The 72,089-nt window shown below is 40.8% G+C and overlaps 2 protein-coding genes across 2 annotated transcripts; both read right to left on the bottom strand.

The window, feature by feature from the left end:
- Positions 1 to 29,265: 29,265 nt before the first annotated feature.
- On the bottom strand, positions 29,266 to 32,518 carry LOC126189716 (uncharacterized). Its single transcript, XM_049930964.1, has 2 exons — positions 31,935 to 32,518; positions 29,266 to 31,521 (listed from the first exon to the last, which is right to left on the bottom strand). Exon 2 carries the CDS (start codon positions 31,515 to 31,517, stop codon positions 29,589 to 29,591), a length of 1,929 nt encoding a protein of 642 aa, XP_049786921.1. The 5' UTR covers positions 31,518 to 31,521; positions 31,935 to 32,518; the 3' UTR covers positions 29,266 to 29,588.
- Positions 32,519 to 35,854: 3,336 nt separating this feature from the next.
- Positions 35,855 to 60,540, bottom strand: LOC126189732 (proton-coupled folate transporter-like). The gene is made up of 11 exons (XM_049930965.1): positions 60,532 to 60,540; positions 51,218 to 51,337; positions 46,339 to 46,617; positions 45,987 to 46,161; positions 43,965 to 44,151; positions 43,716 to 43,863; positions 42,634 to 42,735; positions 41,983 to 42,120; positions 41,612 to 41,695; positions 39,063 to 39,219; positions 35,855 to 36,417 (listed from the first exon to the last, which is right to left on the bottom strand). Exons 2-11 carry the CDS (start codon positions 51,315 to 51,317, stop codon positions 36,336 to 36,338), a joined length of 1,452 nt encoding a protein of 483 aa, XP_049786922.1. The 5' UTR covers positions 51,318 to 51,337; positions 60,532 to 60,540; the 3' UTR covers positions 35,855 to 36,335.
- Between the last annotated feature and the right edge of the window lie 11,549 nt (positions 60,541 to 72,089).

Below are 72,089 nucleotides of genomic sequence, written 5' to 3'. Positions count from 1 at the left end.
TGCAAAACTACACTAACGACCAGGGAGGTGACCGGAATGTTAATGACGACAAGACAGAAGATACAGCTGGTGCATTTCACTAATAAATTATAATAATTTCAATGGTTAAACACCATACAGGGAGACGGCTGCAAACTTTTGCCGACTCCAACACACCATCACATTGCTGCATGTGGTGACAGCCCAGGATGCAACAACCAGCAATCAACGAAGACATTTCACAACGGTTGAGCTTTCATGATAGTATGCAGGTGTGGTGGGCGACGAACTTAGCAGTTCTCGCAGCTAGTGCCACACAACTGCGACCGCGCGTACACTCCGGCCAGATCACACACCGCAAAGACTTGCTCGTTCAGATAGTAACTGAGGGAGGAATAAGACGCCACTCGAAGGTGACAAAATGCCCGAAAGGAAAAGAAACGGCATTAACGTGAGCCGACCACGGCTCAGTTGGTTTGCCCTTTCTATATGCTGAGTCAGTCCTTCGAAAATCATTGCTTTTCCGATTTCTTCTGATTTTCCATGCAGCCATTCCACCTTAGGTTCCGTGCACTTCGTATCTATTTCCTTCCTAAATGACTTGTATTTTGTACTCATGAATCTTTTTGGACATTTTTGAACTTCGTTTTTTCATCGATAAACTGAAGTATTTCTTCTGTTACCTATGGTTTCTCTGTGTCAACTTCTTTAGACCTATGTTTTTCTTTCCAACTTTCGTGTTTGCTCTTTGTAGAGATGTTCATTCTTCTTCAGCTTCAGTGGCTACTGAGCTACTCCTTATCACAGTATCTATAGCATCAGAGAACTTCAAGTGCATCTCTTCATTCCTTAGTATTTCCGTATCCCATTTCTTTGTGCATTGTTTTTCCTGGCCAGTCTCTTTAACTTTATCCTACTCTTCATCACTAGTAAATTGTTATCTAAGTCGATGTCTCCCCCTGGGTACTCTTTCAAATCCAGTATCTGATTTCGGAATCACTGCCTGCCCGTAATCACTGCCTGCCCGTAATGTAATTAACTACAATCTTCCCGTATCTCTCGGCCTTTTCCAAATGTACCTCCTCCTCTTGTGATAATTAAACAGAGCTGAAATTTATTGCAGAATTCAATTAGCGTCTCTCCTCTTTCATTCCTTGTACCATATCCCTTTCTTCTGTTCATTGCCCTACACCGGTATTCCAATGACCCATGACTATTAGATTTTCATCACCCTTTACGTACTGAATTATCTGCTCAGTATCCTCATATACGTTGTGTGTCTCTTCATCTTCAGCTTGGGACATCGGCGTGTATAGATGAACTATTTTTATCGGTATCAGTCTGCTGTCAATTATGATGCGAACAATCCTGTCACTGATCAGTTCTAAGTCAATCACTCTCTGCCGTACCTCCTTCTGCTGTTGAGAGTATCCTATACTCATCTGACGAAAAACCTTTCCATTTCACTTCACTGACCGCTACTGTATCTAGTCTGAACATTAGCATTTCCCTTTTCAGATTTTCTAGCTTCTCAACCACGATGAAACTTCCGACGTTCCACGCCCCGACTCTTAAAACGTTATCTCTTCGTTGGTTATTCAGTCTTTTTCTCGTGATCACCTCCCCCTCTTGCCAGTCCCCTCCCAGAGATCCGAATGGGGGACTAGTCCGGAATCTTTTAACACTCAAGAGCTCATCATAATACCTTTTACAAGCCATATGTCCTGTCGGTACACAACATGTGGCTTTAATGCATTGGTTTCCATTGTCCTTCTGCATCCTCATGCCGTTGATCATTGCTGATTCTTCTGCCTTTAGGGACTGTTTTCAACCCGAAGGGTAAGAGAGTGCGCAGAACCTCTGTTTGTCCTTCCGTTCTTTTTGGGAGGGTTGTTGGCTACATGAGGTTGATTTCTTACGCCGAAAGTATTCGGCCGACCCTGGTGATAAATTTTATTCAAAATTTAAAGGGTTGTGGGTCCGGATCCGAGATCTAAAACATTTTGATTACTAATCAAAGACGCTACGCCGTATTTGGGAGGGAAAGGGGGAGAGATGGTCCCGGGGACAAAGCGGGCAGGGGTCAGTTTAAAAGGTCTGGTGATAATGTCTCCGTCGCCGGTAACATATGGAAGGGATAATGGCCACAGGAGAATATTGATTTATTTATAGACAACAAGTAAATCCGCCTTTCCTATGAGCCCTGAACAGAACGATAAATGCGATTCTTCTGTCTTTTCCTTTACTTGCCAAGAGATGGAGGATATAGAAGTAGAGAGAAACTGGCTTGATGATACTACAACGGTTGGACAAAAATATTGAAACGCATATTTGAACATAAATGGTTGCGCTGTTTTACGTGGCCACCAACGGCACCTGCGGAATCTCCTCAACACGTTGCAAGTGTCAGTCGTGGTTACAACAGTATTCCGGGGAGTTGTGAGCGCATTACATCGGAGCTCATTGCAATCGAACGTAGATAAATAATTATTGGTGTTAGTATGGCAGGTGTTTTCGTAACGAAGATAGCCGAGATTTTCGGTGTTTCAAAAGGTCCCGTATCGAAGATTTATACCGGATACAGCCAGTTCAGAAGGCGATGTGGAGTTTGTTGTGAGACACAGTGGAAAATTCGCGCTTCAGCCCCTATAGTTTCATGAAGTTCCGACAAGTGGCTGAGCTGTACGTAGCCTTCAAAATGGCGTCTGTAACGGAGGTGTGTTCCAAGCAGAGAGGTGTCACTGAGTTCCTTTGGGTGGAAAACGAGAGCATTGCAGATAGTCACAGGCGCTTGCAGCATGTCTACGGAGACCTGACAATGAACAAGACTACGGAGAGCCGTTGGGCGGGATGTTTGTCATCACCGCAACAAAGTCGCGCAAATCTGCCTGATCTTCCGCATGCTCTCCGGGCGCACACAGTCATTACTCCTGCAATGTTGGAACGAGCTGACACTCTCATTTGAGGTGATACCTGGACCACAATAACACACCTCGCTCATAAACTGGGCGTCTCGTCCACCAGTTGGGGTAATCAAAGCCGTATACATGCCGTCTAACGCAATACCATAAGAGCAACGAAGCCAAAAGAGTGGGGAAATATATTGTATTGGAATCCTGAATAAACCACCCTGATTTCAGAAAAAAACGTATTTGATTACGTACTGAACCTCCTTCGTCTCACTCTCGAACCCTGTCAGCACCAAAACAACTCGAAGAGAGCTCCATAAGCAGCGAATTTGAGGGCAAGGTGGAAGTCCTAAACCACTCATCATTGACGCAGATGCCTGTAGCAGGGAAACGTGATGCCAGAGCCATAAAACCTGGGATTTTAAACAATGGAGGAAAGTCTGATTTGGTCACAAGAGTCTTGTTTCACACCGCTTCCAACTTCTGGCCTAGTTTACATCCAAAGAATGAAAGACGCCGGTGGTTCGGTGATGATGTGGGCAACCACATCCGGGTATTGTATGGTTACTCTGCAGCATCGCAGTACTGCCAAAGATTATGTGACTATTTTAGGTGATAAGATCCATTTCACAGTGCCATGCTCGTTCCCCAGTGGTGATGCTATGTTCCAGGAGGACAGGGAGCCTGTTCACACAGCTCGCGTCGTCCATGACTGGTTTTGTGAGCAGGAGGATGAATTGGCGCATCTCCAGTGGCCACCACAGTCGGCGGATCTCAGTACTGTTGAGACTTTGCGGTATACTTCGAACAGAAATGTCCCTGATCGCCATCGACCTCCAGAACTGTTACCTGAACTTGCCATTATTTTGCTGAATAATGGTATAATATTCACTTGAAAACAGTACAGGACCTGTATTTATCCATCCTGAGACAACCTGAATCTGTTCTGAATGCCAACGAGTTTCCTACACCTTTTTAGACAAGTCAACGTTTCCAACATCAAAAGTTGCAATGTCAGTAAGTGTGTGAGTTTGAACAGAATGAGATGGCTGGTTCTTTGGTAACGGCTTTCTCGATACATGGCAGTGTAATACACACCATCTTGAAAATGCTCCCATCAGAGGAAAAAAATATGCTGATATGTCCCTGTTTATTTGAAAGATTCTCTCTAAAACATGGTACACCAGCTGCCTCAGTCTCCGTTCCTCAGCACCTTTAAAGATTTAAAAACTTGTAGTATGCAAACATATTTGCGCTTTTTTCAACACGCAGCTCACCTCAAACTCGACGATTGTTTGGTCTGCTGTCACAGTTCGTTGAATCTTGAACGAACTGTGACGGAGGCCCGAAGGACAGGGGACTGACGTACTGGGACATGCATTGAAACTATGAAACAATGCATTGATAATGGCTTCGCACTAACCGGAATCTGGATTTCCTTAACATAACCTGAAAGGAAAGGACGACTGATTGCTGTACTTCATATCACAGTCATATCACAGTCGCTGATTGCATCCACATTAATAATGAAAGGTAACTTTATAATTATTGATTTTGAGCATTGACTAGGAATAGTCATTATGTGATGGGATTACGAAGAGAATGCAATTTCTGACCCAGCTGTTGCCGGTAATACTGGATATTCTTATTTGCTGCACAATCAACGAATATCCTTCTATTGACTAACGCGTCGTACTGATCTGTCACCGCTCTATCGACTAGACATACAAAAATTCTCTTTGATCAATATTTTTATGTTCTCAGTAAATACAGATATTTTCTAACGTCGAAGGACACATTCCATTAGCCGTCTGTTCTCAGATTGAAACCATATCCATATACAAAAATTGGAGTGAAAACATCTCCAAAAACAAAAGTGAAAATACTATGCAAGACGACGCTCATGGAGGATATCCGTTACGTAAGTACTTCACTTCTACTTGCATATCCTTACTGTGCAAACTACTATAAGGTACATGGCAGAGGGCACTTGCTGTTTCACCACTTATTGGGACTCTTTCCATTCAAGCATAGATATCAGAAAGAATTTTTAAAGGCCTCTGTGTGCGCAGTAACCAATGTAATCTTGCCATCGCGCCCTTCGGGACTGACAGGTAGGGGGCTGCTACATGTTTCTGGATTCAATATTTAAAGCTGATTCATGAAACTTAGTAAGTAGATTTTCTTGCTATAGTTTGCGTCTGTCTTTACGTGTTGCCACATAAGTATCTTCAATATCTCCGTGACCCTCTTCCACGAGTCAGACAAACCAGTGACAATTCGTTCTGCTCTTTTCTGTATAGGTTCAGTATGTCCTGTCGGTTCTGTTTGATACGGGTCCCATGAACTTCACCAACATTTTGGGATGGACCGCACGAGTAAACTGTATGCATCCCGCTTGTCAGACTGATTGCATTTCCGTAGAATTCTATCAATGAATCAAAGCCTCCCTCCTACTTTTGCTGCGAGTGAACCTATGTGATCGTTCCATTTCATAGACATACACTTTGGTGCATCGTGGTGTTAGTATGAGTTGACCGATCGCATGTGTGGCTCGTCCATATTGTAGTCATAGGATACTAAGTTCTTTAGTTTTCTGAAAGGCATAATTTTATGTTACTGAACGTTTGAAGCAGTGTGCCAAACTTTGCACAATTCTGAAATCTTATCAAGCTCTGAATGAATATCTGTACATCTTTCCCCAGACAATACTTCATCATCTGCGAAAAGCCAAAAGTCACTATCAGTACTGTCTGACAGCTCATTAATACACAGTATGAACAGAAGGGACCCAACACACTTCCTTGTAGCAGGTCTGAAGATAATTCTGTTATACCTGTAGACGTCTCTCTGTCCAAGATAACATACTACATTCTCCCAACCAAGGAATCCTCAATCCCTCAACAAATTTCGCTTGAAACCTCACACGACCATACTTTCGACAACAAGCGTAGATGTGATACTCAGTGAAATCCTTTACAGAAATCAAGAAATACCGTATCTGGCTGCCTTAACCCATGGCTTTCGGGATGTCATACGGGAAAAGTGGCAGTTGGATTTCACGTGATCGATGTTTTTGGAATTCAGGCTGGCTAACATGGAGGAGGTTATTACGTTCGAGATATCTCATTAAGCTTGAGCTCAGAATGTGTTCTAATACTCTACAACAAACGGATGTCATCGATATTGGACGATAATTTGTGGATCATTTCTGCTACCCTTCCTGTAGACAGGTGTGATCTACCTTTCTTTCAACTAACAGGCACTGTTTGCTGTTCGGGGGATATGTGGCAGATTATACGTCCAATTGAAGGAGCGTCTAACTTAGCCGCAATTACGGTATTGAATCTGGTAGGGATTTCATCGGATCTTGGGCCTTTGTTCAGTTTGGTCGATGAACTCAACACCACAGACTCTAATATCTGTTTCATTTTTGTAGCGGTGCGAGAAGTACACTGTGCCGATACCGCGTAATTTTCCTTTGTAGAGGAATATTTTAAAACAGAGTTGTGCGCGTCTGCTTTTGCTTTGTACCTCAATTTCAGTTCCTGTCTTGTTTATTAGTGTCTGGACACTGACTTCCGTACTGCTATATCCTTTACGAGCCTACATGGCCATAATTTCTCTGGGTCTTGTGAAAGATCTTTCGATAGTATTTTGCTTCGAAAACCATTGAAGGGTTTATGCATTGTCCTCTTGACAACCAAATACGTCCCACTCAGCGTATCCCTATCTACAGCTCTATGCTTTGTTCTGCATCTGCTACGCAGTAATTAGTCTCTGTTTTTTTAAAAGATTCTTTACAATGACTGTGTACCACAGAGGGTCAGTCGAGTCATGAACTGTTGCATTCGGTACAATCTATCAAGTTCTTTGCCAACTACTCTTCTATACCTGAGCCTTTGTGATTCTACATGTTCGCTTCCAGAGATAAATGTTTCGAGTTGGTTATTGAGATATGACACTGCTGCTTCTTTACCTAGTCGGCTTAACATATAAAACATTCTATCTGTTTTTAGTTCCCCTTGTACTTTGGTAGACATTGTTGCTGCAGCTGCCACATAGTCACTGATAACTGTTTCATTGTGGACATTCTCTAAGATTTCAGGTGAATTTCTTCATTAGGTCATACATATTTCCATCATGAGTCAGCCTCCGAACAATCTCTTTCGAGTCGTTCTGAGAGAAGGCATTTAGTAGTGTTTTGCAAGACGCCTTGTCACCCCTACCACTTGTAAAACTGTAATTTTCCCAATTTATTGTTGAACGATTAAAGTATCCACGATGATAGTATGATTTTAGGGAACTTTTGTACCATTGAGCTGAACTTTCCTCTACATTTTTCTATTATATCTGGAGGTCAGCCCAGGTGTTGGTAGAAGGACCCAATTACAAGTTTATGTATTTTCGTGATACTGAGGCTTCCTCAGACAATCTCGCATGCATCAGTTTCCATCTCAGTGGATTAGAATTTCTTATTTACTGCGACATATGCACCACCTCCATTTGCCATTAGCCTAGCCTATCGATATAAATGTAGATTTTCCCCAGTAATCTTACTTGTATCAATTCAGGGTTTTAATCAGTTTTCCCTATCTGGTATTATATGAGCACCATTGCTCTTTAGGAGCGCTTCAAACTCTGACACTTCGTTGTGGAATTTTTTGCAGTTTATCTCTCGGGTTTGATACTTTCCCTATTAGGGGGCATTTCTTTGGATCTTACTCTGGCACTTCTGGATCCCATATACCTGACATTAGCTGGGCTACATGGAGAGCCTCCTAATCTAAAACGCCCTTGTGTGTACCACGTACATTTCCTAATCTAAAACGCCCTTGTGTGTACCCTCTGATGTATAGTGCACACATGATCTATTTAGGGGGACCACATAGATCTCAACACCACGGCATAGGTCCAAGACCTTGGGACTTAGCTTGTTAGAGAATCTTTTAATTCCCTGGTTCACTCTTTCCACTCAGCTCAGAACCAGAGGGTCATGATCAGTTCTGGGGACACTGCGGTAAATTGTGAGATTCAGTGAAAATTCATGAGCAAGGCTTGTCTCGTCAACCTTCTCTGCCAGTCACTGGAATGATCCAAGTATGACCTCACAGCCCATATGAGAGGCATCATTTGTTCTAATGTGTGCTCCAGTCTGCCGTTTTTTGCATACTGTTCCCTCACATTCTGCCGAAACAGCCGCTTTAACATGCTGAGTGAGGCCTCCAAGTACAAACACTGAGAGCACCTGGTGTGCCTTCCCATCCATTACTGCCATTTCCCTCTGGTGCACCATCTTTGGCTGTACAGTTGAACTGCCGACAATTAACGGATCAAAACACTTTCGCTTCCCTTCTCTTGACACAGTACACAGCAGGTTTCTCAATGGATGAAGTGAGTCTCATTAACTCGGTTTCAGTTTCAGTGGAAGACAGCACCTCGAACTTGTTGGTTAGGGCGATGGGAAAAGCACAATGAGTTATCCCTGGTCTCTCTCTGTCTCCCCCGCACAGGACGCCTAGTCCTACCACTCCGCACCACTCACAGTCAAGTGGACGAGTAGTGATGGAGACAGCTCTTTCTGTAGTGGAGACCGCACCTACACGAGAGGAAGATAAATGATGTATCATTGGTTTTTCCCTTCACAACTCACAGGAGCACTCCTAACACACCCATTTGCAGCATGTTCCAATTATTTGATAGCACTCAGGATGATTTGCAGCTGCTTACAAACGCCAACTATCTCATCCTGTATTCAAAACCACCATTCGCAGTGAGGTGCAGTGTTTCTCATAACATTAAACAAAGGATTTAAAAATAAGCTTCTGATTCTCTTGCTTGTTGATCTGTTAAGTGAGTCTGTAAATATTAGTAATTCCCTTTAAGTATTGAAGCAGTTAGTACGAAAAACTAGATTTCTGTTAGGATAACACGAAAATCTGGGATAGAACGTACTATTTTCCTGAACATTTTTGACGTTATATTCGCTAACAAATTGGAAAACAGGGTCGATTTACGATAAATGCACACAGAATAAACTACGAAGAAAAGGTAAAATAATTGTTACGTGATGTGTTAGTTGTATTATGTGCTACAATAACAGCAAATCACAAACGCGATTTGCCACGAAATATGTGGTGCCAAGCACTCGTAACCGAAAATCGTCGACAATATATGTTTATTCAGATTAACATACACTGAACTTCTTTGAACAAGGATATTAATGCTGAGATAGTATAACGCATATATTCTAACAGATTATATAGCATAAAATACGATTTTCATTGCATTCTAAGATACAAAATATACCACGACATACGCACGAGTTTTAACACTGTCAAGGCGAAAAGCACGTCTAAATTGTACGGAACGCTTTTGGTCCTGTGTTTTAGAAGGTAAATAATCTGGCACATGTAATTTTTATCGAACACAAACTAAACATCAGAGTCCGCTTGTATATGTAAATACTCGGATAACTGAAGAACACGAGAACTGCACGGACGGAATCTGTGCCTGTGTCGCAGTTGCTCGTACGCTGGAAGACTCTCTGTCTCTCGCTGTAGCTGTGCTTTGAATTTAGAGATAATCAGACGTCGAGACGCTGTTTATTCACGAAAACGCGAATCACCGAGATAAGTTTGCACTTGATGGAGCACAGTCCTGTCAGAAAGTATTAAAAGTAATCGCGTTATCGTATCCTGCCTTCTTGCAATCACTTCTAAAAGTATTGCCACAAGAAAAACGGAAACGTGGATTCACATTTCGACACGAGCATACTTTACAACAAAATATTCTCATCGTAAATCCTTTATCGTAGATGGCCTGGGTCTTCCTGTTCATGGGTAGGAGAAGTAAAGATATCTTTGTTAGTAGTCTGAAATAGAACGGGTATTGTTTCACAACAGTCATATTCGTTTATAGAGTTAGTTGCTGTGCCGATCGTTTGTGATAGGCCGTCTTCGTCACTTAGTGTGCAGATCTTGAACAGTTTGTCGATTTCTCAACAGCAACGATTGTCACTCACTGAGTCAAACGTTATCAGTAATTTAGAATCCGGAAGTCGTTATCGGCGTCTCCTCAGGCCAATAACAGTGATTATTGGTTTTAATTCTTTCCCAGCGTTTACACCCCACAGTAGTGTGGATACTCACGTGAAGGCTCTCTGATGGGATGCCCCAAATAGTGAACCCCTCAGACATGGCTATTCCGATCTCTCAGTGTCTCCGTCTGCTCCTTCCACTAGCTGAAACGTGGTCCGTGATGAGACATACCGGCTAGCATTTTACAGTGTCGGGAGCCTGTCTGATTTCTCACATAGTGGAGAATCTTCAGACGTGAGAGTACTTTCGGACACAGGATACCCTCCTGAGACCACGGGGGCAAGGAAATTTGGGGACGCAACGAAGCAGGATCTATCGGATGTGACGTATGAGACAAAATGTTTTATCTCTTGCTTGGAGTACATGTTCAACAGAAATGTGCAGGGAGTCTCTCTTGTCCTTTCTCTTATTACTTGTAGGCAGTAGATCTCGCAACCTTGGATAACACAGTACTTTAAATTTCTAATTTCACTGGCCGAGCGTTGTGTACACAGTGGGCCCAGTATGTCAACAGTTGCGGCATGGCTCGTAAGTGAGTACGGTAGGCAAGCAGGCCAGCAGTAACAGTAAGCTCAGCGAGGCAGTGTGTGAATGCGAGTGATTCAGCAGAAAGTGTGCGACAGAGACCGAACCAAGCAAGCCTCGATAGGCCTCCGTAACGTTATGCAAGAAGCGTGATTCGCTTCACTCATTGTGGGTTTGTCAAGAGGTTCAATGTACCGAAACAAATCATAAAGCAAACATGGCAATGTGAGAGACTGTTGACTGCTAGGAATAAAGGAAGATGGTTTAGTCATTATGAATAACGTCTAATAGCAAAACTCCTTCCCCAACACCAACCAACAGGTCAGTAGACACTTCATCAGAAGGACTGATGTCATTCGCCTCATACCCACTCGATTCTCTCTTTGGTGTTAGGTAACAGTTTGTGCAATACAGTGCCACTTCTCCAGTACATCTCCGACACACTGTTGGGCGAGGAAGACTACAAATTTGTGACCTGCCACGAGGTATATTCGAGACCGGAATGACAACTGCCACTGATGAGCACAGAAGAGACCATCATCATGACACCGAGCTATTGGCATAACTGCGGCACTGGGATTGTTTGTTAACTGAATTTCGTGTGTGCCTGTACCCATTGCTGCAGTTTTATACTTTCAGTGGTACTTCAGTATGACTTTGGATTTCACATAGACACAGACCGTTTCGAGACCAAAAGTGCATAATATCTCGCTAAATCGTGACGATTTGGACATGTGCTACAATTACTTTCTTTTATTCAATACGACTTTTGTCGTAAGGTCATTATGGCAAGGTGTGATTCATGTGTACGTTAGTTTATTGACCACAACAAATAAACATAAGAAATAAAATTAATAATCGGCAATATAGTCTCCCACACTATCTAAACGAGGTTAACGATACTCGGATAATGTAGTTGTATGCTGAAATCTCTTACTTTGGAATGAATCCAAATTTCAAGCACATTTTTCGCATTGTTAGTCGATAAGGACCGTAATTTGTAAAATTTCGGGGGTGCTAAATCAGAAGAATAGCAGAGTGTATGTTCACCGGGTGGAAGAACCACCAACCAGATAGGTCACATCTTGGTGAACCAGCGGTATAACCATAGAGTCATGGACGTCAGGTCATATAAAGGAGCTGACTGTACGTCAGACCACTCCCCCACTGTTTGCGGGCTTACACTCATGTTCACCTACACGCGTAAGAAGGGGACACTAGAACCTGCTTTGAATGTTGAGAAACTACGAGAAAGTGCCATTAAAGAACAATATGCTATAGAAATCAAAAACCATTTTGAGGTCCTAGAGACCCTGGAACCAAGAGAGAACGTGGAGGAAAGGGGGAAAGAAATGAAGTCCACGGTACTAAGTGTAGCGGAGGATATATTGGGAAGAAATAAAATATTGAAGAAGAGGAGATGGTTCAACAAGAGATGCCAGAAAAGAGAATGAAGATGAGAGAGAAATGGCTAGCTGACAGGGAGAATGAGCAGAAAAGGGAACATTTTATTAACATTAGAAGGGAGACAAAGCGAATCCTAAGAGCAGAGAAGAGAATATATCTGACCAGTTTGCTAGAACAAGTAGAGGTAGAAAGCCAAAACAAGAACTCATGACAATTCTTCCAATACATAAAAAATCGGAAACGTGGATTTCAGAGCCCAACTTTTATCAATAGAGATAAGAACGGCAATTTGATAAATGACAAGGAAAGGATTGTAGAAATATGGAAAGAATACTTCTCAGAACTGTTGAATCGCCCAGACCGAGATGAGATATTACCTGCAACCACTACGTAGGAAAGGAAAGATGAAGAAGAACGGGAAGATAGTGAAGAAGATGTGAAGATCTCAATCAAAGGACTCAGATACAACAAAGCCCCAGGGGAGGACCAGAATTAATCAAGGAGGGAAGTGAGAGCTTACACTTAGAGGTATATAAACTGATTCAGTTGATATGGGAGAAGGAGACACAGCCAGTAGAATGGTAATTGGCTATAATATGTCTACCATACAAGAAGGGAAGCAAAATGGAATGCGGAAACTACTGAGGAATCAGCTTCTTAAATGTAACGTATAAAGTGCAGTCCATCGTTATCCTCAGAAAATTGCAACCATTAAAATTCTGTATAGGTTTTCTATCTTCTGTCGGTTCTGTTTGATACGGGTCCCTTGAACTTCTCCAACATTATGGGATGGACCGCACGAGTAAACTACAAGCAGTCTGCTTGTTAGACTGACTGCATTTCCGTAGATTTCTATCAAAGAACCAATACCTGCTGCCTACCTTATCTACGAGTGAACCTATATAATCGTTCCATTTCATAAGCATACACTTTGATACACCCTTGTGTTAGTATGCGTTGACCGATCGCATGTGTGGCTGGTCCATATTGTAGTCATAAGATACTAAGTTCCTTAGTTTTCTGAAAGGCATAATTTTATGTTAGGGAACGTTTAAAGTAGGTTACCAATCCATGCACAATTCTGAAATGTTATCAAGCTCTGACTGAATATCTGTGCACCTTTTCACAGACAGTACTTCATTATAGATAACTCCATCATCTATGGAAAGTCTAAGGTTACTATCAGTATTGTTTGAGCCGGACAGAGTGGCCTAGCGGTTCTAGGCGCTACAGTCTGGAACCGCGAGACCGCTACAGTCGCAGGTTCGAATCCTGCCTCGGGCATGGATGTTTGTGATGTCCCTAGGTCAGTTAGGTTTAAGTAGTTCTAAGCTCGGGGGACCGATGACCTCAGAAGTTAAGTCCCATAGTGCTCAAAGCCATTGGAACCATTTTGAAGTATTAACAGCTCATTAATACACATTATGAACAGCAAGGGAACGAACACACTTCCTTGTAGCAGGTCTGAAGATACTTCTGCTATACCTTTAGATATCTCTCGGTTCAAGATAACATGTTACGTCCTCCCTACCAAGGAGTGCTAAACCACTGAACAAATTTCGCTTGACACCTCACATGACCATACTTTCGATAATAAGCGTAGGTGTAATACTGAGCCAAATCTTATACAGAAATCAAGGGATACCGTATTTCGCTGCCTCAATCCATGGCTTTCGGGATGTCATACGAGAAAAGTGGGAATTGGATTTCACGTGATCGATGTTTTTGGAATTCATGCTGGCCTGGCATGTAGGAGGTTATTATGTTCGAGATATCTCATTAAGCTTGAGCTCAGAATATGTTCTAATACTGTATAACAAACGGATGTCATCGATATTGAACGATAATTTGTGCATCATTTCTGCTACCCTTCTTGTAGACAGGAGTGAGCTACCTTTCTTCCAACTAACAGGCACTGTTTTCTGTTCGGGAGATATGTGGCAGATTGTATTTGTAATTAAAGAAGGATCTAACTTAGCCGCATTTACGGTATTCAATCTGACAGAAATTTCATCGGATCCTTGGTTACTCAAACATAATGAAAAACTGCGTTATAGCGTATGAGTTCATACAAAACTTGTTGAGTAGGAAGTGAAGATGTTTCAAAGTTATTTTATCACTCTTCGTAAGGTTCGTTATCGATGACGCTCAGTGTAATAACGACAGTAACTCTTGGGAATTGTAAGGGGTCCGTAGGCCCTTACTGTAGGTTTGCACTCGGCACAGGTCGACAGGACAAACTATCGATAGTGTGTCGTGTTGCGAGAGCGAGTGGAGAGTTGAGTCAGTAGGTCCCGTGTGGCGGGCCGAGCTGTGCAGAAGCCAGCAGTTGTTGCAATTCAAGGTTTACCGACAAAGGGAGTGGCCATCGCCGCGGTTTAACCCCTTTGTGTTAGAATAATACGGGAAAGTGATAAAGTATAATTACGAGAGTGATCAGTGATATTTCTGTGCCGTTATTTTGATTTCGCGTCTACCGCGCCGGCATTATTTTGGATTTGCAGTGTTGGATTGCAGTGTTGGATTGCAGTGATTGTATCAGCGTGTGACGAATGTGAATAACGAAGAAACCTGTGCTGAGATTAGCCGTTATTAAAAGTGTATGACGAAGGCAATGGCTGTCTCCTTTTTCTTGTGTTCTTGAGACGAATATAGGTCTTGATCAGACATTTCATTATTACAGCATTGAGAAGGACAAAATGGAATGTAACAACTCCGTAGCAGTCCATTCCGATTGCGAGCCCCATTAGGTACACGGTCACATTATTTAATTATTCATTTGGGCTGCTATTAGATCCCGATCGAGCGGGATATATAAAATACGGACGTGTTACAGAATGTATAAGCTCGCTTCCTTGCTAACCAATAGGCACACCACTCTACAGCTTTATGATGAGGGCGTTTTGTTTCGAATCTATGACTGACTGTCATTTCCTGTGGGATACTATGCGTAAATGATGTACGCCAGTGTTCTCAAGTTGTCGTCTTGTAACTGATTTAAGCCGAATCTTATTAGTCGTGGAAATGAAGTTATTCCATCGTATTTGTGAAAAATGCGATCATATAAATAATACGCTACAACTATGGTACTAATAATAGAGGTATGGAATGAAAGAGGAGCGGGCTATAAATCGCAAAGTATGCTTTCCACGGTTCCACTGAATTGGTGAAGGCTAATTTTAGGATAATCGCTTTGAAAATCTGAAAATAACACAGTAATTTCCCTTCTTCTATCATTGTCTAATGTGAGCTAGTGCGCTTGTGCTCGCTTTTACTCTGTCTCTGATGACGACATCCTTTTTTTTCCTTCCTCTCCAATGTCAACCTCTTCAACACAGAGTAGCACTTGCAACCTATGTCATCAATTATGTGTGCGTGTATTCCAGTCTCTGTCTTCCTCTGCAGTTTTTACCTTCTACAGCTCCCTCTAGTACCGTGGATGCTGCTTCCTGATGTATCAACAGATGTCCTACCACCCTGGCCCTTCTTTTTGTCACCATTTTCCATAGATTACTTTCCTCGCTGTTTCTCGAGAGAACCTTGTTACGTACATTATGTGTCCACGTTCCTCAAATTAAGGCTTATGTTTGATACTGATAGACTTCTCTTGGCCACGAATGCCCTTTCTCCAATGCTAGTCCACTGTTTATGTCCTCCATGTCCGTCGTGAGTTATTTTGCTGTCGAGGTAGCAGAATTCCTTAACTTCATCTACTTAGTGATCACCAATCCTGATATTATTCTGTCGTAGTTCTTATTTCTGGAACTTCGCATTGATTTCGTCTTTCTTCGATTTATATGCTTTATTCATTAGACTGTTCTTTCTTTCAACAGTTTACGTAATTCACTTTCACGTATGGATGGATGAAGGCTATGTACGGTGAGTACAGTCTGAGTCATTCAAGTGTTGTGGAATGGTGCAAACGATTCCTTGAGGGGCGCAGATCACTGGAAGACGATGCTTGTTCTGGACAGGCTCATCGTGTCATCACTCCGGAAATGGTTGTGGAAATGAATACTTTAGTCTTAGAGAAACGCAGAATCACTGTGAACGAGACCCGTCGGTTACTGGGTACTAGCGTGAGCACTGCCCACACCATATAAGCTCCCGCCTCGTTGGAGATGATATGGTTTAATTAATGATTATTATGTTACAGTCCTCTTGTTGTAGTTGACCGTGTATATCGAGTCTTCGTTCATTGTTAAATGCAATGGTGTGGTACTAACTGACGGAGACGCATTAAGAACTGGTAAAATTTAATTTATTTCCTTTACCACAGTGCACAATCATAAACATACTATTATTCAAACTGTGTGCCTCTACCATTAAACATAGAGACAAATCCTTCGCTACGCAACCGCCTTTGGCTCACGCAGCCTACACCTTCCACAGCCTCTCAACATCTGCTTCTTTAGCGTCTCTCTGCGCCACTGGGCATTGTCGCCCTCCAAAGAACAACCACTTACAGATACTAAACACCAGTACCCTCACAACCAGAATGCATCAACACTTGAACTTTCTAAAAATTCGTGCTCATTTGGTTCCCCACAAACTGAACGTCGAACAGCGCAATACTCGAATGGTGCTGTCTTTGAGTCATCTGCAATGTTATGATGAGGAGGAATACGGCTCTCTGTCGAGTATTGTCACAGGTGACGAAACATCGTGTCACTATTTTGAACCGGAAAGCAAGCATCAGAGCAAGCATTGGAAGCATGCGACTTCACCACCTCCAAAGAAATCAAAGGCACACCAGTTCTGGTAAGTTCATGATGTTCTTCTTTTTGACCACAAGGGTCCACTGTTTTTCGAGTTCCTGGATTGGTGAACCAGTGTTATCAAGCCACTTTACAGAAACTTAGAAGAGCCACCAAATCGAAACTCTGAGGCATGTTGTCCAATGGCGTTATCCTTCTGCATGATAATGCCTGCTACACACTACACACCGCCAATGAGGTGAAGACGACATTGCAGCAGTTTCGGTTGGAAACGCTGGAAGATCATCGTATAGTCCCGACCTTTCACAATGTGAGTTTCATGTGTTTGGACATCTAAAACAAGCTCTTCGCGGACATCGATTCGCAACGGACGACGAACTGCCAGGCTCCGATAGCAGCCTATTAGCTTCTTCAAGGATGGAATCGACCGGCTAGTATCGCAGTGGGATAAATGTGCCAACAGTTTTTGCGACTATTTTTGAGTATTTGTGCTGTGTGTAACTACATTGTTGAGTTAATAAAATCGTTATCGTTACTTTACAATATTGACCGGGTTTCATTTGAATGCCCCTTATATTTCCGTCATCGCTTCTTCCATGTATAGATTGAACAGAAGGGGAGAAAGACGGCATCCTGTCTTACACCCTTTTTAAACCGGCCACTTCGTTCTTATTCTTCCACGCTTGTTCTTTCCTCTTGGCTCGTGTATATGTTGTATATTACCCGTCTTTCCCTATAGGTTATCACTACTTTTCTGAAAATGTCGAACATCTTACACCATTTGACACTGTCGAAAGCTTTTTCCAGGTTGACAAATACAAAAAATAGTGTCTTCATTTTTCCAAAGTTTCACTTCCTTTATCAACCGCAAAATCACAACTGAGTCTCTAATGCCTTTACCTTTCCTAAAGCCAAACTAATCGCCCTGTAAAGGATCATCAATTTTCTTTTCCAATTTTCTGTGTATTATTTTTTGTCAGCAACTTGCATGCATGACCTGTTACTCTGATTGTGCAATAATTCTCGAACTTGTCTGCTCTTGCAATCTTCGGAATTGTGTGGATGATATTTCCCCGAAAGGCAGATAATACATCGCTAGACTCATACATGCTACACACCAAGACGAATCGTCGTTTTATTGCCATTTCCTAAATTGATTTTGGAAATTCTGATGGAATGTCATCTATCCCTTGTGCCTTATTCTTCCTTAGGTCTTCCAAAGCAATTTTTATTTCTGATGGCAATACTTGATCCCCCATCTCTTCTACATCGACCTGTGTTTTTTTCTTTTGTCACGTCATGATACAAGTCTTCACCGTCATAGAGACCTTCAGTGTACCTTTCCACCTATCGGTTCTTTCCTCTGCTTTAACAGCGGAATTCTCGTTGAACTCTTGCTTTTAATCTCACCGAAGGCTGTTTTGACTTTTCTATATACCGAGTCAGTCCTTCCAACAATCATTGCTTTTTCGATTTCTTCACATTTTCCATGCAGCCTTAGATTCTCTGCATTTCCTAAAAAATGGCTCTGAGCACTATGGGACTTAACATCTATGGTCATCAGTCCCCCAGAACTTAGAACTACTTAAACCTAGCTAACCTAAGGACATCACACAGCATCCAGTCATCACGAGGCAGAGAAAATCCCTGACCCCGCCGGGAATCGAACCCAGGATGCATTTCCTATCCACTGTATATTATTACTAAGTGACTGTATTTCAGTAGTCCTGAATCAGCTTGAGCATTTTTATACTTCCTTTTTTTAATCGATCCACTGAAGTATTTCTCCTTTTACCTACGGTTTCTTTTTAGTTATCTTCTTCGTACTTATTTTTATCATTCCAACTTAAGTGATTGCTCTTATTAGATATGTCCATTCCTCTTCATCTGAACTGCCTACTGAGCAATTCACTATCGCATTATCTATAGACTCACAGAACTTCAAACATATCTCTTTATTCTTTAGTAGTTTGGATTCCACTTCTTTGTGCATTGTTTTTCATGACAAGTCTCTTAAACTTTAGCCTACTCTTAATCACTACTAAATTGCTGTCTGAATCTACATTTCCTCTTGGGGAGGCCTTAAAGTCCAGTATCTGATTTCGTAATCTCTGCTGGACCATGATGTAATCTAGTACTAATCTTTCCGTATCTCAAAGCTGCTCCAAGTGTACTTTCTCCGCTTGTGATTCTTGAACAGAATATTTCGCTATTATTTGCTGAAATTTATTGTAGAACTCCATTTGTTTTTCTCCTCTCTCACTCCTAGTACCAAACCCACATTCTCCCATGACCCATATTGCTATTCATTCGCCTACAACAGCACTCCATCATGCCTGACTATTAGATTTTCATCTGCCTTTACATACTGAATTATCCGCTCAGTATCCTCGTATACTTTCTGTCTCTTCATCTTCGGCCTGCGACCTCAGCATGTATGCATGACCTATCGTTGTCAGTGTTAGTTTGCTGCAGATTCCGAGAAGAACATTTCTGTCACTGAACTTTTAACACTAAGTCACACTTTGCTGTACCTTCTACTGCTGTTGAGATTACCCTATACTCATCTGACGAGGAATCGTTGTCTTTTTTCCATTTCACTTCACTGACACCCCTATATCTAGATTGAGTTTTAGCATTTCTGGCTTCTCTACTACGTTGAAACTTTTGACATTCCACGCCCCGATTAGTAGAACGTTATCCTTTCGTAGGTTATTCAAACTTTTTCTCATGGTCAGTTCCCCCTTACCAGTCCTCTCCCACAGATCCGAGTGGGAGACTAATCTGGAATCTTTGGCCAATGGAGGGCTCATCATGACACACTTCAGTTACAGGACACATGTCCCGTCGATACACATTATGTGTCTCAAATGCAGTGATTTCCATTGCCTTCTGCATCTTCATGAAGTTGATCATTGCTGATTTTTCCACCTCTAGGGACTGTTTCCCACCCTAATGGCAAGAGAGTGCCCTGAAGGTCTGTCCGTCCTTCCACCCTCTTTGGCAAGGCCGTTGGCTTAACGAGGTTGACTTCTTATGCAGGAAGTATTCGGCCGCCCCTGCTGATGAGTTTTACTGAAAATGTAAACGGTGGTGAGGTCCGATTCTAGGACCGAAAACGTTTTGATTATTAATCAGCGACGCTACTCCTAAGAATTTTATTTCATTCATTGCTTCAAGTGATATGTCACCTACAAAGTTGTCGAACAGCAATGGATCTCTTCGTCTATTTTTTGCGCGTTGTGATTTATTTACTTCCATGGTAACTGCAAGTCCCTGCACCAATTGTTGATCCTCTGCAACCCTCCTTTCACTTCGTTACAGCCTTCTGGCGTTGCAACGATCCTACAGACAACAATATCTTCGCCTTCAACGTCATCCACTTAATAATTAATACAAATTGTCAATATTAACGGCCTATATAACTGACTTTCCGTACTCTGGACATTACCTTTACGTCTATCGATTATGCTGTCTTAAGAACGAAATGTTGAATTCTACCTGCAAGGACGTCCTGTATGCAGTCACGAATGTGGTACCACACTAAACGACGTTGTGGAACTGTAGCGAATACCTTCCGGAAATGAAGGAAAGCGGCATTATGCCTTAGCATGTTTCTCTATGTCATTCTGAATGCCATGGACGCACAGAGTGAGCTGATTATCCAAGATCTGCAGCATTCTTGTTGATTTTTAAGGAAGAGGGTTTCTTTCTCCAAGATCATCAAAATGATGGGCAATAAAACACGTCTGACCTACAACTGACTAATGCCGTGTGTTGTTGTTGTTGTGGATCTTCAGTCTGAAGACTGGTTTGATGCAGTTCTCCATGCTACTCTATCCTGTGCAAGCTTCTTCATTTCCCAGTACCTACTGCAGCCTACATCCTTCTGAATCTGTTTAGTGTATTCATCTCTTGGTCTCCCTCTACGCTTTTTACCCTTCACGCTGCCCTCCAATACTAAATTGGTGATCCCTTCATGCCTCGGAATATGTCCTACCAAGCAATCCCTTCTTCTAGTTAAGTTGTACCACAAATTTCTCTTCTCACTAATTCTAGTCAACACCTCCTAATTATTTATGTTGTCTACCCATCTAATCTTCAGCATTCTTCTGTAGCACCACATTTCGATAGCTTCCATTCTCTTCTTGTTTAAACTATTTATCGTCCACGTTTCACTATCAGACATGGCAGCACTCCATACAAATACTTTGAGAAACGACTTCCTGACACTTAAATCTATACTCGATGTTAACAAATTCTCTTCTTCAAAGAGATTTTTCTTGCAATTGCCAGTCTACATTTTATATCCTCTCTACTTCGACCATCATCAGTTATTTTGCTTCCCAAATAGCAAACCTCATCTGTTTATTTTAATTGTCTCATTTACTAATCTAATTCCCTCAGCATCACCTAATTCAATTCGACTGCATTCCATGATCCTCGTTTTGCGTTTGTTGATGCTCATCTTATATCCTCCTTTCAAGGCACTGTCCATTTCGTTCAGCTCTTCCAGGTCCTTTTCTGTATCTGACAGATTTATCATGTCATCGGCAAACCTCAAGGTTTTTATTTCTTCTCCATGGATTTTAATTCCTAGTCCGAATTTTTCTTTTGTTCCCTTTACTACTTGTTCAATATACAGATTGAATAATATAAGGAATAGGCTACGACCCTGTCTCACTCCCTTCCGAACCACTGCTTCCCTTTCATGCCCCTAGACTCTTATAACTGCCATCTGGTTTCTATACAAATTGTAAATAGCCTTTCGCTGCCTATATATTACCCCTGCCACCTTCAGAATTTGAAAGAGACTATTCCAGTCAACATTGTCAAAAGCTTTCCCTAAGTCTACAGATGATAGAAACTTTAAGGAACCATTTGCACTCGAGCACAGACAATATTTAATTTAGTTAACTTAGATTATATGTATCGATTTTTTAAGACAAGAGAATGCAAAATAAAGCAATTAACACCGCTCTCTTGTCACAGCCTGTAGGCATCCTCACACTCTTATGTCATTCGTTGTCCTAGAAGGACATAATATTTTGTGTGGCTCCACACTTAGCCATTTCATACTTATTTGCAGAAAAGAGGCGCAAAATTAATAAGTCGCTCTCATTTGTAAATGGTCTGAATCATTTACCTATAATTTTACGTAAGTGTCATTCATATCGTAATGTATATGTTAAAATGAATATATGTTTTATTTAATCGTATGCTTTTCTCTGTTTTAGTAATTTTAGTCTCTCCATTTTCATGATTGAAGCTCAGGTCAGATATTAGACTTTGTCTACAAAAAAATATATATAATGAGCCCTGGCTACGTTCCGTACATCTTCGGACGTGCGAAGTTCGATAAATTCACGGCGTAAATTTTAATCTCTCAATTCCTTACTCAACCAACCAAAGAAACAAGTATTATTATTATTATTACAAATTATTACTATTATTATTATTATTTTAATAATTTTTTTATTTGCTAAACTGGCGACTATGTGCCAGGACTCATTATTGTATCTGTACTACAACTAATTGTTCTTTTTCATGTACATCCTGACCGGCAACAACCCATGTGACGAGAATATGGAAGAAAGCGAATAAAATCTGGAGACAATTTGGACTGGAAATGCAATCTTCGCATCAAGACGACATGTACGGTAAGACGCAGCACTCGCGCATCCACAATTGATTCCAAGTACATTTTTCATTCAAAATTATTTTATTCAGCATTAAATTCAATATTCAGTTTCCATTCAGTAATTTTTTCCAAATTCCGCGAAATCTCATTATTCAGACGATTACATTCCGATCCAACAATACGCAAGTTACATTGCACAATATGGCCGAAATTGTACAAGATTCATGCAACATGGCTAGTCACCATTAACACGTATGCTACTTTCGATCTTTAAAGTCATCTCTCAATCATTCTCAGTCATTTAAACACACACATAGGCAGTACATATTCACACTACGCGCTTAAACAATTTTTTTTTTCTTGCACACAATTTATTCACGATATGGTAAAAAGTCGACACCAGTACACAATGGAACAACAATCAAGTAATGCAAACATGGATACACAGACACATTCAGACACAGAAAATAATACAGACACGCAAACACATCAAAATAATCCGCTACACATACACACAAACGCCGAAAGGAGCAATTCAGAACCAAACATGAGAGACCACGTCACGTCTAATGACGCGGCGGGGGCAAGTTCATTTTGCAATCAAAATTTTGCCGCTATACTGAATTCAATTTTGGAAGGCATATCCAATATTAAGCAAGATAATGACGAAAAATTCTCACAATTAATGACAGACAATGCAGCTTTCAGAAATGAGATAAAATCAGACTTCGCCACACTGACTCAAAAGGTAGATGAAATTAATACACGTCTTTCCAAACAGGTCGACGATCTTACGGAAAAATTCGAAAATTTAGAGTTACGACAAAGCGACAATGCCAATCACATCCATGACTTGACAAAAACCTGTGAAATTATTAATTGCAAATTAGAATCAAACACGCACGCATGTGACGAAATTAATTTAAAGGTGAATACAATAGAAACAAACGTAGCTGACATTCACAAACAGATTCACACAACAATACAGATAGAGGCTGAACCCCATTTGTCTCGAATTAATTCGAAATTTATAGAATGGACGGCACACAAAGACGAAATTTTTGAAGAATGTATACAAAACAAATTGCCACATATTGTGCACGATTCTGTAGTGGAATACATGAACAACAATAGACAAGTAATCGATGACGACATGCAAACAAAGACAACTCAATGCCAAGCACAACAGAATAGTACACCCACCACACATTTTTACACACACAAAAGAAAATCTCGATTCGGAAATGAGCACATGTACACACACGAATTTCAACACTCAAATACACAATACACTGACACGCATAGCAACAGATACCCATCACCTGAAATACAATACAATTATTCTGATGAAGAACCATGTACACACAGGGAAGAATTCAATGATTACACGGAAAGAAACAGACGAACACGTAACAAAGAAGAAGAAAGTCTATTCAAGCACCGTAAATTCCAACCTTTTATACCAGGCAAAAACGCTGTACATCCTGTCATCTTCTTAAAAGCTTTCAGGAACGCATTCCCACGTTCGTGGAGCGACCACAAACGCATTGCGTACGTTGTGGATTACATTCAAGGGGACGCTGCTGTCTGGGCTTACCATGAAAGCGATAGATGTGTAACATACGAGCAGTTTGAACGCGCCTTCTTGAATAAGTTTTGGTCACGCACTGTGCAGGAACGTATCCGCAAACAAGTCACTGAACCCGAACACTTCAATCCTAAAGACGGCAACCTGCGCAGATATTTCGAGAAGTACCTAAACATGACACACTTCCTTAATGAACCAGTGAAACCAAAAGATGTGATCCGATCACTGAAAGCAAGACTTCCTTTTAATATTAAAGAGAAATTACTGTACTTACCTGATGACGATCCTGAATATTTTTTAGAAAAGTTAGATGCTGTTGATTTACTGTATGAAGAACAAGAACCAACACACAACTCACGCAGTAGGAATCAACATGTCTACATTGCTACATTACCAAACACGCAGCAAAATTCACAACACACAGTAAACATGCAAAACAATCACCAAAACTCAGATCTGCATACAAACAACAACTACAACTATACACAGGGAGATAACCCGTACAAAAAACGAAGAAACGACAATTTTAATTCAAGAAGGAATAATGGAAACAACAACGGACACAAAGCCAAACAGAAACACTGGCAAAGAAACAACAACACAGATTACACAAGAAATGGAACACCTACACAGCACTTTAACCAGAACGACAACCAGTATTATGTGAGAGAGTGGCAAACACAGCAACTGCCACCACAAAATCATATTCAGATGCCACAAGGGAATTTTGCGCAAACAAGCAACACAAACCAACAAGTGACTTCAGTCAACCGAAAACAGACAGGCGATTGGCAAAGACAATATCCTAATGTAAATATTATTGAGGTAGCTAATGAAACTACAACTACACTTTCCAATGACCAGACAAACCAGGTAAACTAGAACCAGTCATTACTGAGCCCCAGGTTGTGACTGAGGAACATTTGGGGGGCAACTTCAATTTAGAAACTATGTTTGAATACACACTTGCTAGTGAAACTGTGAAACACGAAAAATTAACATTTGCACAACAAGAGTTGCCTACACTATTCTTAAGATATAACGAAAGTGGAAACTTAGCTGATGATCTGATACATGACAACACACAATGTCACAAAGTAAAGAAAAGATTTAAACTGTCTTCCACCTCAGGTATTGTAGGAGGTATACCTACTAACATAATTATTGATACAGGAGCTGCTGTCAGTGTGATTTCTCACAATTTTTATACTATGATGAAGAAAACTTCTAAGATGCCAGAGTTCCCAGTTCAAAACTGTTTAATATTAACTGCATTAGGTAATAAGTCAAGTAGAGTTAATAAGCAGGTATTTGTGACTGTTAATATGGGAAATGGAATCATACAATGGCCTTTCCTAGTTGTCCAAAGCCTTGCTGCCAATTGTATATTGGGTATTGATTTTCTTTGCGAGAAGGACTGTACTATAGACTTCTCCAAAGGCATTTGTTATTTTAAGTATGAAGGCAGAGACATAGTTTTGAACTTGGACACTCGACTAGTAGACCATAACAAGCACTGTTCTGGCTACAAGATACAGATTATACGTGAGACTGACATAGATTCCACACAACAACCTGTATCACACAGTGAGGTAGTGAATGATGTACTTACACAAATTAATTCTAAGTTATCAGAATGTGATGCTATTAATGAAGAGGAGAGATCCCAGCTTAAACATATTTTACTTAAGAATAAGGATGTTTTCACTAGTAAGCCAGGTAGGATCAACACATATATGTATACGATTGAAGTCAAGCCTCACCAAATCTATTACCACAAGTCATAAAATGTACCTCTAGCTCTGCGACCTGCAGTTTGGGAAGAACTAAAGAAAATGATTACATGGAATATTATAGAACCATCAACATCTCCATATTGTAGCCCTTTGCATGTAGTGAAAAGACACAATGGAAGTATCAGGTTAGTATTAGATGCAAGAGCTATCAACCAAATTATTTTACCTATGAGGACACAACCAGAAAATCTTGACGAACAACTTCAGAAATTCTTGGATGCAAAATATTTCTCTACAATAGACCTTAAAAATTCGTTTTGGCAGGTGCCAATAAGCAAAGAATCTAGAAAATATACAGCCTTTATGTTTGGTGGCAGAACTTATCAATTTTGTGTATTACCATTTGGCCTAAATGTAAGCTCAGGAGTATTCATTACTGCACTAAACTCTGTACTCGGTGATGATTTACTAGAAACTGTTACACACTATGTGGATGACATACTGATTGCCTCAAAAACCTGGAAGGAGCACACTGATACCCTGAACACTTTACTATGCAGATTCACACAAGCTGGTATCACTGCCAATATTTGTAAATCTAGATTTGCTTGTTCTGAGATCAAATACCTAGGACACATCATCAACACACAAGGCATTAAACCTGACCCTTCAAAATTAGATGCTATCAGACATTTCCCCAATCCCACTACGAAGAAACAGTTAAAATCATTTCTCGGTCTATGCTCATTTTTCAGACGATTCATACCTAAACAGTTACTCAATAGCAGATACTTACTAAACTTATTAAAGAAGAACCAGGTATGGATTTGGAACCAAGACTGTGAAAGTGACTTTACTAAAATCAAAGAAGCCTTAGTAAATTCTAACATGCTGGAACATCCAGATTTCAATTTGAACTTTTGTATTGCTTGTGATGCATCAAACATTGGCTTGGGATGTTGTTTATTCCAACTTGTTAAAACAGAAACTTCAGAACATATTAAGATCATTGGTTTTGCCAGTCGGACTTTAACGGAATGTGAAAGATCTTACTCCACCACAGAATTGGAAACATTATCTATTATATGGGCATTTAAAAAGTTTAATTATTATCTGTATGGAAGACACACCATTATATACACTGACCACCAAGCACTTACCTTCCTTTTGTCATGTAAACTCATTCATCCTAGACTTACACGATGGGCACTTGCATTACAGAATTACTCTTTTGAAATCAAGCACATCAAGGGAAAAGACAACATAATAGCTGACACACTTTCAAGACTACCGCAAGGATTACACCATAACAATACAGACTTTGAGAACACACACGATTACAGAATACTACTCATGCAAGACAAACAGTTTACACAATACTACATAGACCTATGCAAGAACATGGCAACACTACAAGATTCAGATCCACACTGGTACAAAGTAAAACAAATCATAGTACAACAACACAACTACACTTTACAAGACAGATACATGTTACACAACAACATACTTTTCTACAAAAGACACACAAATGCTACTAACTGGTGCGTTTGCATACCACAAGATTCTGTGCACAAACTCATTGCACACACTCACACAGTTTGGGGACACTACGGAACAAAGAAATGTCTAAACAAGTTACAAATGTATTGCTATTTTCCAAACATGAGAAGAAAAATACATGATGTTATCAGCAAATGTCTCATATGTCAAAAATCCAAGCCACAAAATCAATCCACCAAAACAGATCCACTGGACCTAGAGAGATACTTTGTACAGATGTTAGCGGACCTCATCCAACTAGCATCGGTGGTTGTAAATACATTCTAGCATTTTATGACATATTTTCTAAGCACATCAAACTTTTTGCCATTAAGTCACCCACAGCAAACACCATCATCAGAAGATTCACAAATGATTACATGCCATACTGTGGAAAACCTAAAGCCATTCTATCAGATAATGCCACGTATTATGCAGGATTCATCTGGAGAAAATTTCTAAAGGACAATAATATTAAGAGTATCTTTATTTCAAAGTTTCATGCATCAGCCAACCCTTGTGAGAGAATTTTTAGAGAATTAAATAGATTCATGAGAACTTATACCTCAACACAGCACACAAACTGGATACATTACCTAGCACTTTTTGAGGAAATACACAACAACTTAAATATATACAACACACCCTATACTCCCAGAGAAATCATGTTTGACACAAAGGATACTAATGAATGGAGCAACCCGCTACCAAAATTTTCTGACACCAAACCTTCACACGAGGAAAAGGTAAGGGAAGTACTCATTGCAATTACTGAACAAGCTTACATTAGAAATAAGAACTATGGTGCTAATCTGAAAAGAAGGCAAAACTTTACAATAGGCATGCAAGTTTTACTTAAGACCCACTACAAATCGTCATCACCTCTAAAACGTAATGTCAAGTGGCGTCCATTATATGAAGGTCCTTACACAATCATTGATATACCACACCCTGGAGCATATCTGCTACAAAACCCCAAGAATAAGAGAATTTTAGGTTTGTACCCTCACAAAGATTTGAAAACTTTTAGCCATTAGCAGAGTGTACTGATACAACAACAAGGTAAGTCACATCTGGTACTGCAAGCTGGAAGAAGAAGAAGAAGAAGATGTAAGCTATAATCTTAAGTAGGCTATCTACATTTTACAGCAGCAGCAGCAGCAAGAAGATAAGACACAAGAAGAACTAACAATTTTCATGCAAAGCACAGTTACAGATTATATTTATTAATACCCCGCAGACAAGCTGACAGACTAAATGACCGGAGACAATTGCTGCCCTGAATCTGATATATTAATTGGCATGATTGACACTTGATTTGCTATTCACACTCACACCACAATCCACATGAATACAACATGCACAAAAAACACTCCACAGGAAATGACAAATGGGATTAATTGAGCAAGGCTATATACTTTATTTTATTTGTAAATGATACTTTGTGCATGTGCTAATTTGGAATTGATTGTGGATGTGACGTGTCGTGTCTTATTGTAATCATGACTTTTCAGGACAGATCATCTCCAAGATGTTTTCTAACCTACTATGAAAGTTTATGTTGCAGGAAACATTTAATGAGGAAGAACACTTATTGTGTAGTACTGATGTAAAGGAAAATATACTTAAAAGGAAAACTTTATTAAAAAGGGGAAGAGACCTATAAAAGAAAATGGATTTTCTGAATGTATCACAATACACTGAACCTATAAGATAATTTTTTCTATGTCTGACCCATATGTACTTGTAAATATCTAGTTTAATGCAACTGAAAAATGTAAAATATGTAGGGGAGAGTGGTGAGACTTGATCCCTTTTTTACATTTTATTTTTTAAAGCGGTAGGTATAAACATCAGAAAAGAACTAAAATGTGTAATAAATAGCCAGTTTTTAACTCTTTCTGCCCCTATTTTTAATTCAATCCTTTGCCATTTACTATCATCATAAAAAATTAAAAACTAAAGCCATGCAGAATGGATCAAGTCTCACCATATGTGGGACACTTGATCCCATTTATGGGGAGACTTGATCCGCCACTTCGTTGTGGTAAATGAAACAATTTATTCATTATTCAAACTCAATTTTATTTTGTTTATAAGATTTATAAGATGAACTGAGGTTTACTAACAAAAGAAATTCACATAATAACTTTAGAAAACAAATTCATTGACGATCTCTAAAGGCATTGCTTGAAGTGCGATCTGTAGCCTACAAAACATGTGACGAGATCATAAAAAAGTCACTTAGTTTTCAAATATGTATTTTAAATAGTTGAAATTACTGTAAAAAAATTAGAATTAGCATGTTTAGTGTATCCAAGATCATATATGAGATAAAGCACATTCATACAAAGAAAAAACAAGTATACTTCTTGAGAAAGTCAATAACGGCTGCCTGTGTTTGAAGTATTTAACATGATGAAATTATAGACAAACATACAAATTATTGAATATTAAAGCCCTCAAATTTGACACTGTTAAAAATGAAACTGGTAACTCTGTCATTCTTTGAAGAAAATGCTGGAGATGGAATGACTCGTACAATTTGGTTCCTTTCAATGTCACATATGTCTTCAGTTTCTGGCCACTTGAACCGTTGACCCTCTATCTTCCTCGCACATTTTATGGTGAAATTCTCTTCATCAGGAACATTGACAATCTCTCCCACATAATGTTTTTCAGATTTCTTTGTTTGGAAGGTAGCAATGATCCATTTTCCAGTGCCTGGTTCATCATTCAAAATTTCATCAGAATCACTGTTACTCAAACTCTCCAAGTCATTATCAAACTCACATGGAGACAGTTCTTCACTTTCAGAAGTTTCTACTTTTGGCTTATACGTTTGTTTCTTGTTTTCAAAGTTCAGCCTCTTAGGTCTTCCCACAGGTTTCAATCTTCGTGCTTTTCTTGCTCTGAGTTCTTCCTCAAGTTTATCTTTTACCTGTGTGTTTGTTAGGATTGCGGTACATGCTCGTTTCCTTCCTCGTCTAGTTGTAGTGTGAGCTGCTGCCTTAGGATGTGGTCTGATATCTTCAAAGGATCTGTATCCAATAGCGCTAGGTCTAATTCCAGAAGATGAAGGTGTTGATAATGAAACAAACTCTTTTGGAGAATCACAGATTTCCACAGATTGTAAGTGGTCTGTTGTATATACAGACAAAAATTCATCATCTGTAAATATATCAGAGTTAAATGGCCATATGCCTGAAACCCGAAAACCACTAATCACATTGCTGGGTGTAAAAGCTTTAGGGAAAGCTCTACCAAAAATCTCGGAGATATCATAGATAGAGATAGTTTTCCCTGGATGCGCTGTCATCCAGTCTCCTGCAGCAGAATTGTAATATGCCTTCAGTGGACCATACACTGACCTATCAAGGGGCTGCATTTTGTGGGATGTATGGGGAGGAATTGTCAAAAGAGTAATTCCATTTTCTTTTGCAAAATGTAAGGATTCCAAACTAATATGACTATCATGATTGTCCATGATTATAAGTGCTTTGTGTTGAGCACTGCATTTTACATACTTATGAAAATGTTTTAAAAACAAAACAAAATTATCAGCTGTCATCCAACCTCTGGAATGAGTGGAACCACTGGTTCCAGGAGGAGCTCCATGCAGCATCCTGTCCTGCCAGTTCACACGTGGAAAGATCATGAAAGGTGGGATGTGGCCTCCTATAGCATTTATTGCACAACATGCTGTCACAAGTTCACCTCTCTCGGCAGAAGTCACTTTTCCTACCTGTTTCTCTCCTCTTACAGCCACTATTTTTCCTGGTTTGTGGACTGTAGTAAGACCCGTTTCATCTATGTTCCAAATAGATTCTGGACCAAGAACTTCCCTAGTGATAATCTGGCGAAGATTATCAAAAAACTGTCTAACATTGTGTTTATTAAAGCTGCTTCCTCTGTTTATACTGGTTCCTTCTGGTGTACGAAGAGAGAGTTCAGGATGCCTTCTCATGAAACCTCTGAACCAGTCATTTCCAGCTTTGCCCTCTTTCTTCCAATTTTCAGGAATTTTCTTTTTATTTTCAGAAGAAAATTGATATGCAAATGCACGCACACTTTTTGCACTCAGGCCATGGTGTAATTTGCTTGCCGTTTTCAGGTATTCACATAAAGAATTTTCTTCCTCAGTTGAAAACACTTGAGACTTGTTGTATGTAGAAGAATAAGAAATTTCAGTATCTTGACTTAACTGCTTCCTAACATAGCGTTTTAAGGTCATTAGTGGGACTTGAAATTCCTTTGATGCTCCTCGGAAACTTTTTCCCCCAAGGCACGCCATTACTGCAAGTTCCATACTTCTAGAGTCAATTTTTTTCCTAGCTTTGACTCCCTCTTTCTTTTTATATGTAAGACCCATAGTTCTGCAATATAAAGCAAAATTACGATACTTTTTGTTTTAATTTATTAGACCTAAGTTTCATTTTCACCCATATTGTATAATTCAATGCATTATATTACAATAAAATGCCTATATATTATCATTTGTTGGGTGCTGTATGTCTTACAATAGTGTGATACCAGGAGAACAATTAAATCTTTGGGAAACATTTGAACAGGGACACTTGATCCCTGGATCAAGTCTCACCAAGTTCTTGAGGATCAAGTCTCCCCATAAGACACAAGTACACAAAATTGCTTCTGAATGCTCCCTAACCTACAATTAGCATTTATTTTCAGTTATACTTTATGCCTTAAAGTATGAACTTTTATAGGAAACAGTTACCAGCATTATTTCTTACTGAATTAATATGTAAAAATAATTGGATTCACTTACCAAAATAAAAGTTAATTCGGTGAAAAATCTTTCTTTCCCTCTTACTGGACAGCAACAACAGTTAAACTCACAGATGCAAATTACAACAATGGAAAGTGGATGGCAAGAAACACTGATGCCAACAAAAAAAAAATTAATTCCCCAAAATGGCCAAAATAATGGGAGGAACAAGTATCCCCACTGATCAAGTCTCACCACTCTCACCTATATGTATCACCAAACAATGTAATGTAAATGTATACGTACACGTTTCACAGAAAATTTTTTATATCTATGTAAACATGTAACAGAAAACTGTACTCAAAGTGAAGTGATATTTGTTATGTTTTGTGCTCTCTGTTGTGAACGAACATTTTGTTTTGCAACGAACGATGTATGAACAAGTTGTGTGCAAATATTAAAAAAAAAAACGGTTCACTGCGCTCATAATGGGACACTATAGGTGACGTGAGTCGCAAAACCACGGCACACTTTTCGACGAAACGACGACACAATATCCAGGAGACGACACACGCCTTTTGGAAGACGAAATTGGAGGTTATTGAGTAGACGTAACACGGACTGGTCAGTACGGAACCACTGACACCATGTATTCCTACCAAGACGAAACCACATTTTAACTGCGTCTTCCAAAGCACGCTTCATTACGAGATTCTTGATCTCCAACTTCTTTCTTAAATTAACTTTCATCTCAATGTAAACAAAACGTGTGACACGTGACATTTATTTTACAGTGCAAAGACTTTCGCACAGTATAAACCTTTACTAACAAGTGACATTCTAAAGAGAATATGTTCACATATCTTTGAAAATGAACAAAACCATTAATTAATTTTATTTATTGAACGAACATGTGTAATAACATTTTGAAGTGGAAGGGAACAACGGACTATATGCCCAACAATTTATTACAAGGTAACAGCACAAGTGAATACGAACTGTGAAATTTGTTATAGTATATGTAAAACTGTAATGGAATAATGCGAGCAGTGATGGCTCTGAGCCAGTGTACTGCACTCTGGTACTGGAGTTCCCAGGTTCAATACCGCTCGGAATCAAATATTTTTATTTTTTCTTTTCACTTTCATTTATCTTGTATGTAAATATTATTTATGTATTTGTATAGATGTATGACATTTATGATATTATATGTATGTTGAATCTGTGAAACATGATACGTAACAACTTATGATTCATAACATGATAAATAAAGAAAATACGTCAACAAATTGCTCAGCTGCAGGTGGTACACCTTTGCCTTCGCAATTTGGGGGGCAGTTTAAGGAACCATTTGCACTCGAGCACAGACAATATTTAATTTAGTTAACTTAGATTATATGTATCGATTTTTTAAGACAAGAGAATGCAAAATAAAGCAATTAACACCGCTCTCTTGTCACAGCCTGTAGGCATCCTCACACTCTTATGTCATTCGTTGTCCTAGAAGGACATAATATTTTGTGTGGCTCCACACTTAGCCATTTCATACTTATTTGCAGAAAAGAGGCGCAAAATTAATAAGTCGCTCTCATTTGTAAATGGTCTGAATCATTTACCTATAATTTTACGTAAGTGTCATTCATATCGTAATGTATATGTTAAAATGAATATATGTTTTATTTAATCGTATGCTTTTCTCTGTTTTAGTAATTTTAGTCTCACCATTTTCATGATTGAAGCTCAGGTCAGATATTAGACTTTGTCTACAAAAAAATGTATATAATGAGCCCTGGCTACGTTCCGTACATCTTCGGACGTGCGAAGTTCGATAAATTCACGGCGTAAATTTTAATCTCTCAATTCCTTACTCAACCAACCAAACAAACAAGTATTATTATTATTATTATTACAAATTATTACTATTATTATTATTATTTTAATAATTTTTTTATTTGCTAAAAAACGTAGGTTTCCCTTTCCTTAATCTGTTTTCTAAGATAAGTCGTAGGGTCAGTATTGCCTCATGTGTTCCATAATTTCTGTGGAATCCAAACTGATCTTGCTCGCGGTCGGCTTCTACCAGTTTTTCCATTCGTCTGTACAGAATTCGTGCTAGTATTTTGCAGCCGTGGCTTATTAAACTGGTAGTTCGGTAATTTACACATGTGTCAACGCCTGCTTTCTTTGGGACTGGAATTGTTATATTCTTCTTGAAGTCTGAAACTATTTCGCCTTTCGTATAAATCTTGCTCAGTAGATGGTAGAGTTTTGTCAGGGCTGGCTCTCCCAAGGCTATCAGTACTTCTAATGGAATGTTGTCTACTCCCGGGGCCTTGTTCCGACTCAGGTCTTTCAGTGCTCTGTCAAACTCTTCACGCAGTATCATATCTCCCATTTCATCTTCATCCTTTTCCATTTCCATAATATTGTCCTCAAGAACGTCGCCCTTGTATACACTGTCACTCCTTCCACCTTTCTGCTTTCCCTTCTTTGCTTAGAACTGGGTTTCCATTTGAGCTCCTGATATTCATGCAAGTGGTTCTCTTTTCTCCAAAGGTCTCTAATTTTCATGCAGCTCACCAGTGTTTTCGCGTTCTTTAAACCTGGCGTCTCCTCAGACCTTTCAGTTGGCGTTACTCCGTCAGTGCCGCACTATAATTGGTGTCGTTCACATAAAACGGATTCACTAACAGCACACTGGGAGAATGCTTTTGAACTTTACGCTTTGTCTTCCTCATCTTCGTTATGAGAGCTGCGTATAAAGTGTTGACTGCTTAGATACGGTACTCTGTAAATTGTCTCTTGTCACGCTTGCCAAACCAAACTTTTTCCTACGTTTCTTAACATTCCTTGTAATGCTCATAATCAATGATGCTATCACAGATGGCTGCCTACTTGTCGGTAACTGACCACAAGAGTTCGGGTGTGTTAGTTGTTACGAAGTCTAAGACATTGCCTTATCTGCTCCAAGTAATTCTCAGACAAGACTTTCAAAATTATTATTATACTGGAATTCGTTTCTGCGGCACCAGTTTTTACTGCGTGATTCTCGCATTATATAGATGTCGATGTGTAGCCTCCCCCCCCCCCCCCCCCCCTGCACCACCGCCACTTCCATTACAACAGCATGATCAGGAAACTTATTCATGGTATTCTGCAGGTGAACTCTGAAATGCGTTGGTACTACTACAGTCACTGACACAGGTGGTCTACAAAACCAGCCTATTACCGTGTGTGACATACCTTAATGCTTACCTTTGTTCAGACTATCTCACAGTGGGAATCTTGCAATAAGCTCTCAATTAAGAGTTCTTTAGGGCAAATAGGCTACAATCACTGGCGCGTAGGCTATCTCGCGTTGTATATTCCTTTGTGGGTTTAATATTTCGCTGTTGTTCATTTTCGGTTTCTTCTAGCTTTCTGTTCCTAATACTAAGTGGGTGTTACGAGTGTTGCGTTTTGTTAAGCAAGACTAATTCCTTGACGTTACCATGGATGCGCGTGGAGGTTACTAACACACATCGACTTTTTTGTGATGTGCAAGACCGAGAGTTCTCGTCCGAAAGCAATGTTGCTGATCTATCTTCGATTGTAAAATGTTTTCTGACATTGTAGAAATGTCGAAAGAGTGCCACATGATTTGTAAGTCAGTACTCTCAGGTTAAGGATTAATCATTTCTACATAGTATTACAAATTACGAATTTTTCTACTGTTTGTGACATAAATGAGAAGAACACGTGCTAATGTTGGAGGCTCGCAGAGTAGTGCAGATCTGGATTGTAATGTATGATTTTGAATGGGGGAACAAATTTATTGTATGATAAATTTGAAAAACAGAAATGATCTGTTAATGCAAGTACTGATTTATAACATCTTTCTTATATATGAAATGGTGTTTAATGAAAAGAAAATAGTAAAAACTTTGAAACATTTTATAAAAACTTTATCAAACGATGTATTTATACAGATGTCACATGTATTTTATGTATACTCTACACATATGTACAATCGTAAATCTCTATAAAAACTGGCGTTGTATCTACCGATTTATGTAATAAATAACTAGTCGGTCTTAAAATGAGTTTGAAGAGTTAAGTGAAATACATGGTACTGAATAATAATTGTATAAAAAAATAGATAAACGCACAATTATGAGAATATGTACAAGAAATTATAGTTATAAATACGCACATACATAAAGTGAAACGTTCGGTGGATAAATGAGTGTTAGGGTGTGACGCAACAGAACGAAACAGAGGTTATGGCTCTGCCACGTCGCACTCGGGCAGCCATCTGTAAGCCGGCCCAGCAGCGGCACTGCACAGCAGGCACGGTCGTCCCAGCTGTGGTCTCCTAGCAACCACGAAAGCCTGCTGTGAGTGCCCCGGACAGGAACAGGGCGCGAGATTCAGGAGGCGGCCGCAGGCAGAGAGGCGGGCGCCGGCAGTAGGCCGCGATCCTCAAGCGGGCAACGGAGTCGCCTCCTCTTCCCGCCGCTGCTGCCCCTCCTTCTTCGCTCCGCGGTTCAGGTAAACAGCAAACCTGCAGCAAACAGTAGGCGATAAAATCTCGTATCCACTGCATCCATACTACTATATGAATCTGTTTATGTACAATGGCCGACAAAACTATGCAGCACCCTCGAGAACTCTAATTCACAGGCACCAGGGTATAATACGAGCATGCGTACTGACCGGGTTATAATATTACTGACACATCTGTCGCGGTCATCGACGGTCGTATGGAGTTCAGGAGGGCTGTTCGTGCACCCTATGTTTCGACTCTGTAGGCAGTAACTGTGCTGAGTTCTAGGGTAGAAACATGCCCGCCGCCGCCGGTTCGAATCCTGCCTCGGGCATGGATGTGTGTGATGTCCTTAGGTTAGTTAGGTTTAAGTAGATCTAAGTTCTAGGGCACTGATGACCTCAGAAGTTAGGTCCCATACTGCTCAGAGCCATGCCCCGCCAACGAGTACAGCTTCACCCATCTGCAATCTCATTGTGGGCCTACGGGAAGCTGGATGGACGTATCTATCGATTGCCATAATGTTGGGCACAATTGAACGCTGGTGTGTACTTGTTTTCAACTGTGGTCTTTGGAACATTCCCACACCTATTGACCAGGCTCTGGACGTTCTTAAAGATCGCCGCATTGTGCGAGCAGCTGTGGCCCCCTGAAAACCATCCGAGCATGAAATAAGGGCACCTGTTGCAACTGATGTGACACGAGAAACCAGTGGGAAACGACAGTTGGCAGTAGAATTAAGATCATGTGTGCCTCTGGGTAGGCTACCACTGGCACAACGACACCGCCGAGCGCAGCTACTCCAGAGTCGTGAAGGAGTTGACTGGAGAGTGGAATGGCACTCTGTTGTCTTCACTGAAGGGCGTGGGCTCTGTGGGCGAGTGTTGGACGTACACGTGTATGAAGTGGACCTGGTCACCTGAGTATTCAGGAGTGCATTGGTCCACGACACACAGGTTCCATCCCAGGATTCGTGGCGTGTGTGGGTCTGTTATAACTGACAGTCACATTTTGTGTTTCTGTAGGCTAAAGTAACCAGTTCCCGTTACATTTACAGCCTGCTGTTTCTTGGACAGGAAAGCGACGTGCTTCTTCAGCAGTAAAATGCACATCCACATACGGATACTGTGACGGAACGTACCCTTTCTAGTGTCCAACAACTGTCCTGACCAGCAAGATCACCAGATCTCTTACCAGCTGAACAGGTACAGAACACGATGAAACAGGAACACACGCGTTTTCCAAGGCCTGCAAGAATCTTTACCGCATTGCACCAAGAGGTACAAGATAATTGGGACCGTCTATCGCAGGATGCCACTCGGCACCTTCAGGATCTTTTGCATGTGAGAATACACGCCTGCTTTACCAGGAACTTGGGCATATATTCGTCCTGTATCAGTTACAGAATAAAGAGCATGTTATACATAACTGTACCGTTACACCGCGTTAGCAGTATCCCATCCCAGAGTAAAACCTAAAAATTATTTAATTTTTCAGAGGAGATGATGCTATTTAGTATAATTCGACATTTGTAGTCCTATCTCTCGGCAACACCTCCTCGATTTCTCATAGACTAGCTTTCTCTATTAGTACCTGATATGACAGATAAATGAATCTAAAGTTTGCAAGTTGACAATTAGTTCAAGACTCTGTCCCTGACCTAGACATGAGACAAATTTATGTTTTGATTGTTTTCGAACTTCTCGTCTTGCTGTAGGTATCTATCGTATGAGGGGTGTCAGCTAAAAAGGCTTGCGCCAGGTGGCTGGGCTCCACGCAGGCCGGGCTCCCAGACTGGCCACTGTCATCATTATCATCTCTATGAATAGAGTAAACCACAAGAAGATAACGCGGAAGACAACCATGGCTACCTCTCGCAGTACTGTCAGCTGGCAAACGTTGGCCGCAACCAAAAACAAATTACTACTGGCCGTTGCAAACAAGACGATAAACACTAGTCTCCTTTTCATCTGCTATGACTGACGCACCTTATCATCGTTCGTATTCGCATACACTTTCTTGTTAGAAGGTTCCTCTTCGCTTTCTGGCGGAGCACTGAGGGTCGTCAACACGTAGAGATACACACAGTTCCCGACATACTACCATCCCCACTCACGACTTTCGCAACGAATGAAACTAGATTAGATTTACACGACTGTGAACAAGGTTATACGCAAGCGAAGAACTTAGCATCGTCTGCAATGATGGGAGACTCAACTCTGTCAGTGGAATCACAACGCTAAGCGTGAGATAGGCGGTTGTTACTAAAAATATATATCTGTGGCTGTTGAACCAGCTTCAAAATTTAATTTTCACACACTGCATTTCAATGATTGTTCTAATCGTGTTCCATAATGACGCTGCAAGCTAGAGTCTTACAAATGCTTCCAACATGGAGTCCACCAAGACTGTGCAATAGTATTGCATTTCAGCCCAGTATTACGTTTGTAAACATTTCTTTCAATCAAACCAGAAGCTCGACAGAAGACAACTAAGTCCCCACTTACTTGGCGAATACAGATGGACTATGGAGTTACGTCCTCTGAAAGTGTCACCGTTTCACGGTGCGTTCCATGAGGTGAACAGTACAGAAAGTGTGACATGTTGTTATTCCTGTCATCTCATAATCGTAGACTAGGATATATTGGTGTAAGAATACTCACAGCAGCACAGCGAGGTCGAGTGCCATGATCCCCGCGGACAAAAGGTGGAAGGCTCCAGGGAAGTAATCGATGGTCGCATTGAAGACGGCGTTGTAGATGGGAGGCCCCGCCAGAGGAGTCAACGCCTCCAGGGTGACCGCCAGCGCGAACACCTGGCCTGTGGACACACGAAACAGACGGGGCGCTGCTAATCAGACTCTCCACGCTGCAACTACATGTACACCTTGCGCCTCAAACAAGTAACCATACGGAAGTTGTTCCTCAATCTCGGTAGTACTGAAATCGGATACAGTCAGTGAATAGACTTAAATCCTAATCTTCTGTATTAACATATTCCACACCGAAAGTGTTGTGGTGGTTTTTCCCTATCTTAAATTAAAGTCTGCCATTTTTCAAGGTTCAGTACCTACAATGATAATACTGTTACTGTTCTGTAGTAGGCTCAGACATTTTTGCAGAATTTTTGATAAAAAGTTGAGTGAACCTTCATCGCTACATCTTTCTATGATCAGTTCTGGCTGTGGCATCTATCTGAAAAGACGAGGAATGCGGCTATCACTTTCAGTATAAATGGAACAGTGGTGTTCGACATTAATAGAGAAGGAAACACCAATATCGAAAAGAAGGTTCCCTGGCTATATACCAGTCATGTTGCCGTGTAACACTGTAAAAGCTTCCAACGTTTTGGTCACATTCAAGGTGTCCATATTAGATAAGCGAGTACTAATAACACATGACGCCGTAGAACGCCTCGAAGGGTATTTTGCGAAGGTACCTCATTCTTCCATTACATTTATTTTAATATATTAATATTTCATACATGCAATGTATGAACTGCACCCTACCAAGAATTATGTTACTCAGTGTTAGTACCCTGTCATTACGGTTATAAAAAATAAGTAGAAGGTTGAAGCCATATTTTGACAGTTTTTTAGACGAATTGAAAAACTAACCAAGTGTAAATTTCTGTACAAACTATTCTTCATTCACTGGAACACAATTGTACTTTTAACATAGTTTCTGGTGTTTTCTGTCTCGCACCTTCGTGACTCCAAGTAGATTCCTCTTCGTAAAATGCTGATTTCCTTCTTACATTTCCAGATGCTTTACGTTTTTCCCATTTATAGTTGCTCAAAATTTTCGATATATCAAATGAGAATCTGAGTCATTGTAGATAACATTTTTATGGCAAACTAATTCTCGGTAGAGAATTGTTCGTTATGTTACTTTTCATCATCAGACTTTGATTTGATGGATCTCTCCATGATATCTTCTTCTGTGCCATTCTCTTCGTTTCAGAGGTGCACTTACATTCAATATCATCAGTTATTTGTTGTAAATCTTACCAACAATGACTGTCAGTGCAGTTATTACTCTCTACGGCGCCCTCTAGTAAAATGTGCTAGCACTTATCCTATCATCCATACGCCCCTGATGGCTACAGTTTTTCACAAATCTTTGACGGTTCTGCTGTGAGCCTCCTTAAGTCTTATCTTATTAGTACACTTGACATGCTGCATCCTTCTGTAGCATTATGTCTGAAATGCTTTGATCTCTTCTTTTGCGGTTGTCCTACAGATCACGATTCACTTCAATAAAACACTGCGCTTCAGAAGTACATCACAGAAATTTCTCTCTCCAAATAAGGTACATGTCTGATACTAGAGGAGTTCTTGTCTTAAGGTGTGTTGCCTCTCCTCGCACTAAATTATGATCTGAGTCGATGCCTACTCCTGGGTATGCCTTACACTACAACATCTGATTTTGAAATCTGTGTCACATCATGATGTAGTACAGCTGGTATCTCTTTGCGTCTTCTAGGCTTTTGCAAGTACACCTCCTCCTCCTCCTCCTGAGATTTTCGAATGGCGTATTCGCTGTTATTCGCTGGAATTTATGGCACAAATTATTCGCTGGAATTTATGGCACAATGCAAGGAACCATTCTCCTGCCTCTTTCCTATTAAGGAGCTCGTATTCTCTCATAACTCAATTCTGTTTTCCTGTACTACATAGTTCCAATACTTTATGGTTATTAATAATTCTTCTCATTATTGCATACTAAGTTACGATTTCAATTCTCTCATGTGTTCTCTTCATCTCGCCATATTCTGCTGTGAATGTTGAGACGTATATCTCAACTGTAGTCGTTCGCATTCTTTCCGTTTAGATTTTGATGAGAATAGTGTTATCGCTGAATTTTTCACTGTAACTTCTTCGTTGTCCTACATTCCTACAATGAAAAATCCTAATCCTGATCCTGATATACTGTCTTCTATTGCTGTTCATATTACCCTATATTCGTCTGGCAATATATCATCATTTTACTTTCATTACAACTCCCAAGGTACTACTAGGCCTAGTTTTTAGCATTACATTTGTCTGTTCAGACTTTGTAGTTTCCGTAACAGCCTTCATATGCTCCAGATTCGGATTCATATAAAGTTATCATCTCTCTGGTTTTTCGCTCTTCTTGCCATGGTCTTCTAACGTTAAACAGTACACTGTAATCCACTGCTATAAAGGAGAGTGTTTCTGAACTGCACTCACCAATCTCGTCCTTGGCGACCAGCCTCGTCAGCATCGCCCTGGCCAGAACCCAGATCAAGGCTCCGAAGCAACTGATGGCTCCGCCTGCAAACAAATCAGAACACATTTCATTCGCGGGAGACCTGCAGCGCCGGACTCGAAGAGTGGTGGCCATGGCGAAGAATACAGCTGCACGATGCTTCCTCTGAATATACTCTGTATAATAATACTGGTACAAAGAAACATAAAAAACATATAAAGCTTGCAACATAGAAGAGGAAGCTTCATGGCGTAAACATTGGAATAATATAGACTAGAAGTCGGTAAAGTGGTTGTTGTTAATGACAACAAGCCATAGCCAATTATATGTCACGGGAGAGGTGACAACTTACCCAGAAACATAAACCAGGATTCTGGTGATATGGCAAAAATTATGGAGGCAGCGATCTTGCAGGAGAAGGTGATGAGGGCTATCCAGCCGTCGCCCAACTTGAGCCACCGCACGAACACCATCACGCCCACCAAGGTACCTGCAGACAGAGAGCGTGTTGTGTTGAAACAGTAACTCACTTGTTCATCGATCGAGTGAATCAGTGTAAATGTATGTCGATCATTGCCTGGTATTCGAAATTGGAATCTAAAATCTAAGATCGCCGAATATTTATAATTTTATTGAAAGACAATCTGTTCTACAGCTATTAGCAACAAAACTGGAAATATGTTTCTAATTCACAAGACTTTTACTCAACATATCTTGACACTATAAAATAATACTCATTAAGTTGAAAACAAAACCGGACACTGTTACTAAGCAGAACCTGTGAACTGGACAGGAAATGAAGAAATTCTCGTGTAATTGCTGGATGCCCAATTGCAGTTGCACCTCGTATGGATTTGAGCACAGTGAGAGAAAAAGCTATTTTCAGCTCAATATACGATTATGTCAACTGAAGTAGTTTTAATGTTAACTGTATTTACACTTCTCTTAAATGAATAGCAAATACTTCAGGAAGTGGAAGCAGAATTAATGAGCAGTGCCTCACCTACAGCAGTGGTGCCATTGTTGAAGAATCCATACAGAAGGTTCTGGTCTATCGTCCAATGGAATTTGCCGTTCACGAACTGGTAGTTGGCTATGCCTTCTCCTGAAAACATATAACACAGTATTACGATTCGTATTTTATACGATGTTGCTTCCTACACGTCTTTCTAGGCTAGGCTCATTAAACATCTGTGCATAATTAATCTTTTCTTGAAATATTATTAAATCGCAATGTTAAAATGTTGTAAATAATTCGAACACCTATTTTACCTGCTAACAACACTAAAGCAAGTAACTGAAAAAAATTAGTGATTGTGTTCAGTCACCTGCCTCTAAATTCTACACTAATTCATAGTTAAACAAAATAAACCACTCCTTGGAAACTGATGGATGGAAAGCAAGAGAAGAGGCGCACAAGAAATTATCCGTCAAGAGATAACGACATTACAGTAAGCATAGTTAGGGAAGTGCTACATCCTTCAGAAGAAGAGGGTCCAGTGACTTGATTCGAGACGATCTTAAGGAATTTTATTACAAAGAACGCTACTTTCTTCATTGTTTCCGACTGCTTGATGATCGCTATCACGAAATACTATATTCCCTAAACGTTATTCCCTTGTGAAGAAGAATTTTAGCGTTGCGAACTTGTAGACATCCATGTAGTGAGTACGTGTTAAATAGCTTAACGTTCCGAACAATTTTCAGTAATAAGGTAGACTTGGTGCGTATCTGCTGAATCGAGCTTGAAATTATCTGGAAAAATTAACTGAAAAGCCATGTGGAAATTGTCTTCGATGTTTTTCGCTTTCAGCCGGCCGAAGTGGCCGAGCGGTTCTAGGCGCTTCAGTCCGGAACCGCGCTGCTACTACGGTCACAGGTTCGAATCCTGCCTCGGGCATGGATGTGTGTGATGTCCTTAGGTTAGTTAGGTTTAAGTAGTTCTAAGTTCTAGGAGACTGATGACCCCAGAAGTTTAGTCCCATAGTGCTCAGAGCCATTTTTTTCGCTTTCAGAACCAATATTACTGTAACAAAAACAGGTTCGTAGGTTTCTTTCGATGGCGAATGCGTAGACTGGCCGTACCTTGGGAGATGAGGACACCAGTGACGACCACGAAGATGACGATGAGGATGGCTGAGCGGCCGTGGTGAGGCCGCTTCATCAGGGACGTCTTGAGCGCGTCGCGCACCAGCTGGGGGCGGAAGATCCCCTTGCAGCAGCCGCAGCTCTCCTGAGCACACGAAACACGTTTACGTCAGTTTTCGCTAAACCTGATGGAATTGCGTATGACTTACAGTGGGAGCTCGGTTCATCTTGAGGCCAGCAACTCACGTCTTGAGGCGGCGTGTAGGGCGCAGTGGTCTCCGGCAGCAGGAAGATGGAGTAGAGCAGACAGAGCAGCATGAGGCCGGCGGCCAGCGCGAAGATCCCGTGGTAGTTGAGGGCCGAGTACAGCGGCGAGGACACCCCTGACGCCACCATCTGGGCCACGTACATGGAGGCGTCCAGGATGCCCAGTCTGCAAGCAGCACATCCTCGATGTCAGAAGAGATCCACTCAAAAGGCTCTGCTAGCTCTGTGATGGAATGCCGGTTTCCGGCCCATTACATTTTGATCACAATTCCGCCTGTGCCACTGCTATGGTCTGTATTCGCATGAGGTCGTAGTTAACACGGTTGCACGCCCATTGTAAATGATATTTTTATTACCACGACTAGTTTGCTTCAAGCCAACTGGTTTGTCGAGTCGTGTTCGAGAAATACTGCGTGATAAATTTACTACTGAAGCCGGTTCTCAATCCAATCAGCCTAAGATGCTACATAGTACTCAATTACACTGATGAGCAACTAACGCTGACTTTGACATTATTATGACAATACGACCATAGTGTCTCCAGGCTATTCATAGAGAATGTTTCGGTTTAATAATGGGAGATTAGTTCCATAGACTTAATCCAATATATTAAATACTGGACTTTAGATAAATAATTTCTAAATCAGTCGACTTCCATCGACATTGCCAAACCAAGAGACTACAGATAATTGTCAGCCATTCATGTCAGAAGAGTCAAATATTGTAGCTTTATGGTATAATATTTGTTTTACAAGTGTAAGTCAGCTACATTTTGTCTCCATATGTGTAATATTACACCAGTTCGCTTGCATATTTTATTAGATATGAGATTACCATTAACGATGGGTGCCTAGGTAATTGATCATTTCTTTGACTGACACTGGATAACACCAAGTATTAACAATTGCTGTAGCATTGTACGCCTGGGAGTTACTTTGATCTGGATGCTGGCGGCAGGGTGCCGTGAATGTTTCGCCTTCCTGTGACAGCAGTGTTTGGCAGAAGGCTGGTTAGAAAAGTCGCCGTCGTGTTCAACTGAGATGGGTGTTTGACTGCTCTAAAGGGAACAGAGCAGAGGCAGCGATTTTACAGCCCAGATGGCGGCCTCCCCATTGCGAGGCTGATGAGTGAACGCGAGACGCACTAATGCCGCCAAACAAATAGGGGAAAACAGCCAGCTGCTGGAAGATGGCTGTGAGCAGCGATAGGATCTTCCAAGAGAGAGACACATGCTTTTAGTGCAAAGCAATGCGCAGAGGTCACAAACGACGGATGCGAGTTGACCCATCGCAGATCTTCTTACGAGAGGCAGCGAGCCATGTTTCCTCCCAGAAAGCAGAGAAGTGAATTTGACTCAATCGTAGGAGGAGATTTAGACTGCTCTGAAACAGTGTTCTCTTCGTAGTATGAGCTGCAGGCCATTGACTGGCAACTTTATGACCCGTGTAGTGGGAGGCATTTTTTTTGTAACGGGCGCGGGGATCCTTTGCAGGAAGCACACAGGCAGATGCCTTAAGCCTCGAAGTGAAAAGGGGAACTCTCCTGCTGATGTCAATAGAGGACACGTCACGCTAGGAGCGACTTACATACATCGCTGAAAACAGCGTCAGGAGAGAGTTTTACTGTTAGAATTTTCGAAGCGCCGATTTCGCGATTAGGAATGAATGGAATCGTTTCTACGTAAATATTCTTTGCTTCTCTGTAAAGTGCTTACTTATGAACTAATACCTTAGTTTAGTTTCTATTCCTGGCCTATGAGCAAAGAGAAATCTCGAAGATATCTATTCAACATTATCAACCTCCTAATTAAGCTAGAGTAGAATATCATCATGCCTAGATACCTCAACTAATGTATTCCTCTAAGTATAGGTTGTCAGTGGTCTTTTTGAGTACAGTGACACTTACATAGATGAAAAAAATTAATTCTATCTCAGGTTGCACACACTCCACTAATAGCCTCATCTGAATGAGTATAACATGTATTAAACATTGAATACCTACCTGAGCTCCTTCTGCCCCACAGGGCTGACGTCAGCAATGTAGACGTTGGCAACAGCCATGAGGTTCATCATGCCGCCACTGAAGGTGGCCACTATGGACGGCATCAGCAACCACTCTGCCGCTAGGTCTGGAATCGCAGACAGCCCAGAGAACAAGCCATAGCTGATGGCGTTCCCTGAAAGAAAGGGGACGATTTTTAGAATCGCTCGCAATCATTAGCGTTGTGTTGTTCAGGGTTAGATTATTCATGACAGCTTTCAATGTCTTAGTGACTGCAGTGGGCGTAAACTGTGAAGTAAGCCCAGTTTGGAAAACATGGTTGAATAGTGAGAGACAACTGCTCTGGACATACCGGCAAAGGACCAGATGAAGATGGGACGCCGTCCAAACTTGTCACTCCAGCTGCCAATGAAGAGTGACACAGCGGCTGGCACGACTGCCTCGATGATGCCTTTCCAGGTGGTGAGAGTGCTGGAGTAGGCGCGATCATCGTTGGTGCACACGTTGGGGTCGCTGGAACCGCACACGCGATCCAGGAAGAGCCCGCTGACCACCGAGTGTGTCGTCATGTAGGAGAACATGAACAGCACCACCAACGGCTCCACCGTCGGGCGGATGCGCCACCACTTCACTGCAACACGATGCACTTGCCTTAATTGATGAGTATATAACCGTGACCCCGAGACAAGGAATTAAAGAGACTTGTGGCTTCGTCATCATTGAGAAAAGTAGAGACCCAACTATGATCGTCAAAAGTGATGCCGAGTGTTTTGGGGACTGCCACGGTGGGATGACAGACTACGTATGTAAAGGATAAACCGTCACAGAGGGTACTTCCGAAATCTCCTGGCTATTTTACAGGAGGCCGTGAAGACGAAGCATTTCGGGAAGCCGTCAAAGAGAGTGTTAGGGCGCACAGCCAAGCCCGAACTAAGTCTGCACCACACACAGACACACATGCTGATTGTCTGGAATTTTGAATTTGATCTCGACCTCAAATTCTCCTGACATGGCATTCAGCAACGTCTTCCTGTTACCTCGGAAGAAGAAAGCATTGCTGGCGAAGAGGTGGTTTTTAAGGTGTAACGGTTCCTGACGGCCAAAATACAGGCTTCACCAACCAAAGCCTCCACCAAGTCAATCATATTTGCGTAAAGATTGTCGCACTGTTGCGTGAATGTGTTGAGAAGGTGTAACAGCTTGATTTCTTCAAGATGATTAATACAACGTTGTGACTACCCACAGGATTAATATCTGCTTAGTAAAGGCTTTCATTTCAAAGCGCTCCTTTCTGTTTTTGTTGTGGTCTTCAGTCCAAATACTCGTTTGATGGAGCTCTCCAAGCTACTCTATCCTGTGTAAGCCTCCTCATATCAGAATAACTTCTGCAATTTACATTCTTTCTAGCCTGCTGACTGTGTTGATCTTGGCCCCGTCGCAAATTGCCCCCCCCCCCCCCCTTCTCTCACATACAAACACACTGTCCTCCAATACTAAACTGGTGATCGGTTGATGTCTCAGAATACTCCGTATCAAATGACCCCGTTTCTTAGTCAGACTATGCCACAAATTTCTTTTCTCCCCAGTTTTGTTCAGTCCTCCTCATTACGTACACGACCTACTCATCGAATCTTCATCATTCGTCTGTAGCACCACATCTGAAAAGCTTCTAATATCTTCTGGTCGGAACTGTTTATCGCCCACGTTTCACTTCCATACATGGCTACTCCAGATAAATACCTCCATCAAAGACATCCCAACATTTTAATTTACGAGTACAATCACTGTTAACAAAGTTCTCTTCTTCTGAAACTCTTTCCTCGCATCTCCCAGTCTACACTTTATATTCTCTCTACTTCAGCCGTCATCAGTTATTTTACTGCCCAAACAGCAACACTCCTACTACTTTTAGTGTTTCCTTTCTTGTCTAATGTCTTCAGCATCGTCTGATTTAATTCGACCACATTCGGTTACCCTTACTTTACTTTTATTGATGTTCATCTTATACTTTTTTTTTTTTCAAGACACTGTCTATTCCATTGAATTGCTTTTCCAAGTCTTTTGCTGTCTCTGATAGAATTACAACTTCATCTGCATTCCTCGGTGTTTTTACTTCTTCTGCCTGAACTTGCTAATTCCCTCTAAAAAATTCCCTTAGGATTCCTTTACCGCTAACTCAATGTTCAGGCTGAATAACATTGGGCAAAGGCCACGACCCTGTCTCACCCCCTCCTCAACCAGTGACTCACTTATAACTACCCTGTGGTTCTTGTACCAGCTGTAAATAGCCTTTAGCTTCCTGTATTTTGCCTTTGCTGGATCTTTGCTCGAAGAGAAGTCAATGGGTTAATATCGCCTCGCATGTTCCTACATTTCGACAGAATCTATAGTTATCTTCCCCGAGGCTGGCTTCCACCAATGTCTCTACACTTCTTCAAATAATTCGTGACCGTATCTTACAACCGTAACTTATTAAACTGATAGTTCGCTAATATTTACACCTGTTATCATTTGCTCTCTTTGGAACTGGAGTTAGTTCATTCTTATTGCGGTCAGACGGTATTTCGCCTGCCTCATACATCTTGCACAATAGGTGGAATGTTTTTGACGTGGCTGGCTGTCCCAAAGACATTAGTGGTTCTGACTGAATTCAATCTGCCTCCAGGGACTTTGATTCTACTTAGGCCTCTCAGAGCTCTGTCAAATTCTTCTCCAATAATCAAATCTCCCATTTCAACTCTTTTTGCGTCCTTTTCCCTTTCTATAACATTTTCTTCGAGTTCATTTCTGTTGTACAGTCCCTCTGTATAGTCCTCATACTTTCGAGCTTGTCCCTTGTTTGGTTAGTACTGGTTTTCCATCTGAGCTCCTGATACTCATTCAGCTGCTTCTATTTACGGCAAATGCTCTTTAAATTTCCTGTAGGCTGTATCTATCTTTCCCCTAGATAGATATATTTGATAGCCTTGCATTTGTCCCCTAGCCATTCCTGTTTCGTCATTTTGCATTGTCTGACAATCTCATTTTTAGTCGTCTATATTCCCTTTCACCTGTTTCATTTGCTGCGTTTTTATATTTTCATGAATTAAATTCGATGTCTCCTGTGATATCCAAGGATTTCAACTAGACCTTTTCTTTTACCTATTTGATCCTCCTCTGCCTTCAATATTTTATCTCTGTCCATTCGTCTTCTACAGGATTTACTTCCCTTCTTTAAGGCCGTCGTTGCCTAATGTTTACTGTGAAACTCTCAACAATCTTTGGTTCTTTCAACTTATGCTCGCCCCGCCTCCTTAGTTTCTTACATTTTTACAATTTATTCAGTTTTAATCAACAGTTAATGATCAAAAAATTGTGTAATTTATTTCTTAAATACAATTTCACTGCAGTAGTCATAGATGTTCTATCTAAAGCGACATATGTGAATTACTGCTGGATCAAGGTTCGAACCCGGATTTGCCTCCTATCGCGAGTGCTCACCTTAAGACTGAGGCTACGCTAGCAAGCGTGCCGGACCTACCCAAACTTTTGTATATCACAACTTATCTATTTCTTCTCATGATTTTTAATTCATTTAAATAGCTTTGTGACATATGGAAGTTTGGGTCGCTCCTAAGGGCGTTCTAGGATAATTCTAGTGGGGAGGCAAAGTCCGGGTTCAAATCTTGTTTCGGCAAAAATTTTCATATGCCGCTTTTAGTAGTACGTCTCAGAGTCCACATCTGCGCCTGGAAATGTCTAACCGTTAATCTGTTCCTAAATCTCCGTCTCACAAATACATAAAGTACCTGGAATCTTCCTGAGTCTCCATGTCTTTTCCACCGATGATTCGTAAACCAAGTGTTAACGATGATTAAATAATACACTGTGCAAAATTTTACCACATGGTTTCCTTTTTAATTCCTTTCCCCTAGTCCATATCTTCGTACTATTTTTCCTTCTCTTCCTTTTCCTACTGTCGGATTCCAGTCCCTCATCACAACTGAATTTTCCTCTACATTAACTGCGTGACTAATCTATCTTTTCATCATCTGCCGAGCTAGATGGCATATAATTTTGCATTACGGTGCTGTGTGTGGACTTCATATCTATATTGGCTGTGACATAGTAACTTACTGGGATTCCTATTTTATTACCCCTTCATTTGATTTTCTATTTAGAACCCTGTACTCACTAAACTAAAAGTTCTGTTTCTCCTGCAACCGCACTATACTAATTTCCATTGTATCTAGCTTCATCCTACCAATCTCCCTTTTTAAAGTTTATAACCAGTCTTCCCTACTAATGGATGTAAGATTCCACTCTCCGGCACGTATAATAGCGGTTTTGTTTTTCCTTATGACGGCATCCTCCTGAGTACTACCTACTCGGAGATCTGAAAGGGGACTATTTTATCTTTGAAATATTTTACCCAAGTGGATACAGTCTTCATTTACTCATACACTAGAGGTGCATGCCCCAGGGAAAAATAATGACTGTAGTTTGTTCCCGCTAACAGCCGTTCGCAGTACCAGCACTGCAAGGCTGTATTGGCTTATGTTACAATTCCAGTTCAGTCAAGAATCCATACTCTTGCCCCTGCAAGTAGTGAAAAGTGCTCCAAGTTTCATAACTTGTATCCTTCGTTGACTTACATACTATCCGAAGCAGATGCCTTGATTCAGTTTTTAGTCGATGTGCTTTTCAGTGCAAACTATACTACATTGTTCTGGAAAGTGCAGTTTAGAGAGAGTTTGATGAACATTTTACCATGTGTGAACTTACAGGTCTCCTGTTTTCGTTTGTGATTTGCAGTATAGTGAAACCTGAGCACTGAGAGAATTGCTTTAAATCTGGATGAATGATTTCACTGCTTTTCATATCACAAGAAGAGCCAATTAGACTGGGAGGCGGTAGTGTGTGTGACCCGATAGTAGACTTAAATCATGAGCTGCCAGGAACTAATGTCCCCGTTGTTTCGCGGACGTGTACCTGCAGTCCAGGGTGGCAGGGAGCTGTGGTAGTCGAGAGGAGGACTATTCTCATGTAATGAACTTTGACATAGGGCTCGTCTCAAAATCAACACTCCATTCCCGAACAGCTGTGAAGACCTCCGAAAGAGTCCCGCCAAAGTCTGTTTGTGAGTGACTGTTACACCTGGAGCTAGGAGGGGCGACACCTCTGTCCCTCCCCTTCCACCGAGGTGTGAACGCAGGCCGCAGCCCGGGTCACAGGCCTAGACTCGCACTCACCTGCGGGCGCTGGAGAGACTTCTGCAGGCTCATCCTCCACGCTTCTCTCCTCATCAGACATCGCTTCTTTCGGAGCTGCGACGTCAACCGTAGATTCCATCGTAGCTGTTATCAAGCACTCTGAAAAGCAATAAGAAAAATATGAATGCAACATGACTTTCAACGAAGTGATTTCTGGCGCTGTCCAATCACGATTATGGGATAAAGATCCGTGTGAATAAACTGTGGGTAGGGTAATTGTATTTCGTCCTATGTGAACACACATAATCACTTCGTGAACTGCAATAGAAATTAAACATCACTTTCTTCTTAGTAACACAAGAAAATCTTCAGTGTTTTTGGAAAATGTTCTCTACAGGGATGGAAAGTTAAAAAACACAGGGTGCGTTCAACACAGGGAAAAAGTCTGACTGAATCATTCAGCGTTTCAATTGGTAATGTTAACGGTACGTTATCATGATAATTTTCGTCATTAACTGTTCCACTATAATCTCGGTAGCGTTCCTAATTGGCAGAATTTTTCTGGCGGAGAAATGCGAGTGACGCTCCTATTACGTTTATTATTATTATTATTATTATTATTATTATCCTACTATTGTTATAATACTCGAAATATTTTCTCTAAAAACGAATTGAATATCGTTGTATCAGTCAAACAGATTAACGAAGGTTTATAAGTTTCTGTGGAGATATCTAAATCTTCCTTTTATACGAGTATATCTCTCGGCTTCAGTGCCAAAGTCAGTTTCAAAAAAATTTTTCAAGGTTTTTAGATATCATTAATGAGTAATATAATAAACCACCGTTTGGACCACTACAGCAACTTACATTCATCAGTGTATGATTTATGTAAAGTTTAGATTATCATGGTGCAAGATGACACAGTCTAATATCTAAACCTCGATGAGTCCGTTTATTTCAGTATAATACGTGTTGTTAACTGGCGATATAAGGGTATCATCGAATTTCAGTTTTTCTTTAAAGTTTTTATAGTATAATGGTGTTATACATTTTAGCTTGTTACTAATAGACTGAATATCTTCTTGAAAAGATTCAGTCCGTATATTTGTTATATTCCGTCCAAAAAAGAGGGAATCCACCGGTTAGTCCCTCAGCCGTTAGGGGTAAAATCCAATGGGACTCGGGGCAAGTAAGGCTAGCAACCTGCTTCCCTGGTACTTTAAATATGATGCTGGCAACAATCAGAGCAAAATGCCTCGGACCTTCGGAGGTGACGGAATCCCACCTCTAACTGACAAACCAGGGACTCCTATGATACGACTTGGCAAACAAATGGTAATGAAATGGGGAGCTATTAATATCAATGGGGGCTACTCTGGGAAGAAGGTAGAGCTGGCAGAGGCTGCAAGTAAGATGGGGCTGGACGTTTTAGCTGTTAGTGACATTCGGGTAAGGGGTGAGAAAGAAGAGGAAGTGGTAGAATACAAGGTCTACCTGTCAGGAGTCAAAGCAGGAATAGCACAATGGGGTGTAGGGCTTTACATCAGGAAAGAAATGGAACCCGGCGTAGTTGCAATAAGGTATGTAAACGAACGACTGATGTGGATTGATTTGACAGTTTCTAGCAAGAAAATTAGGATTGTGTCAGTATATTCGCATTGTGAAGGGACAGATCAAGATAAGATGGATAGTTTTTATGAGGCACTCAGTGATGTAGTTGTTAGAGCAAAGGACAAGGACAGTGTTCTGCTCATGGGTGATTTTAACGAAGAGAAGGGTATGAAAAGGTTATGGGTAACTTTGGAGAGGATATGGAGGCCAACAGGAACGGGAAACAACTCTTGGATTTCTGTGCCAGTATGGGCTTAGTAATCACAAACTCCTTTTAAAACATAAGAACATTCACCGGTATACTTGGGAAGGCAGGGGAACCAGATCTGTCATTGACTATATAATAACAGATCAGGAATTCAGGAAGGCTGTGAGGGACACACGTGTATGCAGGGGATTCTTTGATGACACTGATCATTATTTAATCTGCAGTGAAATTGTGAGTGTGAGGCCGAAAGTGCAGGAGGTCAGGTCCATATGTAGGAGGATAAGAGTGGAGAAACTTCAGGATAAGGAAATCAGGCACAAGTACATAACAGCGATCTCAGAAAGGTACCAGTTAGTTGACTGTAGTCAGTTACAGTCATTAGAAAAGGAATGGACAAGGTACAAGGACACAGTGCTAGAAGTGGCTAAAGAATGCCTTGGAACAGTAGTGTGTAAAAGTAGGATGAAGCAAACAGCTTGGTGGAATGATACAGTTAAGGCAGCGTGTAAAAGGAAAAAGAAGGCGTGTCAAAAATGGCTACATACCAGAACCCAGGTAGACAGAGAAAGTTATGTTGAAGAAAGAAACAAAGCCAAACAGATAATTGCAGCATCCAAGAAGAAATCGTGGGAAGACTTTGGAAACAGGTTGGAGACTATGGGTCGAGCTGCTGGAAAACCGTTCTGGAGTGTAATTAGCAGTCTTCGAAAGGGAGGTAAGAAGGAAATGACAAGTATTTTGGACAGGTCAGGAAAACTGCTGGTGAATCCTGTGGATGCCTTGGGCAGATGGAGGGAATATTTTGAAGAGTTGCTCAATGTAGGTGAAAATGCGATCAGTAATGTTTCAGATTTCGAGGTAGAATGGGATAGGAATGATGATGGAAATAGGATCACATTTGAGGAAGTGGAAAAAATGGTCAATAGATTGCAGTGCAATAAAGCGGCTGGGGTGGATGAAATTAAGTCAGAACTCATCAAATACAGTGGAATGTCAGATCTTAAATGGCTACACAGGATAATTGAAATGGCCTGGGAGTTGGGACAGGTTCCATCAGACTGGAAAAAAGCAGTAATCACACCAATCTTTAAACATGGAAACAGAAAAGATTGTAACAACTACAGAGGTATCTCTTTAATCAGCGTTGTGGCTAAAATCTTCTCAGGTATTGTTGAAAGGAAAGTGCGAGTATTAGTTGAGGACCAATTGGATGAAAATCAGTGTGGGTTTAGGCCCCTTAGAGGTTGTCAGGACCAGATCTTTAGCTTACGGCAAATAATGGAGAAGTGTTATGAGTGGAACAGGGAATTGTATCTATGCTTTATAGATCTAGAAAAGGCATATGACCGGGTTCCAAGGAGGAAGTTATTGTCTGTTCTACGAGATTATGGAATAGGAGGCAAACTTTTGCAAGCAATTAAAGGTCTTTACATGGATAGTCAGGCAGCAGTTAGAGTTGACGGTAAATTGAGTTCATGGTTCAGAGTAGTTTCAGGGAGTAAGACAAGGCTGCAACCTGTCTCCACTGTTGTTCATATTATTTATGGATCATATGTTGAAAACAATAGACTGGCTGGGTGAGATTAAGATATGTGAACACAAAATAAGCAGTCTTGCATATGCGGATGACTTAGTTGTGATGGCAGATTCGATTGAAAGTTTGCAAAGTAATATTTCAGAGCTAGATCAGAAATGTAAGGACTATGGTATGAAGATTAGCATCTCCAAAACGAAAGTAATGTCAGTGGAAAAGAAATATAAACGGATTGAGTGCCAAATAGGAGGAACAAAGTTAGAACAGGTGGACGGTTTCAAGAACTTAGGATGCATATTCTCACAGGATGGCAACATAGTGAAAGAACTGGAAGCGAGGTGTAGCAAAGCTAATGCAGTGAGCGCTCAGCTACGATCTACTCTCTTCTGCAAGAAGGAAGTCAGTACCAAGACTAAGTTATCTGTGCACCGTTCAATCTTTCGACCAACTTTGTTGTATGACAGCGAAAGCTGGGTGGATTCAGGTTACCTTATCAACAAGCTTGAGGTTACGGATATGAAAGTAGCTAGGATGATTGCAGGTACTAGTAGATGGGAACAATGGCAGGAGGGTGTCCACAATGAGGAAATCAAAGAAAAACTGGGAATGAACTCTATAGATGTAGCAGTCAGGGCGAACAGGCTTAGATGGTGGGGTCATGTTACACGCATGGGAGAAGCAAGGTTACCCAAGAGACTCATGGATTCAGCAGTAGAGGGTAGGAGGAGTCGGGGCAGACCGAGGAGAAGGTACGTGGATTCGGTGAAGAATGATTTTGAAGTAATAGGTTTAACATCCTTCCCCCCATGAACCATGGACCTTGCCGTTGGTGGGGAGGCTTGCGTGCCTCATCGATACAGATAGCTGTACCGTAGGTACAACCACAACGGAGGGGTATCTGCTGAGAGGCCAGACAAACGTGTGGTTCCTGAAGAGGGGCAGCAGCCTTTTCAGTAGTTGCAAGGGCAACAGTCTGGTTGATTGACTGATCTGGCCTTGTAACAATAACCAAAACGGCCTTGCTGTGCTGGTACTGCGAACGGCTGAAAGCAAGGGGAAACTACGGCCGTAATTTTTCCCGAGGGCATGCAGATTTACTGTATGATTAAATGATGATGGCGTCCTCTTCAGTAAAATATTCCGGAGGTAAAATAGTCCCCCATTCGGATCTCCGGGAGGGGACTACTCAAGAGGACGTCGTTATCAGGAGAAAGAAAACTGGCATTCTACGGATCGGAGCGTGGAATGTCAGATCCCTTAATCGGGCAGGTAGGTTAGAAAATTTAAAAAGGGAAATGGATAGGTTAAAGTTAGATATAGTGGGAATTAGTGAAGTTCGGTGGCAGGAGGAACAAGACTTCTGGTCAGGTGACTACAGGGTTATAAACACAAAGTCAAATAGGGGTAATGCAGGAGTAGGTTTAATAATGAATAGGAAAATAGGAATACGGGTAAGCTACTACAAACAGCATAGTGAACGCATTATTGTGGCCAAGATAGATACGAAGCCCACACCTACTACAGTAGTACAAGTTTATATGCCAACTAGCTCTGCAGATGACGAAGAAATTGAAGAAATGTATGATGAAATAAAAGAAATTATTCAGATAGTGAAGGGAGACGAAAATTTAATAGTCATGGGCGACTGGAATTCGAGTGTAGGAAAAGGGAGAGAAGGAAACGTAGTAGGTGAATATGGATTGGGGCTAAGAAATGAAAGAGGAAGCCGCCTGGTAGAATTTTGCACAGAGCACAACTTAATCATAGCTAACACTTGGTTTAAGAATCATGATAGAAGGTTGTATACATGGAAGAACCCTGGAGATACTAAAAGGTATCAGATTGATTATATAATGGTAAGGCAGAGATTTAGGAACCAGGTTCTAAATTGTAAGACATTTCCAGGGGCAGATGTGGACTCTGACCACAATCTATTGGTTATGACCTGTAGATTAAAACTGAAGAAACTGCAAAAAGGTGGGAATTTAAGGAGATGGGACCTGGATAAACTGAAAGAACCAGAGGTTGTACAGAGTTTCAGGGAGAGCATAAGGGAACAATTGACAGAAATGGGGGAAAGAAATTCAGTAGAAGAAGAATGGGTCGCTTTGAGGGATGAAGTAGCGAAGGCAGCAGAGGACCAAGTAGGTAAAAAGACGAGGGCTAGTAGAAATTCTTGGGTAACATAAGAAATATTGTATTAAATTGATGAAAGGAGAAAATATAAAAATGCAGTAAATGAAGCAGGCAAAAAGGAATACAAACGTCTCAAAAATGAGATCGACAGGAAGTGCAAAATGGCTAATCAGGGAAGGCTAGAGGACAAATGTAAGGATGTAGAGGCTTATCTCACTAGGGGGAAGATAGATACTGCCTATAGGAAAATTAAAGAGACTTTTGGAGATAAGAGAACCACTTGTATAAACATCAAGAGCTCAGATGGAAACCCAGTTCTAAGCAAAGAAGGGAAAGCAGAAAGGTGGAAGGAGTATATAGAGGGTCTATACAAGGGCGATGTACTTGAGGACAATATTATGGAAATGGAAGAGGATGTACATGAAGATGAAATGGGAGATATGATACTGCGTGAAGAGTTTGACAGAGCACTGAAAGACCTAAGTCGAAACAAGGCCCCCGGAGTAGACAACATTCCATTGGAACTACTGGCGGCCTCGGGAGAGCCAGTCCTGACAAAACTCTACCATCTGGTGAGCAAGATGAATGAAACAGGCGAAATACCCTCAGACTTCAAGAAGAATATAATAATTCAAATCCCAAAGAAAGCAGGTGTTGACAGATGTGATAATTACCGAAAATCAGTTTATTAAGCCACAGTTGCAAAATACTAACACGAATTCTTTACAGACGAATGGAAAAACTAGTAGAATTCGATCTCGGGGAAGATCACTTTGAATTCCGTAGAAATACTGGAACACGTGAGGCAATACTGACCTTACGACTTATCTTAGAAGAAAGATTAAGGAAAGACAAACCTACGTTTCTAGCAATTGTAGACTTAAAGAAAGCTTTTGACAATGTTGACTGGAATACTCTCTTTCAAATTCTAAAGGTGGCAGGGGTAAAATACAGGGAGCGAAAGGCTATTTACAATTTGTACAGAAACCAGATGGCAGTTATAAGAGTCGAGGGACACAAAAGGGAAGCAGTGGTTGGGAAGGGAGTAAGACAGGGTTGTAGCCTCTCCCCGATGTTATTCAATCTGTATATTGAGCAAGCAGTAAAGGAAACAAAAGAAAAATTCGGAGTAGGTATTAAAATCCATGGAGAAGAAATAAAAACTTTGAGGTTCACCGATGACATTGTAATTCTGTCAGAGACAGCAAAGGACTTGGAAGAACAGTTGAATGGAATGGACAGTGTCTTGAAAGGAGGATATAAGATGAACATCAACAAAAGCAAAACAAGGATAATGGAATGTAGTCGAATTAAGTCGGGTGATGCTGAGGGAATTAGATTAGGAAATGAGACACTTAAAGTAGTAAAGGAGTTTTGCTATTTGGGGTGCAAAATAACTGATGATGGTCGAAGTAGAGAGGATATAAAATGTAGACTGGCAATGGCAAGGAAAGCATTTCTGAAGAAGACAAATTTGTTAACATCGAGTATAGATTTAAGTGTCAGGAAGTCATTTCTGAAAGTGTTTGTATGGAGTGTAGCCATGTATGGAAGTGAAACATGGACGGTAAATAGTTTGGACAAGAAGAGAATAGAAGCTTTCGAAATGTGGTGCTACAGAAGAATGCTGAAGATTAGATGGGTAGATCACATAACTAATGAGGAAGTATTGAATAGGATTGGGGAGAAGAGAAGTTTGTGGCACAACTTGACCAGAAGAAGGGATCGGTTGGTAGGACATGTTCTGAGGCATCAAGGGATCACCAATTTCGTACTGGAGGGCAGCGTGGAGGGTAAAAATCGTAGGGGGAGACCAAGAGATGAATACACTAAGCAGATTCAGAAGGATGTAGGTTGCAGTGGGTACTGGGAGATGAAGAATCTTGCACGGGGTACAGTAGCGTGGAGAGCTGCGTCAAACCAGTCTCGGGACTGAAGACCACAACAACAAGGTTTAACATCAGAAGAGGCACCAATGTTAGCTCTGAATAGGGGATCATGGAGGAACTGTATAAGGGGGGCTATGCTCCAGACTGAACGCTGAAAGGCATAATCAGTCTTAAATGATGATGATGATGATGGTGGTGGTGGTACTCTACAAAAAAGTACTAGTGATGTATGGAAGGAACTTAACATTTCCAGAATGAGTAATAAGACACAGATCAATGAACTAAAATGGAAAGAACATTTAAGCGAAAGAAGGAAAATGGAATTCCAAAGATCTTGCTTCACTACAAGACAAAACGACGATGGAACGTACCAAGGCCCTTCCATAGAAGGGAGGGAAATTTCACGTAAACAACGAATCAGACCCACAGACGCAAGCATTGAAGACATCGTGATTCTTTCATATTGATATCTTATATGTGTTCACCAGTAAGGTTAGATGTTACAGATCAATTTACGATACATCCGTATCTCAAAATCCGCGATGTTTTATGCTTTCAAAGCGATTCAGTATATTAGACGAAATGTTAATCATAGATATCTCGATAAAGCGCACCTATGAAAATTCGTTTTACTTCGAGTGTTGCTAATATATTTCATGATCCGGCAACTCTGTGACATGACAGGGTGGATAGAGACTTATGAAACGAGAATCATCAACGGACTCTGAAGTGTCTTCAGAAACTGATTCGCAAAGTGAAGAGATTACATTATTGACGCTTCCTCGTGATGATTTGGAATGAAATGTTAGTTAACCTTAGCGTTTGGTAAATGACGCCTCCGTTTATGAAAACATCAGTAATTATTCTGAAATAAAGTCAATAATGTTATGGTATTTGACGTAGCATGCCAGTCAAGTTCAATCGGTAGACGTAATGTTGGCATAGTGGAAGAAATTCCACATCCTGGAGGATCTCCTCACTAAGGATCAATTGGAATGAAAGTAAATCTAATCTAATCTAATTAACTGAGCTGACGATAGATTGATAAAAAACAGAAATCGCTTATTACTGAAAATTTCTATTGTACTTGAGAAGGTAAGTGATAACTCTGGTGAAATATGAAATGATAATTGGTTCTACAAGACACAATTTCTTTCTTCATAACCTGTGAGTTGACAACTATTTGAGCACTGGAATGACAATGAGCACGAATGGTAACTGATTGATTATGTTCAATCATTTGTGATTGAAACAGGTGTCCAGCTTTCCGTTCATAGATATTGCCTGCAAAGGACTCAGCAATGTTGCAAGTATGAGGGAGATATCTATGAAGTAAGTTCAGTAGACGTTACTGATTCGTGAGAAAAGAGTTGAGTAGATTTTCCTAACGTTGTTTAGTTATATGTGAATAGCGCAGATGTAAAAAAATTTTAAATGACAGGCAAGAGAGAAAATGAAATACAAGTGAAATTTCAGAAACCAATCTCTCTCAAAAGTTTGCGTTTAATGCGTAATTTTACGCACTAAACCTATTCTGTGGCCTCAGGTGTCATGTGTGTTTATTGATGGTGAAATAAAAACACTCACAATCAATACTATAATAAATTACCTTGAACGGGGACTGAGAATGGCCTTTGCGTGACGGGAATATTTTACCGAGCTTGTTGGTAATACACGATGTTCTTCCCAATTACCTGTTTTCTTCAATGAACATCCGAGTGGTGTTATGAGATATTTTACAGTGAGACACTGGATGTCGGAAGACACATCCCACTATCCGTCTGTTTCTAGATTGACTACACATCCATATTCCGTACAATATACCCATAAAAAGAGCAAAGATATATCTGACGAAGCTTATGATGGGTACGTACTCGATTTAACATTTACGATAGATTTACTGCAACATTTAAATTACACTACACTGCAGTACCGCTCGTCAGTACAGACAGAGGCTCACAGCAGAATATCTCACCTGTGTCGTGGCTGGTCGTACCTGCAAGACTTGCTCTCTTTGGCTGCAGATGTGCTTTAAATACAGCGATAACCGGATGTCGCGGCGATAGTGGATCCCGATAGCAGCGATCCCCGAGATAAGTTTTCACGTGATGGAGTACATCCTGTCAGTAAGTATTTAATCACTATATCGTTCCCTGCCTTTTTGGAATCGGTTTTACAAATATCACCGCAAAACATATTTGTGGCGACCTGAAACAATCGAGTTAGATTTCGACAACGTATGTCACGACGTGGAGCTGCATCTTAGGTGATCTGGCTATTGCTACTTGTGAGAAATCAGGGGGAGGCTCGAAAGGCCTTCATGTCCAGTGCAGTAAGCGATATTTGCTCCTTCCATAATGCTGTTGTGTGGTACCTTACGTGCGAAGATTGGTGTGATGCAGCTCGCCACACTAGTTTGCTTCGTGCTAATATCTTCATCTCTACATAACTCTTGCAAATTTCATCTACTTCGACCTGCTTTCCGTTTTCAAGATTTGGTCTCTCTCTACCCTCAGCATGTCACATTGCTATCTATTTCCACTTTTAGACACGCTGAGCTATAAGTTCGTTCGTCTTCATTACGACTATAGCTCTTCAGTAATTATCTGATCCATCCTCATCATTCTTCTGTAGCACAATATTTCAGAACCTTCTCTCGCTCTTCGTCTGTGCTTTATATGGTCTACGTTTCACTTTCCGAATAACGTTACACTTCAGACAAATACTCTCAGAGAAGATATCCCAGCACTGAAATTCGTGTTGGATGTTAAAATATATATCATTTCCACTTAGAACTTCCTAGCTGAAAGGCCGTGGTCGATGTATAAAACTATCCCCTGACGTTTCGTCTCCGACTGCGGGAGACATCCTCTGACGTAAAGTGGCGAAGTGCTTCACCTCGGATGATGTCTCCCGCAGTCGGAGACGAAACGTCAGGGGAGAGTTTTATACATCGACCACGGCTTATGAGCCCGGAAGTTTTAGGCGAAGACAATACCGGCCGTGAAAGCGTACAATGTATGATCATATATCTCTTTTTAAGATACTTTTTTTCTTTCTATTGCCAAACGTTTTTCTTTCTATGGCCAATCTGCATTTTATATCCTCTTAACTCCCGCCATCATCTGTTCTTTTGCTCCACAACTGGCAAAATACGTTTACTGCTCTCAGTGTTTCGGTTCCTACTTTAATTCCCTCAGAATCGCCTAAGTTAATCGACTACATTAGGTTCCTCTTGAGTTGCTATTGTTGACTTTTTAACCTCTTTTAATACACTGTCCTTACAGTTCGACTGAACTTCCAAATCTTTTACTCTCTCTCCGACAAAGTTACAATGTCATCGATAAACCTCCAAGTTTTATTTCTTTCACTTGTATTTCAGTTCCATCTGCAACTCTTTCATTTATTACCTTTACTCTTTTCTCATTGCATATATTGAGTAACATAGGGAGAGGCTACAGACCTCTCTCGCTCCCTTCACACTGGTGCTTGCTTCTGATATCCGTCAACTCTAAGATATGAAGTCTGGTTTACTTCAAGTGTTAGATAAACTTTCGCTATCTGTATTTTATACTTGCTAACTTCAGAATTTCAGAGACTCTATTCCAGTCAACATTATCAAAAGATTTTTCTAGAACCACAAATGCTACAAATCCAAGTTTTTCTTTTTGCAATCGATATTTTCAATAATTCTTTGGGTCATCTAAGGAGTATCTTGTTTACTGAGTGGTTTAGCGATGGATGATTATCGCAAAGATCCTAGTAATTCTGAGGGAATTTCGTCGATCCTTCTGCATATCTTAAAGTTATCCGCTGTCTCAGCGATGCGTCGTGACTGTTTTTCTTGCGTACAACAAAAAACAAACCGCCTTCAGCCTCAAATCATGATTTTTATTTCAGTGCAAGAAGCATTTCGAGCCCTGGGGCTCAACTTCAGGTGCTTGATCAGTCTATACTATTTCTCAGATTTATGTTAGTATTTGTCCTGCTAAGAATACATAGGTATATTACATAGCAGCACATTTCAAATACTAGTTTTAAAGAACTAAGACAAAATTGAAAAATTGTTCTTTCTACAGGTGATTACACGACTTTGAAATACTGTATGAGTAGACATATTTATGTAGGTATAACGTATTTTACAGACCATGAGATGCTCTTTATTTTTCGACAAATTGCCTCTAAAATTCAGATTCGTCTTATACTCTAAATTAATATGAAACTATCGAGTGTTTGATTCAAAATTTCCAGACAGTCTTAAAAATGGCCATATGTTCGATGACGCTGGAAACCATCTCTATCTGACGCCAATGAATTGAACTGGCAGCAGCAGTGCACCGACGCTACGAAAGTACTGTCTAGCCTATGATGCGTCATTGTAGTCTGTGGCGCTAGTGAACTTGAAATGAAAGTGATTTGTGTTATAGGTATCAGTACAATATTTTTGTTAGTAGCTAGTTTTGTAATGGAAAAAAATAAAAGGTGTCCATATGATGCGAGCTATAAATTGAAAGTAATAACATATGCAGAAAAACATGGAAACAGAGCAACCTGAGCGGCATTTCGGTCCTCCCCAACAGAAAGAAACCATTCGCGTTTGGTGAGTTAGTAAGGAAGAACTGAGAAAATGAGGAAGACTAAATGTGCAAGTAGCAGACTGAATGGAGAATGGTAAAAACTAGATGATGACGTATGGAAAAGAATTCAAGGACACCGTCAAAATGCATTGGAATTAATACAAAAGCGATTGAAATGCACCCTCGTAAGCTAGGGCTACATTGGAACTTTAGACTTGACGGGTGGAGTCGTTTGGTGCTACAGGTTTATGAAGAGTCATGGACTTAGCGTGAGAACCAAAACCAAACTATCGCTGAAAATGCAACAAGAGTATGGAGAGAGAATGTTATCTTTCCAGGCTTTATTATTCAAAATCGAAAGAAAACCTGAGTGTAATCAAGCCAAATAGCGAATACAGACGAAACTCCTCTGATATTTGATGTGCCGAATAACAGAACTGTTGCCCTGAACGGTGCTAATACTGTAACATTAAAAACAAGTGTACATGAGAAAATGCACTACACCGTTGTCCTTTCATGTTGTGCTGGCCGTAGGGGTGAAGGGACGAGGCTGGTAAGAAATTGTGAGTTAACAGAGTGTGGGAGAGAAGCAAAGGTGCTTTATTGGAGAAGAGTTCTCTTCTTATGCTAGATCAATTTAGTAGTAATTTGAAAAAATATGTGAAAGAGAAACTGAGATGGAAAAATAAATTATTCCCAGAGGACTTACTTCACAATTTCTAACTCGTAATGTTTCGATAAGTAAACCATTTCAAGAATGTATAAGAGAGGAACAGCACAAATGGATGATGGATGAATCACAACATCGATTTACGCTGAAGGGAACTTTACAAAGACCTACAATTAAATAAATGTGTCAGTGGATAAAACAGGCGTGGTCTAGTGAGAGAAGACATTATTGTTAGACATTTCAAGAAGTGCCACATAAGTAACGGTCTCGATGGCAGTGAAGACCCTCGTGTATATGAAGACGACAACGATGACGACGAAGACGAAGAAGAAAGTTCAAATGACAGTTTTCAGGGATTTTAAATGTCAGTTCGGTTTTATAAACTACGAATTTGTTTTTTGTATGGCTCTGAAGTCTAATAAGAAAAATGTTAAAAATGTTATTTTTTGTTCAGAGATGCATTTCATGCCGTATTTCCATATTTTAGTCTAGCCCCAGCATGTATGAGAGTTTCATCGCTAGAGAACTGGAATAGTGTCTGAGCTATAGATTATTAGTGTCATTATGCAGTATGTCTGTCATCAAACGGTGATCTGAATGTTTTAGTGCAGTCCACTATTGGAACTCTTGTGTGTTGTCATGACCGGTCATGACAAGTGCCATTGTAACTGAAGTGATACATAAAATTTTGATTGTTAGTTCCACTCTTATGATTAGCAGTTGGGAGATATTGTCGTGTTAGCAGTGTTTGAAACCAACCCGCTGACTCTTGTTGGGGTTGAGTGTGAAACTTGACAGTCGACGTTGTACCCGACTTTACACATCTCTAAGGTGATAAGTTCATTGAAAATAATGCTTTTAGTAATTTTGCTTAATTTACTTACTTAGGAAAGTTCATGCTGAACTATGAAAAATTTTTGTTGTCAGTTACTATATGAGGTAATTTGGGGTCTTGACTACTGAAATTTTTATCTTTTGCTTTGCTAGTACTGGTCATTTACTGCTTGTATTAATTATTTATGCTTTTCTGATGTACTGTTCTTTTCTTTGTGTGTCTTTGGGAATCTTTGATTATTTTTTGGACATGTCTGATTTCATGCTGTTAACAAACAGATTTGGGGCTTCGCCAACCGGACATCCGCTATTCTGTAAGGAGGTGTACCTACGAGTGTACCCTGTATTAAGATTTGAAACTTCCCCTTTGAATGTAAAGAAAGACAGTGCTGGTAAACTTCTACGTTATTTGATACTGAAACAGCTGAGTAAAACTGAACGTACTCAGACAGTTTTCTCTTTACTTATTCTGATCATTTCTAAACTGACACATAATATTTTAGCGCAACGTAATCTGACTCATGATAATCCCTACAAAAGAATAGCCCTGACTAACAATAACCTATACCCTTCATGAATCACTTACCTCAGAAAAGTCTTCGTTACTCGAACTACTGCAATACAGCGAGCGCCAGTGCTGCCAGCTAAATGAAAGATTCTAACTGCTGAAGGCACTAACTACTGACGGGCATATAGTTAGCAAATGAAAGATTTTGATAGAGAACAAACAATGTATTTACCTTAATAGTGTTCAAAAGTCATAATATATATAAAAATTCTTTACACCTATTTTAACAAGTTTCCTTTTTCTGAAGGACACACGTCCAGATCTTCCGCTCATATTAACATCTCAAAATTTTGGCATCTCTGTCCCCACATCCACCGCTGCTGGCGGGTGACCTTCAACCGCCCAACGCTACGGTCACAGGCATACATCTTTATCTTTATACCTAATGAAGGCGCAATAACTGACAACCAGTTTGTTAACTAATACATATTATAGAATGTTACACCAGTGTCCCATGTCTTTTCAAACATAACGAATAAAATATTCTACCAAGAACCAACGGAGCGACAACTAAAACATATTACAAAAAGGAAGGACATAAAGAGATGGGGCCCCTTTATAAATTGAAAACACTTGAGGCTGAGAGTGCCAAATGAAGAACAATATTAGGTAGAATATTGACAGACTATTAGATAGAATATTCCCTATAACAGGAGAAAGGTACACAATAGATGTCAAATGAGTAGCTTCAATAGCTGTAATACTGAATGATGAAAATGAACAACTGGGAGATAAGAACAGAAGACAGAAGAGAAATCCTTGGATAACACAGATAATATTAGTATTGATGAATGGCGAAAATATCAATATATAGCAATTAAAGCTGGCAAAAGGAAAATGTAGACATCTAAAAAATGAGACTGACTGACAACGCAAAATGGCCGAGAAGGAATGGCTAGGGGACAAATGCGAGGATATAGAATTATATATAACTGGGGGAAGTACGCATAAAAGTGTTCACAGGGATGGGGAAGGTAGATTTCTCTCACAGGAAAATTAAAGAAATATTTGGGCAAAACGGGAGCTGTAGGGATATCAAGAGGTCACATAGCAATCCAGTACTAGGCAAAGAAGGGAAGGCTAAATGATGGTAGAAATGTATAGAATTCTGTTTAAAAATGTGCTGCAGAACTAAAAGTGTATGCCGTAGTTTAAGGACTAGAAGGAGCTACGGATTGTAAGACGCACCATAATTTATAAGCACTTTTTTTTTAAATAACATATTTAGCATTTCATGTTCAAAGACGCTAGCCTGCAGGTTGTGCCACTGTACTTTTCCACTAACGTCACCTGTGCAATGTCCTCAGCAGGTTGTAAGCATCGGTCATGGTCTGATATGTGTAATTGAGAGTGCATTATGTAAGAGTCCAATGAAAACAAACGTGGGAAAATTGTTGATGGTCATGTGGAGGAACTGAAGCCATAAAACTTTGACTTTTGAACAACGCAAGAAAATCATTTGGTCAGATGAGTCTTGTTTTACACCGTTCCCTGTAACTTGGTGCGGGTGCGGTGATGACTTTAGCAGCCATATTGTGATGCTGCGTGATCCCCCGTAATTACTCTGCAAGGTCAATGCACCGTCAAGGATCATGTGGGAATTTTGGCTGAATTGGTCGATCCCTCGATGCAGTCTTTGTTCCCCAGTGGTGATGCTGTGTTCCAAGAATACAGGGGTCGTGTACACACAGCTCGCGTCACCCAGAACTGATGCTGTTAGTTTACCGGAAGTGCCACTATTTCTCAGGAACAATCGTAAAAGATTCCTTTGAAAAGCATGCAGAATATGTACTTACACATTCCAAGACTATCAGAAGCTGTTTCCAATGCCAACGGTTTTCCTACACCGTATTATACATAACAAAGTACTGTGTTTTAAGTGTTTTCATATTTTTGCACATTTCCTGTAGACTAGAGTATGTATTGGTTCCAAATCAATGTTTCAGAATATCAAATGTAGAAAGATTAATCTGGCGGCAAAACTTCAGTATTCAACACAGACTTTCACACATAACTTCTAACAACAGTTCAGTCCTTAGTTTCCGAGTTGAAAGAGTAAAAAATATTCCAGTGCAAAATTAAATTGATATGCACTCCACAATAGCGTAAAATGCCATATAACATCAACAGACCCTTCAAAACGCTAATCCTCCCATCAAAACTTAAAACTTTCAGTCGGAGTGATCATAGAACATCGTCCTGTCAATCGTCTGTATGTGTGAGTTTTTGTGCTCAATGGCTAGGTTATCACCACCTGTACAAAATTAGGAGGGACGAATGTGATCAAAGTGGTATAAAATGAAAAAGAACAAGTCTTACACAAACACACAGACTCTCTCGCAGCCTCCCTCACTGCCAGCTAGACAATCACACCAGTTCGCATCATTTAAGATGAGCATATGGTCTGAACTGGCGGATAAGAAACAAGTAACATAAGAGAAAATCTGAAGTAATTACACTGGAAATTGTGACTAGCTGATACTTGACAAAACACATGGACGGTCTAGCCATACATTTCACAACCACCTTTGTTCAATTGTCAGTTAAAATAGAGCGCAAAACACGTCACCAAATAATCTGCTGCCCTCTTGTCTGAGCACAGTCTATGAGTATCTAGCGCACCGTGACCTGTTTGCCACAAGCACCACACAAAGGAGAGTCCTCTCGCCGGAGCAGGAAGCCATGCATCATAGGCCTGTGTTCTGTGCGAAGACTTGTGGGAGAGACCTCATCCCGCCTGTATGGCTGGAACGGGGTACGACACGACAGCGTAGTTGACATTATTAGGCGCAGCTTATTTTTTGTAAATTACAGCTACTCTTCTTCCCATTGACACATAATTCTGTAACTCAACAGTAATATGGCAGCGTGTGGGGGTGGCCACACTGATCTATCTGAGAATCACCACACGCTTCCTTGGCTGCTATATCCGCCATTTATTTATCTTACTACCTACGTGCACTGACACCCAGAAGAGAGGAAAGACATCTCCTACCCCAACCTTCGTAGCTGGAGAAGGCGTCCTGGATATCCTGGATTGCTGTATGTGCTGTATTGTAGAGAGTGAAGGACACCCAGAGTTTCGGAACGCCGGCCCCTGGTGGCCGAGCGGTTCTAGGCGCTTCAGTCTGGAACTGCGCGACCGCTACGGTCGCAGGTTCGAATCCTGCCTCGGTCATGGATGTGTGTGATATCCTTAAGATAGTTAGGTTTAAGTAGTTCTAAGTTCTAGGAGACTGATGACCTGAGATGTTAAGTCCCATAGTGCTCAGAGCCATTTGAACCATTTGAAGTTTCGGAACAGCCGAGGAAATTACAGTCACAACACGTCTCATCTGCTCCACTGCCCTCAAGATCCCGTATAATTCGGAGTCGAATATGAGGTAACTGGATCTCGAGGAAAGTAACAAAGGAACAAATGGAGTCCCCTTGTTTACACCCACGCCTGAATACAGCTATACACTTGTGATGCTCATTTGAAAAGTCATAAAATAGTGTATGAAAAACACATGCAGCTATGTAATTAGTCCTGCATAGCACTACATCTAAAATTACTCTGTGTCTCCGCAGTAAATAAGGTAGGAGTCGATGAAAAGTGGCTCAAGTATATCTTTCACTGCATCCCGAATGACCTTGCTATTCGTGGACGATTGAAAAAATCGCTTTCCATAGCTAGACAGGCAACAGTGAGGATTTTTTATGCTTGATGCACAATGGGGAGCTGCCGCCGGACGGTGTGTGGCGGTTCCCCAGTCTCAGCACAGGGACCGTCTAATGGGGCTCGTCCTCTAAACACCCGTGGCCAGCCTAATCCCTTCATGGTGGACAGCATCAATGATCTTCAGGTAAGAAGGACTCGCCGATATGTATACCATGCGCCCACAGTGAGTCCATCTGTGAAGTCACGAAAGTCCTACAAAATTGGAGTAGGCATATCTTGTGTGCTCCGCAAGAACTGTGGCTGTGTCAATTCAACACATTCAGTGCTTTTTGGGCCCTAGCCTTCAGGTTCCTTAGGTGTGGTAACAAAGTTTGGAAGCCCGAAAACCTCACTAAATCTTTAAAATACAAAATGTTTTCTTTCATATGCAAATCAAACAAATTAAAAATACAACGGTAAATGCTATAATTAAGAAAACCTGCCTTTGCAGCGCACTCCTCCAGCCTCTTCACAGTAAGCTGCAACTCCCGAGTCGCTGTTGCAGTTGTAGAGGAGGAGCAGAAAATTGCAGTATTATCCAGAAATAAGGAGCACTGTACAGGACTCTTTACTGTAGATATTTCGCTGTTTTTTGGCTACGGAAGAGAGCCATCACTTAAATCACTTCCATACAGAGCTCCACTCTCGTGTTCATAACTATTCGACAGCATGTCACCAACTCGCTGCCAACAAAGCGTATAGATAAGAAGAACAGAGGGAATATGATGAGGTCACCACGAAAGGCACATTGGAGGAGTCTTCCTAAAATACTGTGTCCTGACATAGTCTCATACACCTTACTGATGTCAAGGAATATATCTATACAATGCTGTTTACATAGGAAAGCTTGCTGGATCGCCGCTTCTAGCGGGATTAGGTTGATGGCAGTGTATCAACATTTGCTGAATCCACAGTAATAGCGACTAAGGAGCTGTCGGCCTCTAACATCCAGACCAGACGATGACTCACCATTCGCTCCATGCCCTCTCTTACATAGATCGTTAATTCGACCTTCCAATAACTACTGGGACATGTCTAGTGTTTGATTGGTAAGAAACGAGATATCAAAGTTACCATCCTCCAAAATTTGGGAAATTGTCTTGTCTGACATAGCACATTAAAACAGTGAAGCAGGACTTATAAACTCTTCAAGCTGTTCGACTTCCCTAACATTACATGTCCACAAAAACATCCATATGTACTTTGAATTCCATGTAAACTAGTAAAGGCAAACGTATATGAATCCGCTGTATCTTTCGCCTACGTCTGACCATCTATTAATTCTGCACCACCTAAGTTCCTTTTGCACTAAAAGCACAAGAAAACAACTAACTCCATTTTAAAAAATGAATAAAAGTGTGAAAATACACCATTGCAAACTTATCCAACTTCAGTATCACTACAGACAAGCCCTTGTTTCTGAAGATGTCTCTAACATCTGCTGTTGACATGTCAGCACACACATTAAAATTAATTTCTCACTGCAACGCATTTAATAACCAGCCTGAAGTCGGGTGATTCAATGTGCAGTTCATGTCACTCCTGAAGCACTTTAAATTATCCCCAAAAGACAGAAGAAAGGAGTGACATCAGCTTGGTTCAGACTGCTGCGCTTTGACACGAGCAACAATCGAACATTAATGAATAGCTGCGAGGTCTACAATCTCAAATGGATGCACTTCACAAGCAGTTACTGGTGCTGACAGTAAACAAGGAGACCCACAACAGGCGGAGTATAGAAGGAGAATCAATGGATGGACCACGGGCATGAAGGAAACACCATTGTCCGGTGTGCTGGAACCACAGACGTTTTGGCTGCAGTTAGGCCACAAAGTTCAAGTTCCCATGCACATTCTCAAACTGCCTCAGCAGCCTGCAGTAGGCGCGGCAGGCCGCACTGTTCCACAAACGCGCCAAATCATAAAAGAAGGACCTATCGTACGCAGACCCGAAAGCCTAATATGCACTGCCCTTACATCTACTGAAGAAGAAGTCCTGAGAGACTGACGCCCTTTGTAGGCACGTACCACCCCGACTGCTACCCAGTCCTCAGTAACGAGATTCTAAAACAAGAAGCGACTTGCACTTTTATTTACTGTGTGCATTCAGTTAAAAATTTTATATTTCTTGCATATTTGTGTTTCTAGTAGCAACAGTTTCGTGTTTTAAATAATGTATAGTGTATATTTCCGCCGTCTGTTTTGCGTTAGGCATTTGTTTTTGTGTGAGTAGACATTTACAACTGTAGAACTGGCTGGTTGGTCAGCAGCTTGCGTCTAGGCAGCAGCACTTCAGACCAGAGAGTTTCGTTTGTGAGTTCTGTCATTTTAATCACTGTTTATTCTGTAGTTTTTCCAACGTCAGGATGCGACTACTGTGTTCATATATCAGCCGAGTTGATGACCCTCCGCTTGCAGCTCCAAGTCCGAAGGTGTTCAAGAATGCTCTGCCAGGCTCTTAAATGTGAAATGCTGAGTAGGTATGCATGTGTAGATGAATAACAGATTTTCATGAATATATTAGGTTGAGCTATAATTTTTAGCCCGACTAACTATCAAAAAAATATATAATCAGATTGCTGAGACAGAAGATCGCAGTGATGACACATTTTTGTCTTGTTGAGTATCTGCACATGTCATTTGCTATAAAAATGCCTCACAACCATGACAGTGTTTTGTAGATAACGTTCTGAATTTCTATTTCCTCTGTCTAGACGATATTTTGATGTTTTCCAGAGACACCGTTATATGAGAAATACCTCAGTGAGTGTTCGACAGGATACGAGAACACTTTCAAAGTAAATGAAACAATACGTGTTCTTCGCCAAAAACAGGTAACATGCTTGGGCCATCCAATCTCTGCTACTGGTATCTGTACACTCAAAGAGAACTTAGAGTTCCTTACAAACGTCACATGCCCAATGGATTTTTTGTTCATTTCTACTGCCGATACAGCAGAGATACAGGCACCACCGGAAGCAGCACTGACAGGTCACAACGCCAGAGGCCAGCAGCCCCTTCCGTGGACACGAGAGATGCAACATGTCATTGAAAAGGTAAAAACCAGCTATCAAAAAGCTCTTGTCTCATCCAGTCTGTAATGTATCATTAGCAGCAATAGTATATGCTAGCCAGCATACTACCTAGCTTTCCATCAAAATTTTGAGAAATGTTGGAAACCTCCA

This window comes from Schistocerca cancellata, chromosome 1 (genome assembly GCF_023864275.1).
Source record: "Schistocerca cancellata isolate TAMUIC-IGC-003103 chromosome 1, iqSchCanc2.1, whole genome shotgun sequence".
Lineage (NCBI taxonomy): Eukaryota > Metazoa > Arthropoda > Insecta > Orthoptera > Acrididae > Schistocerca > Schistocerca cancellata.
This window is presented reverse-complemented; position numbering and strand designations above follow the sequence as displayed.

Bases quoted from the DNA above. Each gene is read 5' to 3' on its own strand.
- LOC126189716 (XM_049930964.1), bottom strand. From the start codon at position 31,517: ATGGGTCTTACATATAAAAAGAAAGAGGGAGTCAAAGCTAGGAAAAAA.
- LOC126189732 (XM_049930965.1), bottom strand. From the start codon at position 51,317: ATGGAATCTACGGTTGACGTCGCAGCTCCGAAAGAAGCGATGTCTGAT. The intron at 44,152-45,986 runs GTAGGTATTCAA...TGCTGCTTGCAG, and splicing joins GTGGGGCAGAAGGAGCTCAG to ACTGGGCATCCTGGACGCCT. The intron at 42,121-42,633 runs GTGAGGCACTGC...CTCTGTCTGCAG, and splicing joins CAATGGCACCACTGCTGTAG to GTACCTTGGTGGGCGTGATG.